General features: G+C 38.6%; 4 protein-coding genes across 4 annotated transcripts; 3 read left to right on the top strand and 1 right to left on the bottom strand.

Annotated features, from left to right (window-relative positions):
• Window positions 1–1,180: 1,180 nt before the first annotated feature.
• Window positions 1,181–2,523, bottom strand: LOC129928416 (beta-1,4-mannosyltransferase egh-like). The gene has a single exon (XM_056042665.1). It carries the CDS (start codon window positions 2,450–2,452, stop codon window positions 1,181–1,183), a length of 1,272 nt encoding a protein of 423 aa, XP_055898640.1. The 5' UTR covers window positions 2,453–2,523.
• Window positions 2,524–3,744: 1,221 nt separating this feature from the next.
• Window positions 3,745–31,755, top strand: LOC129928415 (putative methyltransferase DDB_G0268948). Its single transcript, XM_056042663.1, has 7 exons — window positions 3,745–3,829; window positions 23,679–23,908; window positions 24,605–24,768; window positions 27,174–27,282; window positions 30,207–30,301; window positions 30,444–30,572; window positions 31,236–31,755. Exons 1-7 carry the CDS (start codon window positions 3,745–3,747, stop codon window positions 31,330–31,332), a joined length of 909 nt encoding a protein of 302 aa, XP_055898638.1. The 3' UTR covers window positions 31,333–31,755.
• Window positions 31,756–32,125: 370 nt separating this feature from the next.
• On the top strand, window positions 32,126–34,433 carry LOC129928414 (uncharacterized). The gene is made up of 2 exons (XM_056042662.1): window positions 32,126–32,205; window positions 33,695–34,433. Exons 1-2 carry the CDS (start codon window positions 32,126–32,128, stop codon window positions 34,431–34,433), a joined length of 819 nt encoding a protein of 272 aa, XP_055898637.1.
• Window positions 34,434–50,787: 16,354 nt separating this feature from the next.
• Window positions 50,788–58,898, top strand: LOC129928413 (putative methyltransferase DDB_G0268948). Its single transcript, XM_056042661.1, has 4 exons — window positions 50,788–50,896; window positions 54,440–54,669; window positions 56,500–56,663; window positions 58,778–58,898. The coding sequence occupies exons 1-4, from the start codon at window positions 50,854–50,856 to the stop codon at window positions 58,896–58,898; spliced, it is 558 nt and encodes a 185-aa protein (XP_055898636.1). The 5' UTR covers window positions 50,788–50,853.
• The last annotated feature ends 9,462 nt before the right edge of the window (window positions 58,899–68,360 follow it).

The following is a 68,360-nucleotide window of genomic DNA, read 5'->3' as shown; positions in this document are numbered from 1 at the left end:
ATATGATTTTTAATTGTACTTTGCTGGGATGGCTAATGAGGCTGATGGTGCGATAGTTTTGACAGAGTTGTAAGTTGCCTTTCTTTGGAAAGGTTAAGATGAGTGATTGGGTCCAGGGTTTGGGCCATTCTCTTGATTACCAGATCTTGTTGCAAATCGTAAAGAGTTCGTTTATCATGGTTTCACCTCCCGCCTGTAGAAGTTCACCAGGAATGTTGTCAACTCCGGCCGATTTTCCCTTTTTCAGGGCTTTTACTGCTGCTGCTACTTCCGAGCAAAGAATCGGATAGTCGTCAATGTTGGATACTGCCGGGACTTTTAGTATCTCTGTATCTCCTGAGATTTCAAAGTTGTACAACTCTGAACAGTATTCCGCCATCTTTTTTTTAATTATATATGTATTATTGACAAATCTGTGCCATAGAAATATTTTGCCAATTGTTTTGTTTAGTTTCTTAGCTTTCTCAATGCGCTATGATGCACTTGTCTGGACTAGTTGTGGGGGAGGGAAGAAGGGGGCATCTTGGTGAATGTCAACAGGATCCTTTTTTTTTTTAATGCATAAAAAAAGATTCACTCAGGGCTCATGATTCCTCAAGGGGACTAATTCAACTTATACTACCACATCTGTCAATTACGACTTCTTTCCCTTGTGCAATAGAACAAACTTAATAATTCATTACCAATAGTTAATTAACTAATAGGTTAATAAAAAAAAATAATTTCTTGTGTTGTCAGGGAAATAATGGTATATCCGGTGAGCAAAATACATAGACCAGAATTGTTGATAAGTATATGGAGAAAGTGTTAGACTTTAAAAAAAAAAAAAAAATTAATAACAAATGATCAACTAACTAGAAGTAACAAAGTTTATTTGATACGAAGCTTAACTGCCACAGTTTGAGATGTTATCTCAATTATAAACAAATTTTTTAAAATTATGTTGGCAACAATGACTTTCAATTCAGCGTCATGCACTCTGTATAATTTATCTTAAAAATCACCAACATATATATTTTTAAATACATGAAATTTCAAAGTTAAATAATGCTTTCGTGATTTCAGTTTTTCAAAATGCCAAGCTGATTGGCCTATTCGTTCTATATATATTTTGCCAGTCTCAACAGTAACCTACAAATTTTGCCTGTGGAAACGCAGACCAAACAATTGCCATCTAGTGTTAATCTAGTTTAAGTAGACCTTTTGATTTACTTTCCTTGTCAACAATGTGGAAATGAAAGTAATTGATTGTGGTTTTAGGCATCCAGAATATTTTAACAGAATTCATATATTGCACAATGCGTATTAGATTGCAGCAAATACCCGATGTCATTATTAGAAAGAAATATTTCCAGATACTATAATGGTGGATATTAAATGTTTTAAAAGTGCCAAAGAGGGCCATGAATACGTTTGTGCCCCATATCAAGTCAGATGAGATGTCGAGAAACAGTGTTGTGGGCAATGCCCAAATGTACTTTAAGACATTAAGGAAAAGGTTCAAAGGGAGTAAACCACAGGACAAAGTAAGTAGAATGGGCCCTAATTTGTACCTTACAGGGATTATGGGACTTAAAGCTGTTAGGTAAATCCCATGCATCCACCTGTGCCTCTGTTTGATAAAGTCTTGGATTGTAAAAGTGCTCTGCTCAATCATCGTGCCTTCCACAAATCCGAAGCTGATGCCCTTACTGTATGCGAGACAGGCGAAATAACAGTCTTCTGCGATAGAGCCATCTGGTCCATAGTCAAAGCCAATAAGCTTTTCAACATTTGCCTCAGCGACCACGAAAGATCCTTTCAATCCAAACACTGGTTTGTGGAGAACGCTCATGCAAAATCTTCGGCAGCCGTAGTCTATTCCCACCCGACTAGAGTCAGCTAATGTCGTGATCCAGTTGACAATCTCACCGTTGTCGTACGTAATATGACCTTGACCTATGGAATGTTCAGACGAACTGACGAAGTTAATGATCCCTATTAGAGCATCTTCTGTCAGCAGCGTCTCCTCGTCCAAATGGACGACCCAGTCCCCTGATTTAAGAATATCAGCCTCGGGTTCCAAGGCATATTGCAGCGCCCGTGCCTTGAAAAGACTGCCATTTTTTGTTTTGTAACCCACTGGGACAGTTATTTCCCTGCATCGATCGTCTGCTGAAAGATTCACAGAAATATCACTGACGACCTGAATAGTGAAATGTTTCAGACCAAAATCTGTGCAGGTCTGAAGATTAAGCCGGACGTTTGTTTTCACAAGTTCTGGGTACAGTCCCTTGGTGACGACACGAAATACCAAGAACGGGCACTCCTGTAAAGAAAACTGCAGTTTGGGTCTCGCTTCAAAGTTATTCAAGAAAACTAGCCCCAAAAAATTGAAGACACAAAATGGAAGTCTGATAACTACAAACACATGCGATAGGACTAACACAAGACTACTGCTGTAGTCGGTCATGTCTGTAAATATTTCGATAAATGTTATTTCTTTCGACTTTCCCAACAAATAACCTATAAAAATGAAAACCATCAGTGCAATGATCGACATACAGTGTTTGATAAGCCGAACTATTGGCATACTGGAAAGCGACATGGTTTTAACATAAATACTTATGGAAATAATTTCAACACTGTGTTGATAGTTTCTTGGTTTTTCAAAGAAAAATAGTCTATTGATCTCTCTTCGACAAGTACAATTTATTTGCATTAGGACGATCCCATTCACATTAACATATGTCGCTTTACTTTCAATTTATGTTTTCAATCCTATGTCTGTGGCGCTAATTACAAGCTATCTAAAATAAATACATGTATACTCATCAATGAGTCTTAGATGTTGTAAAAAAAAACATCTGATTAATATTTTTTTTTTTATAAATCACAATTTTTATGGAATTATATTTGTGAGCCTCCAGATTATTGATTGTTTATTAGTCAGCTCTCGACGTAGATCGGAGTTCTGGTTCTTGAATTTCGTGTTACCAAATTTAGCAGCCTGATTTTGTGAAAGTTACTGGACAGAAACCGTATTTGCATCAGAATCCCAAGACTTCAGTTCGGAAATAGATACTTAGACTGCATTACTAACCACTCTGCCGAAGATGCTTTCCAGGATCTGAAAATGAGACAGATATAGAGAAATAACAATGAAGTCGACTTTAAAACTATACCCATCCCATACACATACTTTATTACACATATTGACAGGGAGAAAAAATAATGATCTGCTGAAAACATCTTATACCTTGGCCGTCTAACCTATGGGCCAGAGGATGTCAAGTAAAGGTCATCTGTTTCTGCACGTTTAACGGAGATGTCATGTGGTCAGCACAACGACCAACCGCCTTTACGTTTCCCAAACTAATGTCAGCTGGGTGGACTCAGAGGCGCCATAAAGATCCCGAAATTAAAAATCCGAGTCTTCGTCAGGATTAGAACCTGGGATTATTCAGTTCTGAAGCCAAGCGCTTTACCACTCAACCACCAAGTCTCCTCTCTAGCTGTGGATTGCGCCCCAAAAGTTGGGGACGACGCAAAGTTGTTTATTTTTTCAAAATCCCATGGGTAGTAGAGAAGATTAGCTTGCAATGTAAAGCTATTTTATAATGATACCTAATAGACACCGACTTACATTGCTAATTTTTATAGGGAACTTGGTTCACTGGACACATGTTCAAATACGATGGAATTCACGTCGCAAATCATTACAGAAATAGGGAGAGAAAATAAATCCCTGTTGTTATCACCACAATGTCTGGGGAACTACCATGGTGTGACCAGTACCTTGTTGGGAACACTGCTGTATTAGGGCCAGTACCTTGTTTGGAACACTGCGGTATTAGGGCCATTACCATGTTGGGAACACTGCTGTATTAGGGCCAGTACCTTGTTGGGAACACTGCGGTATTAGTTCCAGTACCTTGTTGGAAACACTGCGGTATTAGTTCCAGTACCTTGTTGGAAACACTGCGGTATTAGTTCCAGTACCTTGTTGGAAACACTGCGGTATTAGTTCCAGTACCTTGTTGGAAACATTGTGGTATTAGTTCCAGTACCTTGTTGGAAACATTGTGGTATTAGTTCCAGTACCTTGTTGGAAACATTTTGGTATTAGTTCCAGTACCTTGTTGGAAACATTGTGGTATTAGTTCCAGTACCTTGTTGGAAACATTGTGGTATTAGTTCCAGTACCTTGTTGGAAACATTGTGGTATTAGTTCCAGTACCTTGTTGGAAACATTGTGGTATTAGTTCCAGTACCTTGTTGGAAACATTGTGGTATTAGTTCCAGTACCTTGTTGGAAACATTGTGGTATTAGTTCCAGTACCTTGTTGGAAACATTGTGGTATTAGTTCCAGTACCTTGTTGGAAACATTGTGGTATTAGTTCCAGTACCTTGTTGGAAACATTGTGGTATTAGTTCCAGTACCTTGTTGGAAACATTGTGGTATTAGTTCCAGTACCTTGTTGGAAACATTGTGGTATTAGTTCCAGTACCTTGTTGGAAACATTGTGGTATTAGTTCCAGTACCTTGTTGGAAACATTGTGGTATTAGTTCCAGTACCTTGTTGGAAACACTGCGGTATTAGTTCCAGTACCTTGTTGGAATCATTGTGGTATTAGTTCCAGTACCTTGTTGGAAACATTGTGGTATTAGTTCCAGTACCTTGTTGGAAACATTGTGGTATTAGTTCCAGTACCTTGTTGGAAACATTGTGGTATTAGTTCCAGTACCTTGTTGGAAACATTGTGGTATTAGTTCCAGTACCTTGTTGGAAACATTGTGGTATTAGTTCCAGTACCTTGTTGGAAACATTGTGGTATTAGTTCCAGTACCTTGTTGGAAACATTGTGGTATTAGTTCCAGTACCTTGTTGGAAACACTGCGGCATTAGTTCCAGTACCTTGTTGGAATCATTGTGGTATTAGTTCCAGTACCTTGTTGGAAACATCGTGGTATTAGTTCCAGTACCTTGTTGGAAACATTGTGGTATTAGTTCCAGTACCTTGTTGGAAACATTGTGGTATTAGTTCCAGTACCTTGTTGGAAACATTGTGGTATTAGTTCCAGTACCTTGTTGGAAACATTGTGGTATTAGTTCCAGTACCTTGTTGGAAACATTGTGGTATTAGTTCCAGTACCTTGTTGGAAACATTGTGGTATTAGTTCCAGTACCTTTTTGGAAACATTGTGGTATTAGTTCCAGTACCTTGTTGGAAACATTGTGGTATTAGTTCCAGTACCTTGTAGGAAACATTGTGGTATTAGTTCCAGTACCTTGTTGGGAACATTGTGGTATTAGTTCCAGTACCTTGTTGGAAACATTGTGGTATTAGTTCCAGTACCTTGTTGGGAACATTGTGGTATTAGTTCCAGTACCTTGTTGGAAACATTGTGGTATTAGTTCCAGTACCTTGTTGGGAACATTGTGGTATTAGTTCCAGTACCTTGTTGGAAACATTGTGGTATTAGTTCCAGTACCTTGTTGGGAACATTGTGGTATTAGTTCCAGTACCTTGTTGGAAACATTGTGGTATTAGTTCCAGTACCTTGTTGGAAACATTGTGGTATTAGTTCCAGTACCTTGTTGGAAACACTGCGGCATTAGTTCCAGTACCTTGTTGGAATCATTGTGGTATTAGTTCCAGTACCTTGTTGGAAACATCGTGGTATTAGTTCCAGTACCTTGTTGGAAACATTGTGGTATTAGTTCCAGTACCTTGTTGGAAACATTGTGGTATTAGTTCCAGTACCTTGTTGGAAACATTGTGGTATTAGTTCCAGTACCTTGTTGGAAACATTGTGGTATTAGTTCCAGTACCTTGTTGGAAACATTGTGGTATTAGTTCCAGTACCTTGTTGGAAACATTGTGGTATTAGTTCCAGTACCTTTTTGGAAACATTGTGGTATTAGTTCCAGTACCTTGTTGGAAACATTGTGGTATTAGTTCCAGTACCTTGTAGGAAACATTGTGGTATTAGTTCCAGTACCTTGTTGGGAACATTGTGGTATTAGTTCCAGTACCTTGTTGGAAACATTGTGGTATTAGTTCCAGTACCTTGTTGGGAACATTGTGGTATTAGTTCCAGTACCTTGTTGGAAACATTGTGGTATTAGTTCCAGTACCTTGTTGGGAACATTGTGGTATTAGTTCCAGTACCTTGTTGGAAACATTGTGGTATTAGTTCCAGTACCTTGTTGGGAACATTGTGGTATTAGTTCCAGTACCTTGTTGGGAACATTGTGGTATTAGTTCCAGTACCTTGTTGGAAACATTGTGGTATTAGTTCCAGTACCTTGTTGGGAACATTGTGGTATTAGGGCCAGCAGCATGGGAGAACTACTATGGTAGGAACACTACCATGTATTTCTAAGCCACCTTCCCATTTTACTGTCAAGGTTAGGATGTCCCATCGTGGACGCTAGGATAATCTAATCTTATAGAATACAGACGTTACTTCAAAAAAAGATGATTACGTCCTCGCGTCATGCATTTAGTCATGCATATTAACCAGTGACTTAAATTCTGCCAAGTCACTGGTTTTCCTGGCTAGCTCAGGCAACCCATTCCATGCTCTAATAGCACTAGAGAAGAAGGAGTATTTGTAGAAATTTGTCCTAGAATATGGAACGAAGAATGTGCCTTTATATTTGTGTCTTTCTGAGTATTTTATTAAATTTTAAGATAAGATAAGATTTTTATTGATCCAATCAAATGGAAATTTAGTTTTACTACAATTGACAACCTCAGCGTAACTACTGTAACAATAACAATATAGATGCAAATACGAACAACATTCACACACGAAAACACATACACACTCATAACCAGCGCTTTATAAATTAGACTTCTATGTACTTCTCAATGACGACAGATGATCTTGTAACACTCTGACCGAAAGTGGATAAAGGAGTTTTTAAATCTTTCTGTTTTAGTTCTATCGGAAAGGAGACGACCACTTTGTTCAGATCTTATGTAACAGTTTAATGGGTGTAGGTTGTCTTTAAGAATCGTGTTTTGGAAAGGCATCTTTCGTGAAATAGCTCTTCAAGAGAAGGCAGCTGTGTTCGAGTGATATACGATGCTTTTTTAATTAGTCTATTTAGTCTAACTCTTTTTGCCAGTGAAGTATTACCATACCAGCAGGTAATAGCAAAGTTAATTAGACTGCTGATGGTTGCTGTATAAAAAAGTTTAATTATTGTTTTGTCGATGTTAAACTTCCTTAGCTTTCTAAGATAGAAAAGACGTTGGTGAAGTTTGGTGTAAAGCTTTTGACAGTGTTCACTCCATTTCAGTTTGTTGTTGATGGCTGTACCTAGGTATTTATATTCTTGCACTTCTTCTACGGTTTGGTTATTTATCTGAATTTCTGCTAGATGGTCTTTATGTTTCCTAAAATCTATTATCATTTTGTTTTTGTATTTGAAGATTATGGTTCAGTGTTTCGTGTATAATTGCATTATGTATAATAATGGATTCCCGCAGCTGATAATACTGTAAAGTGCTTGGACTCCCGTTAACAGTGATGCTTAAACGCCCTAATTCATTCATCATATGGATATCGTATCTTTAAACTAATTTGTGCAGAAGCAAAATGAAGTCACTTGGTAATATTAGCTATGACGTTATTAACATTCTATAATATAAAAGATAAATATAAAATAAAAAAAAAATACAAATTCAAATCGAAATACAAAAGATGACAAAAGTCAACACACATATTATAAACTTAATGTCAATATCCAAAAGATCATTTGCGTAATTTAAATGACATTCATAAAAACACAAAGTCAGTTAAAAGAATCTTTTGCTAACTCAAAACGAATAGGATTATCACAACAAAGGAAACATATAAAATACTTAAAAAAAAAAAAAGATAATACCTCCTTTATACTATAAAGCGAGTATATATTTGAACCAGTAGACATGTCTAGATCTTCAGAAGAGATACATTATAGTGATACAAATTCCAATTACGCTTGAAAAAGAAAGAAACACAAAACCGTTGTGTCTTTTTATGGTAAAAGCGACGACAAGGGATGAAACTCACGTAGACCACAAGGCGGAATATTAAAAAGGAGGGAATGGGAAGCACTTTGTTTTCCTCCTTTGCGGATTAAAGAGATTAAATTTGACGAGTTGTCGACCCTCCTTCCCCTCTTCTTCAGCAATAGTCACAGAAATGTACACCATTTTTAATTGCTTATATTTTAAATTATAATAAGATGAAATGAGACTTCATTAGTATACTACGGTGTACTTAATAAGACTAAGATGTTTCATTGTCCCATACGGTATTTTATGCAGTGGAGAGGCAAAGTGAGCTTGAACTTGGCTTGGCTTGGCTACCTAGAAGGGGGCTCCAGGTTCGACACCCGACTCGGGCAGAGTAGTGCTTACTGAGCTGCTTTATTGGCAGCACGGAAAACCAACTCCTAGATACCCCCCCCCCCCCCCACTGGTCCACAAATGAGATTGGACCAAAAGCGCTCTGAGCATGCTATAAGCATGAAAGTAGCGCTATATAAAAGCTATAATAATAATGCTAGGACAAATTTGTACAAATGCTCCTTCTTCCCTAGTGCTATTAGAGCTTGGAATGGGTTGCCTGAGCTAGCCAGGAAAACCAGTGACTTGGCAGAGTTTAAGTCATTGGTTAATATGCATGACTAAATGCATGACGCGTAGGACGTAATCATCTTCTTTTTTTGAAGTAACGTCTGTATTATATAAGATAAGATAAGATAAGATAGGATAGATCCTCCCGCGCAGGCGCAATGGGCGGCAATATGTGTCCACAAAGATCTGTCACTGGCAAGGTCTGAAGTCTCTTTCCACCTGGTGTCCATGTTGTACCGTTGAGCACCACACACGACCTGTCGTACATCTTTCTTCATTCTACTCTGTCATTTGCCTTTGATGGTATCTCTGTCAATGACAGACTTGCCCATTTTGCAATGTTGTCTTCTCAATCTACCTCTTCGTCCCTCCCTCGGTACTGTTACCTGAAGGAAGGCCTTTACCAGCGAAGCAGGACGCTTTGGCGCATCCGTTTTTGCGCAACCGTTTTGGCGCAATGGTCGTTTTTGGCGCAATGGTCGTTTTTGGCGCCATGGTCGTTTTTGGCGCAATGGTCGTTTTAGGCGCAATGGTCGTTTTAGGCGTAATGGTCGTTTTTGGCGCAGGGGATGTTTGGACGCGAAATGTTTTGATCACATTGTTTATGTTTATTGTATTATTTCTACAATGGACCTCATTCACCAGTCGTAAACAAACAATATTTAGTCACGTGATCATATTGATAAAACAACGAAAAAAACTGTCACGTGACAGCCACTGTGTATTGAAAATTAGATCGTAGTTTGTATAGATGAGATAGAGAACCACGTGGCAAAATGTTGTTTGTTTATGACTGGTGAATGAGGTCCATTAAAAATGATACATATCTATGTTTTTTTTTATGTGTGTTTGTGTCTAACGTATTTGTCATCTAGAGAACAAGAGATATATTCGTCCATTTTTATTTTGGTATTTAAGTTTGTTGTATAATTTATTATTAAATCACATTACAACGTAACAACATTACGATGGAAAAATTTGATCAAAATATAAATGAATTAAAACAAGGTTACAAACAAGGTTACAAACAAGGTTACAAACAAGGTTACAAACAAGGTTACAAAGACAGTTTGTGTGGAAACCGCAATCCAGACTGTGAGCTCATAATAATTATTTAGACTAGATCTAGATTTCTAGTTTGAAATCTACTAGAGTTACTAGAGTCTACATTACTCTACATTTTTACATCATTCAAGTTATCACACACATAAACTTTGTTACAAAATACTCACATTTGGCAACAAACGTTCAACAAGGACAAAGAAAAATTTTAAAAACATTACACTAAATTTTTATTCCAGATTAGGCCATAACAAAGATTAGTTACCTATAGACCAAAATAAGCTATTTGAATGAGGTATTTAACATTTACACTATTTTAAAAACTGAAATAATATAATAGAATTTGAATTTCAAAGAATAATAAGTTATAGATACTTAATGTTTCTGTGAGATAATATTTTATTTCATTGATGTGAAATCAAAATTAAAATTGCAACCTTCTCTAATGAGGTCCACTCATGTCATACCCCCCCCCCCCCCCCCCCAAATCTTTTTTTTCACTTTCGTAGACCCCTTGGAAGTCTTCATAGACGCCTGGGGGGGGGGTCTATATAGAACACTTTGGGAATCACTGGTTTAGTGAAATAGACTTTGGTATAAAGGTTAAGTGTTTCTTAAATTATAGTCAACATATCTCGAGAAAAAACATCCCTTGCCCTTTTGACAATGTTCAGCGGGTTCTCGTGGGGCCTAATTACCTTTATTACCCTGTGACTCTGATTCTAATCTCTTCGTCTGTGATGCAGTCTTTGTATGTGATACTTAGGATCCTTTTAAAGGATCTTAATTCCATTGCAAGGATCCTCCTCTCTAGCTATGACAGCGGGTGTGGTTCAAACTAAGGACCATCAAGCCGACTGTCCAAAGCACTTATTGCACGGCCAGGGGAAAGGTGATGGCTTGCAGTGCTCAAGCGAATAACGATCTTGAGATCATAGTATATGACATCATATTACATGACATCATAGTACATGACATCGTACTACATGACATCGTACTACATGACATCGTACTACATGACATCGTACTACATGACATCATAATATATTACATCACATTACACGACATCCTGCTATATGACATCGTACTACATGACATCCTGCCACATGACATCGCACTACATGACATAATCCTACATGACATAATACTACATGACATCATAATACATGACATCATACTACATGACATACTACATGACATCATTCTACATGACATCATTCTACATGACATCGTACTACATGACATCATAATATACAACATCACATTACATGACATCCTGCTATATGACATCCTGCTATATGACATCGTAGTACATGACATAATACAACATGACATCATACTACATGAAATCATACTGCATGACATCTTACTACATGACATCTTACTACATGACATCATACAACATGACATCATACTGCATGACATCTTACTACATGACAACCTATCTTTCTTGTCTGTCTGTCTTTCTTTTCTGTCTCTCTTTTCAGTCTCTCTTTTCTGCTGTCTCTCTTTTTTGTCTCTCTTGTCTGTTTCTCTTGTCTGTCTGTCTGTCTGTCTCTCTCTCTGTATAAAAAAACTCATAAAAAAATAATTAACAAATTGTCTAGTATCACCAATAGCTTGAAAACTGCCTTCTTTATTGGTTCAGTTTATTACACCCCGAGGCTACTTAAGAGAATAAAAATGAATATTTTAAAACTTTGAACTAATCGAGAGACTTCATAGCAAGCCATTCACAGCCAGTAGCTACCACAAATGATTCCGTGTTAAAAAAAAATAGTAGGGCCGGCACTAGCATAGATCAGTAATGCTCAACCTTATTCGACCGGCGGGCCATTTTAAATTCCGACACTCATGTCGCTGACCATATAAAATAAATAAATAAATAAAGGAATTGGTAAAAAAAAAATAAAAAAATTTAATTTGGTAAATATTCTCATCAATCCTCCACTTTAGATGTAATTTAACAATTACCGGTACATGTCAAGCCAAGAATGTGCCTCAATTATGTGTTTGGTTTCATAAAGCTGTTTAATGTTATGTTCTTTAAAAAGAGACACTTTTTTTTTATAAAACAAATATTTTAGCTTATTATCGGTACCGATCCATTCACCCCAATGTTGGGAAAGATTTTTTTTTTCAATATTTTGTGTGTGTGTGTGTTTAGAGGGGATTTTCTCCACCTTGTGCGGACATTTCGGCGGGCCGGATAAAGCCACATTGAGGGCCGCTTGTGGCCCGCGGGCCGTATTTTGGGCAACACTGGCATAGATCATCACAGCACTAAACGTTGTCTAGAGTTAATTTTCCTTTCTATTAGTTGACTACTAAAGTTTTGTAGGGTGGATTTGAACGTAACTGGTTTTTAAAAGCATCAACAAAATATGGCACAGACTTGAATTTGAACTCGTTATTCAAGCCTCCCGGGCAGACATGCTAACCACTTTGCTCGTGTGGTTCTTATGACTTGAGAATATTGTATAGTTATATAGCGTTCATTGTAATTTAGAGCGGCAACCTACAAAGGGGACTAACTCAGCTTATACCACCACATCAGTCAAGTAAAATTTCTTCCCCTTGTTCGAGGTACCAAACAAAAGAATTAATTACTAAATATTAATTAACTAATGGGTTATTTTTTATTGATTCTTGTGTTCTCAGCTTATATCAACTCACTCTGTTTGTTTGTCTTTCTGTCTGTCTGGTAAAAATAAATTGTACACGTTATTTCTCAGACACCCAATCTCCGATCAAGCTGAAATTTCGCCATAATTATTTCTTTTACTTAACCTTGTCTGTTCCAGGTTTCAAAAGTCATAAGCAAAATTCATCTGACAGCTCAGTCACTTCAATTAGCGGAGAAACAGGTTTGTATTTCACGACCCTGGGACACAGATTCATTCATGTTTAGTCATCGAAGTCAACCACTGACACATAACACAACCAGCCCACACATAACACAACCAGCCCACACATAACAGAACCAGCCCACACATAACAGAACCAGCCCACACATAACACATCCAGCCCACATTTAACACAACCACCCACACATAACACAACCAGCCCACAAATAACACAACCAGTCCACATTTAACACAACCACTCACACATAACACAACCAGCCCACAAATAACACAACCAGCCCACAAATAACACAACCAGTCCACATTTAACACAACCACCCACACATAACACAACCAGCCCACAAATAACACAACCAGCCCACACATAACACAACCAGCCCACACATAACACAACCACCCACACATGACAGAACTACCCATGCAAAACACCACCAATCATAAATAACACAACTAACGACACATAACAATACTACCCACATATATAAGAACCATCCACACATAAAACAACCACACATACGTAACATAACCAATTTAGCACAGCCACTCTTGCATATCATAAACACCTATACAAACCAAAACCAACCACAGAACTCACAATCTCCCACACATATTACAACAACACAAAATAGTACAATCTCCGGCACATAACACAGTCTTGCACACATATTACAACTACCCTCCCATATATAACGCAACCTTCCACACATAGTACAACTACCCACCCATATATAACGCAACCTTCCACACATAGTACAACTACCCACCCATATATAACGCAACCTTCCACACATAGTACAACCTTCCATACACATTAGAGCCACCCAAACATACCACAATCTCCCATATATAACACAACTACTCACACATAGTACAACCACCCACACATAACACAACCACCCAAACATAGTACAACCCCCCACATGTAGTACAGCTACCCACAAATAACACAACCACCCACACATAACACAACTACCTACACACATAATACAACCACCCGACACAGAAAACAATCTTCCACACATAACACAACTAACTAGTCAACTACCCACACATAACACAACCATCCACACAAAGTACAAGCACACACACATAACACAACTACCTACACACAGTACAACCATCCACACATAATACAACCATCCACACAAAATACAACTACCCACACATAACGCAACTACCTACACACAGTACAACCATCCACAAATAATACAACCATCCACACAAAATACAACTTTCCACATGAAGTACAGCTACCCACACATAACTGGTTGACATAACACAACTACCCACACATAGTACAGCCACCCACACATAGCTCACTAAAATGTACATTCTCTTTTTTATTCCCAATTTTGTAATTTAAAAAATCATCAATTACATTCATTAAGAATATTTTTTCTACTTTCTTAAATTCCTACAGACTCTTTACCGGTACAGTTGACGCTGTGACACTATGACGTAAATTCAAGCAATGTTACGAGTCATACTTGGTTTGAAACGCGGGAGAACTAGTGCCTTTTCTTTGAACCGGTCTTAACCGAAATAGTCATAAGGTCACCCCACCCTAGTTCTAACATTTTTTGCAGATGTACTTTTAACAAAAAAAAAAACAGCAACAAAACACAAACGGGACCAGTTTTTCTTTTTTTAAATAAAACAAGTAAGGTCAAGGTCTTTTGGTTTCCCCCCCGTTCCCTTCAGAAATATGGTTCTAAAATTAGAGAAACATCTAACAAACTTAAATACCAAGGAGACTTCCCTTTTATTTGAAATTTTCATGCATAAAGATTAATTCATAATTTAGGTTTTTTTTTTCTTTTGGGATGTATAAAGAAGTGTTTTAAGATTTTCTTCTATTGCGTAAAACAAATCTCAAAATAGCGGTCTTTTTTAGTCTATCCGGTGCAGTTAAGCTAGTTTTTTTTTGTTTTCCAAAGGTATACCAGTAGATGGCTGCCTGGTCGTGCGGTTTGCGCGCTGGACCGTCGTTCGGATTTATCGACGGTCGAGGGTTCAAACCCTGCCCGCTCCCATCCCCCGTCGTCCTGCGGGAGGTTTGGACTAGGAAGTAAACTATCTTCAACTCTGAAGGAACATCCGAATTATGTAAAACATTTTACAAACAAACAAACATTTCTGCGTACCTTTTAGCACTGGAGATTCAATTTTTTAAAAATCTTAGTCGATCTTCCTCTTTGCATTTTCTTAAGCTGATAATTATATTACCATCACATTTCTTCATATTGCACCCCCTTCTTTTTCTCTCTTGGTGTATTTTATTGTACATACTGCACAAGGCGGATCATAAATTTAAAGTGCAAACAAAGGAAAGATAACTGTGATTAATTTCTGGTGTGAAAATACTATACTTTCGTAAAACAAGAGACCTGGTCTGACCTATCTATCAGTCTGTTGAACCGTTGGGGCACCACACATGATCTGTGGACCGTCTTACTATATTTCTCTCTGTCTTTTGCCATAAGTAGAATCCTTTCTAGTGACATGCCTGTCCACTCTTTGAAGCATTTTTATATTGTGGGTCTCAATTCGGTACAAGTTTTTAACTGCACACTTTCGTTTAATCATCGTTTTGAACATTAAACATCAGCCAGACCGAGACTTGAAAAGCTTTTTTTTTTTTACATTAAATTATACATATCTGAAATTTAGGTCAGAGGACTAAGAAGTACAGCAGCAAGAATTCATAAAACACTGAACCATAGCTTAATACAACAACACAACTTAATAGAATACTCAGAAAGACACAAAGCTAAAGGCATAGAATATTATTCCACGTGCTGGGACAAATTTGTACAAGTGCTGCTTCTTCCCTAGTTGCCCTAGAGTGACCTAGAGCATAAAACGGTGTTGCTAGTCGTTCGTTGGTTTTGTAGCTCCAAAATGCTAGTACGGCATAAACCGATTGAGGTGCACTCCATTCTAAATCTAGAGCTTGAAATAAACGTAAACTTCTTAATAAAAAAAAAACAACTCCCTAACTTTTATTCACAAATAAACACAGATTCAACTTGAAAGTAGATGTATGTGGAAACAAGGGAAATAATAATTTCAACTAAAATCTAAATCACTTCAAAATCGACTCCCAGTTCGGCATAGGATTTCTGTAACTGACTGACTAAAATAAATTTTGGCCATTTTTGTTATGCCACCTCAAAGACATTTTTTTCCAAAATTGAGAAAAGACTAAATGTGGTATTTTATGCAACGATTGTATAATAAAGGCAATATCTTTTGTTTATAGATACCAAAGAACAGTTACAGAACAGTTATAGATATAGATTAGTAACAATTTTCATTTTCATTGTTGCAGGCGTGTTAAGGTTTGAGGAATTTATTAAAAAAAAAAAAAGATGGCACTAAAAATAGAAATTTGGTCAAGTATTTGTAGCTATTATTGAAATATGTTAGATAAGAGGAAGGGAGGGAACTCGTTTTAACTTTTTTTTTTTTGGGTTTGACTCTATTAGTATGTGGGCATTATCAAGCATTGTCATTGCTACGTCATGCGTGAAACGAAGCAAGAAATGAGCTCCCTTTTGGTGCCATAAGGCTTTCCTTTCTATTTATTAAAGTCACGTGATAACCAAATATAAACCATAGCAAAAGGGGACATCACCGAAATCTAGCTAGACATCGCAAACATTGGCAGCGAAAGTTTAAGACCATCTCTGCGTGTAATCTCTCTGGTGATATTAAAAGTATTCAAAGTTTGTGGAACATTTATTAACGGATTGAAAGAGAAAAATAAATTTGGATGAAGATCTTATAAGACGCTACGTCAAATCAAAAGGTAAGTCCGTCCATCTTGTATCCATATGTCAATTTAGTTGTGCATTTTAAGTTCTCTATCTTGATGCAATACCCGCTGGTCACTCCCTACTGGTATTAGGAAAGAAAAGATAACTTGTAACTTGTAGCACTTGGAATAAGAAATGTTCCTTTATCTTTGTTACTTTTTGAATTTTCATTAGTTTTTCTTTTTAATTAAAATCTAGGAAAGTAACTCAAGGAATTAGGGTGCTACCATGCTATGTATTGGTTTACATATTAATATTTAGTGACCTGTATACCTGTCATAGAAATAATCGTGATTAGAAGATCAGTGCTACCGGAGTGCTACCTCTACGTTGCATAATTGTCAAGAGATCAGTGCTACCTCCTCGTTGTATAATCGTGATGAGATCAGTGCTACCTCTACGTTGAATAATTGTCATGAGATCAGTGCTACCTTTACGTTGTATAATTGTCATGAGATCAGTGCTATCTCTACGTTGAATAATTGTCATGAGATCAGTGCTACATCTACGTTGAATAATTGTCATGAGATCAGTGCTACCTCCTCGTTGTATAATCGTGATGAGATCAGTGCTACCTCTACGTTGTATAATCGTGATGAGGAGATCAGCGCTACCAATAATTTGTATAATCATGAAAAGGAGATTAGTGCTACCTCCAAGTTATATAATCTGGATGAGAAGAACATTGTTAAGCTACTTCTATGTTGTATAATGGTGAATAATGGATCTGTGGTACCTCTAAGTTGTGCAGTATTAGTATGAATAGATACAAACTAGTCTCATAATTTTATGGAGTGGTTTTTTTTGGGAGTCGCGCTTTCTAAAGTCCTACCCATGTTTCTAATATAAACCATTTGACACACTGAGTATATAATTGGGTAGATCTCCCGATTCATATCAATTAACCATTCATCTTGAGAATTTTTCTCTGACAAGTAATGTTGGGTGTGACGATCATGTGACAACCCCCCCCCCCCCAACCCCAGTCGTCTGCAGATACAGAAAAAAAATTGTACACGTCAGGCACCATCAATCTGTATGGGTTCAACAACTAACACAATTTCCATAAAATAAGTCGGAGATTAACACACTTTTTTTTAGTTTGTCATATCTATTCATCTTTGTTCCACCGCTTCTTTACCGCACTTTTACACCATAATGATTGAATGGTCGAGATCTTTCGCTTCTAGAAGCCCTCAGCACTGACCTGCGAATTCGCAACCTGTGGGCAGTAAAGTCAACGTTAAGTTCCCCTTTTAGACCTTGCGACCTATAGGGCAGGGGATGTTAATTCATCCACCCAACTCTAATGGGTACCTGATTTTAGTTGGGGAAAAGTAAAGGCGGTTTGCCGTTGTGCTGGACATGCTGGACACCCTGCTCGTTAACCCTGGGCCACTCAAACAGATGACCTTAACAAACAAACAAAAACTGTTGGCAGTGGAAACCAATAAATGACTCGTTGCCACGTCGAAAAAGACCCGTGACACTGCCCTCAGGCTGCGACGTTTGCAGGTCATTGTTAGGGCCTTTTAAGACGATTTGTCTCGGCCTGGTCACGTGGTATGTGTGTTTATGTTTATGGGTTCGGGCCCACACGCCGTTCGTTTGGGATGGGATGTAGGAATACATCGGACATCGGAAACATATAAAACAAAGTGTATTTCTTTTTGTTTGTGTAATGTGCAATTGTCCGCTTAAAAATTATGATTTTTTTTTGTTTTTGTATTGAGTGGAGGTTTAATGCATAATAAGGCGTGTCGTCGAGTCCGAAGATTAATGAGGAATGCAGTATTTCACGTGAATACGCAGCCCCAGAAACGGCCTTCATACTTTGCCTAATCATGCACAGACATAATCATTGTCCGCCGGTGGTCGATTTAGATTTTCTTTTCGCAGTCTACGTCTGTCTTCGGCAGCGGATTTTCTTTTTAGCCTCAAATGTGTATGCCGCGGCCTTTGTAAATGACCTCCAGTTGTGTATTTCTTTATACTAAAAAGTAGAAAGTAAGGCGTATGTATGTATGTATGTATGTATGTATGTATGTATGTATGTATGTATGTATGTATGTATGTATGTATGTATGTATGTATGTATGTTAGGAATAGAAATCAAAACCGTTTGACCAATCTTGATAAAACTTGGCAGAAATGTTCTTTGGGTAGTAACTTAGACCGTAGTGTATGCATTGTAGCTCTAAAACAAACTTAAGACCCTCAAAAAAAAAATAATTGAACCACTCTATTAAAGCTATAGTATTCTATGGATCTAGGCTTTGTTTACAAAGTTGACATGAGAAAAGATCGAAAGGATTTAGATCTAGATCTACTTTTAAGAACTACACTTTGCACATAAAGTTTTTTACTTTGACACATGAATTTACAAAATATCTGTTGGGGGTTTTAAACTAAAAAATCTCAGGGCTGTGTTGTTGTTTTTTTAAAATTCAAAACCCCATTTATCTACGATCATAGAATTTGGTAACTAGTTTGCTTTAGAATAATATTGAAGATAGAGGTTTTCCACCTCAAAACGCCCTGTAGGGGGATTTTAAACTCAAAACCATCTGGAGGAGAGGAGTTTAAACTCAAAACCCCCAATTGGCTTGGCTACGCTCAAATAATTTTAGTGTGTAATTTGCTTTTTTTTTTATATTGAAGAGGTTTTTTTTAGCATCAAACCCTTCTGAAGGGGGATTTAAACTCAAAATCAATTTTGGGCTAAGCTCATAGCATTTCGAGTGCGTAATTTGCTTTTTTTTTTTACATTGAAGATGTATTTTTTAGCTTCAGATCCCGCTGGCGGGGGGTTTAAACTCAAAACCCTTTTGGCTACGCTCATAGATTTAAGAGAGCATGTAATTTGTTTTTTTTTAAATTGAAGATGTATTTTTTAGCTTCAAACTCCACTGGAGGGGAGTTTAAACTTAAAACTGATTCAAAACCCATTTAGCTACGCTCATAACATTTTGAGTGCATAATTTGCTTTTCTTTTCATATTGAAGAGGGGGTCTATCGTAAATTTTGGAGGGGGTTTTAAAATCAAAATCTTCCTTAACTGTGTTCTTGGAATTTGGGTATTGTCGTTTGCATTTGTTTTGTTTTGTTTTATAGAAGAGGGGGTTTTAAACTCAAAACCCCCTGTTAGGGGGTTTAAAACTCAAACTCCCCATGTAGGGGTTTTAAACTCAAAACCCCTTTTAGGGGGTTTTAAACTCAAAACCCCTTTTAGGGGGTTTTAAACTCAAAACCCCCTGGTAGGGGTTTGAAACTCAAAACCCCCTTGGCTGCACTGGGGCAAGTGATGGTTTAGTATTAAAATCTCACCTAAAATAAACAAAATCAAAGAAAAAAATCAGTCACTACAGTCCGTCTCCCCCCCCCCCCAAGGGGGGGGGGCGATTTCATTTCGGGGGGGGGGGTCCCAGCTACGACCATGCATGCGCAGACCGAAATGTTACGAAACTCTTTTTCTAGGTCTAAAACATTATTTCAGCTCCAAGATGATAGAACTTCTCTTAGCAAAGATAGTTTTATAGTTCAACAGTTCAACATACTAACTACAGTTCATTAATTTCATATTTTAATCAAATTGACATTCAATTTTTTTTTTCTAAAGCATTTTTACATACATTCGTTCGTCATTAGTGCAACTCTATTCTTGATATCGCGTGCTTCTAAATATAGATCTATACACAAGCCAATGTTTTCATTAAAAAAAAAATTGGATTCATGACAATTAGCTATTTTTAGCTCCATTGTCCATTCATAATATTTTTTCATTCATGAATTCATGCATTCACCTTACTTATAACATTAATATTTTCTTTAATTGTTTCTAATGAACTAAATCAGTGACTGTGTCTAGGGCATTTAGGCGAAAGCCCGCAGGCCGCTGGTAATCTCCGGCTAGTATATATATATATATATATATATACGTTAGTGACGGTTAGTCGATGCCCGTGGTTCTCATGTCTCGCTTGCAGACATCCCTGTAGGTTAGTCTTGGGTGGCACTTCGGTCTGACTCCCTCTGCAAGCTCAGCGCATAGGATGTCTTTAGGGATTCTTCCATCTGGCATGCAAGTGACATGACCGAGCCAGCGCAGACCTCTATGTTGAAGAAGAGCAAAGATGCTCATATGTATATATATATCCTTTATTACAGGTAATATTAATTCGAACATTCGACAACTCATTTTTGACCTCCACCAAATCGTCGTTCTAAACCAATGGGGACTTCTTCTTCAACACATCTCGATCCCACATTAAAAGGTAGGAGTTGAATGAATGAATTAATTTTATAGAATTGTAAAAATTACAAGAGCCACCACTAGGCCCTTATTTGTTTATCTATGGTGCCTGTGTAGACCATTATATAGAGGAAGAACCACCTGCCCGACTAGCATTGTCGCAGTATTAGATTTCATTTTGATTAGACTGTACCTATGTTCTACGCTTCTAGTTATTGACTTTGGTGATACAGAACGCTATGACAGGATGTGACACGCTATGACAAGATGTGACACGCTATGACAGGATGTGACACGCTATGACAGGATGTGACACGCTATGACAGGATGTGACACGCTATGACAGGATGTGACACGCTATGACAGGTTGTGACACGCAATGACAAGATGTGATGAATGTACAGCAAGATAAAGAGTGGCAGTCAATAATGACACATCGGTATCTGTTCTTGGGTGTCGCGCTTTTTTTAAAGTCCTACCAATGTTGCAAATATAAATTCTTTGTCACACTGAGCATGTTAGTGCGTATAGCATCCGCTTCTTTTACATATGAATTAACCATAATCTTGAGAATAATACTTTGGCAAGTAAAATGGTGGGGCGTGACAGTCAGGTGGCCAAACCCCCCCCCCTCTCCAGTCTTCTAAGATACAGCATGGTAAAGAGTCGTAGGGATTACTAGACACTTCGATATGACATTTGAGGTTGGTGGCTGTGCAGAGTTTCAAATGATAATACTGACGAACACGTCTTCTTCGTTACAACGTGACCAGTGTGATGTTGCTTGTTCAGACTGCCCTGAGGTCAACTCTAGATGACTGTTTGAATTTCAATCAATTACTCTGCCAGCGTTTGAGCTTTATTGTTCGGGTGTATTCAGTGTAGTTGATCAACAAAACAGTATAAACAAGACGATCGATTTAACGAGTAAAGAGATGTGGTCAACACTGATGAACAGTTCATCATATATTTATTCCAATAAAAGGCCACAGTAAAAGTCTCTGTCAAAATAAACACGTCTTTACCCTAGAGGATTCTATCGCTGATTTCCAGTCTCTAACCCAAAATATCCCAAACGTCCCTAGTCCCGTTCAATATACGTCTTCTATGGTGCGTCGCTAAATAACTAATATTATAAACTAGGTGTCTAATACAACGTAATTATCTAGAGCAGTGGGGCCTAAACTACAGCCGCTTCCGGCCCATAAAGCTTATAACAGTGCAAATAGTGCACAGTGCAAGATGAGGCAACAGTGGTTCGATCTTTTATATAATGTATGACATGTTTCGGGTGTTTCTTAAGATAATCACATCCTAGATCTAGATAAAAGCTCATAGAGGATGAATGGAGATGGCGACGGGCAGGGTTTGAACCAGACCATACGTTTAGTAGGTCTGAACACAACCTGTGACGTGGCAACCTTGTGACGTGGCAACCTGTGACGTGGCAACCTGTGACGTGGCAACCTGTGACGTGGCAACCTGTGACAGACCTGTGACATTGCAACGAGTTATTGGTCTCCACTTACCACAGGTTTCCCATGTCCCAGGTCTGTGTTTAGGTCTACTATATATATTAGTCTCATTCGAACCCAGGACTTTGAGACTAACAAACGACAGTCCAGAGGGCGTAGCACAATAGGCTTTGACGAATTTCAGAGATTATATAGTGGCTTGTAAAAAATGATTAACTAGTTTTGGATGTTCCTTCATATTCTGAAGATAATTACATCTTAGCCCAAACCTGCCGCAGGACGACGAGTATGGCAACGGACAAAGTTTGAACCCGGTACCATTATGACCACTGTACGACAGTCCAGAGCACATACCAGGCAACCATAACTTATGGCCCCAGGCCATCATTGATTAAGAGTATTTGATTGTGGTCAAAGCATGGCCAACATACTCTGATTCAGAGGTAAGACACTTATATAATATTGGCTCAAGTATTTATATACCCATTGTGGTGATTATGCTTGTATATATAGGATTGTAAACAGCAGTTGATAGAACCTTGGTTGTAGATTTTTAAAAAATTCTATGTTTATTATTATTATTTGCTATTTTTTCATTGGTCTATTGGTTGGGACAGAGTGACGGCGCTTGGAGTTTTATTATTGTTGTCAAAGGCCTGAGTTATGGAGCATAATCGTACGATATAAGTAATATAAAAGTCAGTTTTCATAATTTTGTATAGATTTACTAGTCGACATTTAATGCATTGTCTACCACTACAGTTATCCTGATTACTTTTATTAAAGTTTTATTTTGTTGTTAATTCATCTCTGGCCTCTCTTTGAGATATTGAAAGAAGTATTAGTACGTTATGTGTCAAGTATAATCCCAGTAAGGAGTTCACAACTATCACAATACCCATATAAACGAAATGCCATAAAAACACATTAGCAGTTAAATGGGATTTCGTCTTTGTGTTGTCGATGGTCGTTGAATTGTAGCACCTAACTGCTGGTAAACAACTAAACCGCTGTACTTACTTACTTAGGCCCTCTCGCGCCGTTCGGCGCATTGGGCGGTAAGCTGTCTCCATAAAGATCTGTCATTGGCAATGTCTGAAGCCTCCTCCCACCTGGTGTCCGCTGCTCTGAGGTCCTCCATGAAGGTGTGGCGCCAAGTAATGCGAGGACGTCCATGTTTGCGCTTTCCTCGTATTGGCCTCCATACCTAGAGTTGTGATGACATGGAAGCCAAACCGCTGTAGGCGTATTATATGATAACTTTTACAACTTAAAATAACTGAAATAACTTCTTTGCGAACAATATATATATATATATAATATATACTTTTTATTACAATATAAACATAGTCAACATAGTCAGGGGTGATTCAGTTTGTCAGGGGTGAGTCAGTTTGTCAGGGGTGAGTCAGTTTGTCAGGGGTGATTCAGTTTGTCAGAGGTGATTCAGTTTGTCAGGGGGTGAGTCAGTCCAAAGATATGTCATTTAGCTTTTTTTTTTTTTTTTTAAATCTCATTCGTAGTTCTAGATCATGTTTTAAAATGTTATACGTTTAGTTTTTGTTGTTATCAATATTGTTTCAGAAATCTTTCCCAAAACTGGACCGGAAACAGATGAAGTCATTCATTCGTTTTACACAGGGAAACAGATGGCCCGAAGTTACGCTGCGTACAGACCTCGCTACCCTGCAGACATTTTTGACACAATTATGTCATATCATGAGCAAATCATAACCAGTGGCCATCAACTGGCCGTAGATGTCTGCTGTGGTACTGGACAGTCCACTCTACCCCTGACGAAACTGTTTCACCAAGTAAGTACCATAGCCTATCACAACCAGTCCAACTTCTGGTCTTACATGTTCACAAGAGAAAGCACCAAATCGAGCCTAAACCAGTAAGCTTCAGGTAGGAAAGTGGGGCTTGTATGGATTGGTTGGTCACCTAGCTTGGAGAAGAAAAAGAAAAAAAAACGTGAAACCCAAGGGAGTTAACCCAGAGAAAAAAAAGAGTGTTATCTTTATCAAACTTGAGGCACAAAGTGGTCAATTCGAGCTGAACCTGCTGCTGCTAATCCCAAACGGTATCTGGCACCTCCGCAGCTCGGGAAGACTTATCCAGTGGTTCACTATGCTTGTATGGAAGCTACGAGGCACTACGCCAAACAGCAGAGTTCCTTACCAGGGCACTACGGGAGGTCTAGGTCTCCCTGCCTTGTCACCAATTGGAGTTCATCTCAGGTATCTGGCACCTGCCGCTCCTTAGGACTTATGCGTGTAGAGTGGAAAACGCACTGACCAGGTATTATTTATTACTATGAGATGAGCCAAAGTCGTTTTGTGACTTGATAGTGATTCCTGTTTGCTTGTTGTAGGACCGGCATTAACAAAAGTACTGAAAAAGAAAAACAAATATTATAAATGCTACTTTAGTTTGCCAGCTTAATTGTTGCTTTAATATCACTAATTGCTTTAACCAATTATATGTTGTTGTTGTTTTGTCTAAATCAGGTGGTTGGTGTGGATGTAAGCGAGGACCAGATAGAAAACATGCCCAAGGGAATACCCAATCTGACAACGTATGTTGGACTCGCTGAGGATTTGAACATGATTGAGTCTGGAACTGTTGACCTCGTCACCATCGCCACTGGACTTCACTGGGTCAACACGAAAAAGTAGGACTTGTCCCTTCTGGGTGTATGAATATGTGGATGTGTAAACTAAGTTGTGTCATTGCGTTAAAAAAATAGGTCTTGCAAGGCTGGTGGCTGTATTGGTGAATGAACTGGTGACTGAACAGGTGACTAAACAGGTGACTGAACAGGTGACTGAACTGGTAACTGTACTGGTGACTAAACTGGTGACTGTACTGTTGACTAAACAGGTGACTGAACTGGTGACTAAACAGGTGACTGAACTGGTGACTAAACAGGTGACTGAACTGGTGACTGAACTGGTGACTAAACAGGTGACTAAAAAGGGGACTGAACTGGTGACTGAACTGGTGACTGAACTGCTGACTGAACTGGTGACTAAACAGATTAATGAACAGGGGACTGAACTGGTGACTGAGCAGATGAATAGACTGGTGACTGAACTGGTGACTGAACTGGTGACTGAACTGGTGACTGAGCAGGTGACTGAACTGGTGACTGAACTGGTGACTGAACTGGTGACTGAACTGGTGACTGAACTGGTGACTGAACTGGTGACTAAACAGGTGACTGAGCAGATGAATAGACTGGTGACTGAACTGGTGACTGAACTGGTGACTGATTTGGTGACTGAGCAGATGAATAGACTGGTGACTAAACTGGTGACTAAACTGGTGACTAAACAGGTAAATGAACAGGGGACTGAACTGGTGACTTAGCAGATGAATAGACTGGTGACAGAACTGGTGTTTGAACGGGTGACTGAAGCGGTGACTGAACTGGTGACTGAACTGGTGACTAAACTGGTGACTAAAGTGGTGACTGAAATGCTGACTGAGCTTGTTATTTCATTCCTCATTAGAATAATAATTAATAGATTAATAAGGTTAATACGTCTTCTGGAAAAAAACCTTAAATTAAACAAAAAAGCTGAAAGAAACTAAGAACAGAAGCAAAATAGAGCCTTAAGATTCACAACAAATGAATACTCACTTTGTACTATCTGTCTCTAGAGTAACACCATCAATTAAATGACTAAATTGAGAGGCACTTCCGGACAGAAGACTAAGAAATAAATTTAGCTATAATCTACAACTCATAACGCACTAAAGCATAACTTTTAAATACAAAAACATATCCTTATAAAATACTCAGAAAGACACAAAGATACGGGTATTTTCCTTATTTCAGTTGCTGGGACAAATTCATATAAATGCTCCTTCTTCTCTAGTGCCATTAGAGAATGGGTTGCCTAAATCAACATCCATAAATAGCAAGCCATTTAGTGTATCCGGCGTGCAGAATACGAAACTATTGCTAAACTAATACTAACATATTTGAAAAGGTTCTAATAATATTCGAAGCCTTCTGTGGCACTGTAGAATCAATACAAAAGTTAAAAAGTGAACGAGGAGCAGACTACTAAGGGTAGCATTTAGTAGAAAATAATAACAGAGTTGTCTCACCTACTAAGCCCTTTGTAATGATATATATATAGATCGTGTGTCAGCAGACGTCACTGTCATTGTAAATAAATAAATAAAAAAAAAAAACTCGATGGAGTTTGTGCATTATCATGTGACGCATTAATAAATTAGATTTATAAGTTCTCATCGGAATGCTGATCTAGTATAGCAAACGCTTGGCATAATGTAGGCGTTTGCCTGAACGAGGTCAGAGGTCAAGCCAGATAAAAGACATGGTTGTTTATTTTCAAATACGAGTTTGAGCAAACTGTTAGATATTATGTCAAATTTATTGGCTTTAGATGGTTTATGTCAGAGAAGACACTTGGATCTCTGAATGTTGTAAAACAAATTTGGTCTACATTTGAAGTTTTTCATTAAAAATAAATTTCCATTTTGTTTATTTTTTTTTTTTACATGATTTGACCTGGCAGCTATTTGCGAACATCTGGGCAATGAGACAAACAGAGTGGTTAGGCGATAGGCTTCCGAATCTGGGGTCCTGGGCTCGAATCTTGGTGAAGACTGGGATTTTGAAATTCGGGATTTTTAAGGCGCGTCTAAGTCCAACCAGCTCTAATGGGTACCTGACTTAATTTTGGGAAAGGAAAGGAGGTTGGTCGTTGTGCTGGCCACATGACACCCTCGTTAACCTTTGACCAAAGGTCATCTGCCCCATAGATCGCAAGGTCTGAAAAGGGAACTAAAAATAAAGTGAAAATCACGTGTTCACATGGCCTTTAGTTAACCAGGGTGTCCAATGGCCAAGACATTGACCAATCTTTTACAGAAAATGAAAAGGATCATCGCGATTTGAACTCAGGACTCTAACCTACTCGTCTCTGGCACTATAATGAAAACACAACAGGGCAATTAAGAACACAATTGTTATTGTAAAATGTTTTTGGTATTATGATTCTAGTTGTACAATTAATATTTTTTCAAACTTTTCTGAAACAGGTTTTTACTGGAAGCCAAACGTGTATTGAAGCCTGGAGGAACTTTTGCAGCCTACACCTGGCTGATGGACCAGTTGGATGATGCCGAAGCTAACAAATATTACAGACAGGTATTGAAGGAGTAGAACCAGCTAGTTCATTTATATTTATAAACTGTATTGGTTGTAGCGAACAATTATTGGGTTTTAGAAATTTGCATAGAATTTTTTCTAAATTTCTTTTTTTTATGGGCGGTAGCTAGGTCGATGTCTTGATAGAATTAGGCGAAACCAATTACCAATTAGAAGGCCTGAACACTGTCTTGCAACGACGTCGCAACCTGTTGGCAGTGGAGGCCCATAGATCGTTGCCAAGTATCAGGTCTGTACGACTTGGAAACGATCTATTGGTCTTCACTTCCCACAGGTTGTGACGTCAGGCATTCTATAACGAGTGGCATCGAATCAAGTCAACGATATCTAACCAAGTCATTGCTTGGTAAAAAAAAAAAAGTAATATCTCTGCATAAAAAATGTATTATATCCATCCAGGCTTTGTAAAAAATGTTTTCCATATTTCCAGAGTTGAAGATAGTTTACTTCCTAGTCCAGACCTCCCGCAGGACAACGGGGGATGGGAGCGGGATGGGTTTGAACCCGGGACCATCGATAAATCAAAACGACAGTCCAGCGCGCAAACCGCACGACCAGGCAGCCATCCTCTTGACATTCCTCTGCCATATACGTCAGATATATCCCATATACCTCATGCATCAAGTGATGTGTGCTGACAGGACTTGTTTGATCAGCTGACGAATCTAATTTATACTTTTCTAGCTTATAATGTCGATGCGGTGTCAACATTTCTCCTAATTTAGTTTGATTTTGATATTTTGGCCCATCGGAACATTTTGGGCCATGTCGTGCCCCATTTGTACTGGGCTCGTCACGTCTTTGTGGTTCGATCTATTAAAGATGGCGGCTTTTTAAAAGTACACCACGCCTGACTGCACATTGAGCCAGCTGGGCAAGTTTTAAACAAAGTAGGTCAACCAGAAAAAAAAAGGTACTTTCTTATTAATGCGCAAATGTTTAGTCAATACCTTGACCTTTGTAAATAAATCCATGGTCGCCATAAACAATATTTCCAAGGAAAGGTCTAAATTAAAGAGATGAAATTTGAGAGATGACTAGAAAGGTCTTTTTGAAATAATCGAAAGACCTAGCCGCAAACCAGGTCAGCTGAGTTCAATCGTACTGACTGAATTACTAAGTATGATAATTTATCATTATACCATAACACTAGCGGACCCAGAAATTTTGAGTGGGGGGTGCGATTTTTTTCCAAACCCCAATCCTAAGGCCCAGTAAGACCTAACCATTTGTATGTGCGCATATAAACAGCATATATATATATATATATATATGGCTAACATGCCCTCATGCCGAAGCTTACTGGTTTAGGCGCTTTGGCCCCTTCTTCTGTTAGTGGAAACAGTTCCACCGGACTTAATAACTGAGCCACACGTGAAGGCCAGGAGTTGGACTGGTTGTCAGAGGCTATTTGAGACTCTTGCCATTAGGAAGCAGTTTGTATATTTATATATGTGTGTGTGTGAGAGAGAGTATAAAAACAGGGTTTCTCAGCAGTCATGTTGGTGGCCTTTCACTTTACAGTTAGGGGGGCTTGGGGAACGCTGCAAGCCCCCATCCCCCCAGTGGTTCGCCCCGACGCCAAGCATTTTCTTGCATTTTTCATGGCAGAAACACATTCTCCTGACATCTACAGCATATTATTCATCCTAGTAGGGGCGGCGATCGCCCCTACCCCTTCCCCCCACTGGATCCGCCAGTGTACCATAATCACTTGCCAATTTATAGAATGAGCGCTAGTGTCTGCCAACATTGTTATTTTTTGTTTTTTTTTACGTTGGGCTTTTCCCACGTGGCCTTCACTTATCAGCTTGCTGGCATAGTTTGGCATATTTCCTTATTTGGCAAATGTATGTTTTCGTCTTTTTCTCTCGGAGACAATCAACGCTGTTTGCGCTGTTTCGTCTGTAAATCTCATGAAGACTTTGTCTTTGTTGATAGTGTCAAATTGTAGTGCAGCACGTTGTGTTTCCTGAAATTTCGTATTTCATTCTAACCATCTTTATTAAAAAAAATAATTCAATAGTACATATATGCCAGGCATTGAATATGCTGTCTTCTAGTCAATGCTGTCTCCTATTCAATGGTGTCTCCTATTCAATTGCGTAACCTATTCAATGGTGTCTCCTGTTAAATGCTGTCTTCTAGTCATGGCTGTCTCCTAGGAAATGGTGTCTCCTAGGAAATGGTGTCTCCTGTTAAATGCTGTCTTCTAGTCAATGGTGTCTCCTAGTCAATGGTGTCTCCTAGTCAATGGTGTCTCCTGTTAAATTCTGTCTTCTAGTCAATGCTGTCTCCTAATCAATGGTGTCTCCTAGTCAAAGCTGTCTTCTAGTCAATGCTGTCTCCTAGTCAATGGTGTCTCCTAGTCAATGGTGTCTCCTGTTAAATGCTGTCTCCTAGTCAATGGTGTCTCCTTTTCTTGTCCATGCTATCTTCTAGTCAATACTGTTTCATTGTAAATGCTGTCTTCTGCTCAAGGTTAAACTCTTTTTCTCTAGAATTCAGTTTTACTATATAGTTACGAGCAGGCTTGCTTATCGTTCAATCTTTGGGGTATGATGCGCACTTTTGGCTCATGCTCCATAGCTTGGCCACACCTGTCTGCTAGTCTTCTCAGACATATACAGGGTTGAAATTGTGTAGAGAGTTTACAGGCCTAGAAGCATAGAAACATAGAAGGATAGAAATATAGAAACCTAGAAATATGGAACCATAAAAACCTAGAAACATAGAAGGATAGAAATATAGAAACATAGAAATATGGAATCATAGAAACACGGAAGAATAGAAACATTGAAACATGGAAATAATATTATGGAAGCATAGAAACATAGAAATATGGAAGCAAAGAAACATAGAAACCTAGAATCGAAACGATTTTATTTTTTTTTTCCCTTCAGGCTTTCGCACTATTCAAAGACTACTATACATCAAGGCCAATGCTTGCCATGGAGAAATATCAGTCAATAGAGTTTCCATTTAATAACATACGAAGGTAAATTTAAATTTTCCGTCAATATCCTTTACACTATGGAACATTTAACAGTTTTTACTTTGTCTTTAAACTGACACGCCAATATTATTATCATATCAAACTGACAAGTTAAAAGAGTGAATATTATTGTCACTGCCCACAGGTTTGATATCCCAATGAGAGAAGAGATGAGCATTGATCAGTTTGTAGGCTGCATCCAATCCATCCATGCCACCAACTTGTACTACCAAGATCATCCTGGCACCACCGTTCTGGAGGAGATACGCTCAAAGTTCGTTGGCAGTCAAACATTTTAATGATTACACGTTGTATTTTTAGCTCTAGTTTATGCCAAGAAATGGCAAAGGCGGTAAAAAAGTAGTTAATGTGGGCAAATGAAACTACTCACTTCCAGAGCTAGATCTTCCAGAATGGGCGCTCGGAGCAGCAAGCAATCTCCACCTAGATCGGTCACTGGTGGGTTCCTCATCTCATGTCGATGAAGGTGTTATTTTCAACTCGGAATATCCGAAACATGGTTGGCCTCCTTCAGTCGTAGAACGACTATGATTAATCTCGAACATTTTTCAACCATGGCTAACATGCCCCTGCTGCCGAAGCTTACTGGCTTAGGCGCCTTGGCCCCTTCTTCTGTTAGTGGAAACAGTTCCCCCTGACCTAATATCTGAGCCACACGTGAAGGCCAGGAGTTGAACTGGTTGTCAGAGGCTATTTGATACTCTTGCCTTTCGGAAGCAGTTTGTAGGCAAAGAAGTGCTTAGTTTCATTGCCACTTCCGGCAATGACAACCTTGCGGAATCCGACATGTTTGTGTTCATGTTCGCTTACATGTCTTAATATAATGTTCATACTTTCTATTAAAGCTGTTATATCTAATTTTTTTTAAAATTTCTAGTGCTGATTTAAAGTGTTCCCATTTTTTGTAATATTTCAGAATGACGTCACTACTGAGTGCTGATGGGAAGAGAGATACTGAGGTCAAAGTTCAAATGACCAAACATTTTTTCTTGCTGCTTGGAAGAAACAAATAATTTGTCTTTTCGCTCGAGAAAGTTTGCAGCGCACGTATAAAAAACATTCACACACACACAGAGACAATCGCTAAGACACATACATAGCGTAGACACAAGTTTACATAAACACACACAAGCTTATATAAATACATTCACATTTTTACGAAAAGCATAAAAAACGCATACACAAGCCTACACAGACACACATACGCTTGCTCAAAACAGACACAACGCACACAGTTAAACACAAACACACTGTGGTGGAATAAGTCCTCCGATCGGTCTGTTTGCACTTTCCGATGGGGATGATGGCCTGCGACTCCTAGGGGGTAAAGTCTTAGAGCCACAACGTGGTAAATATTTTGTTGGTATTATATAGGCACATAGACAGACACAAGCAAAACGCAAAGCTTAATGATTTTGTGGAAGAACAAATATTTAATAAAGAATAATTTAGAAGAAATACAATCGATGAGTAAGGGAGGGGGGGTGTACAGAGTGATATATAACGAATTATAAGCCAATATCATCACTGGGGTGTTGCACATAGAACTCGTGTATGGTTTGCTTATTCGGCTGTCTCTCACTTATCTGTATCCAAGATTCTCCTTCGGGGTGGGGTGAGATGAGGCTCCGTTGTGCTGGCAGCCAGTTGCTGGTGCCCTGCGGGTAGGCAGGCACTAGTGTGATGAATATGAGGATGCCACGCGGTGGGCTTACTCCCGTAGTAGATGCAGACCGGTCCTGGGACTTCAGCCTGGAATGCCTTCAGTTCTGGTCGAGGGTGATGAGTGACTCACCCTAAACGGGAATGTGTGGAGAGCTGCTGGGGTCTACCTTCAGGCAACCAAAACACTCCAGCCCTGATGTAGGAGGCTATGAGATGAGACTGTGAGAGGAGCCTGAATTATTAAACCATACAGGTTGGTTGGCGAGGGGCGCATTCTTGAGAGGAGCGTCTCCCTCAGACTAACATGTTAACAACATTTTACTAGTTCTAATAATAATTGCTGTACAAATAATAGAATAATAACAATAAAATTACATATATAAATGTACAAGGCAGGGGCATAAATGAGGAGGGAAACAGGGGGACCATATTACAGGGTTGTAGCCCCTGTGACCTCATTGACCCACAAGTAAACAAGTCCACTGTTGCTCGTGACCAGAGGACCGTGCCAAAAAAAAAAGGGGGGGGGTGGGTAGAAGAGGGCACATAACTAATGCAGGCCGAGCGGCCGAAAATAACGGGGTAGACACGCGCGACTAATTCTCGGGCCCAAGGATGCATGGTAACAGCACAGTATATGCATAGCAAAAAAACAAGCATAATTATAATGTATACAGGTACATATGCACAGGTAAGGAAATAATCTAGACGTGAGTAGGTCCAGATGATTATGGATATGAATGAATAACAAATGCATAAATAGACATAAGGATTAACTAAGTTGTAGGATGGATGTCCACCGTGGAGAGTACAGTCAACATTGACGAGTAAATGAGGAACACATATTCATAGAGATTTACAAATATAATATTTGGAAGCAAACAAGTGCTAACATGGTAATGATACATGAACCTAAATGTTACAGGCGAAGACACACTAAATATTAATGATAAACTCACTCGCTTTGCCTTACACAAGTTCCCAAATAAATCGTTGACTTGAGAGTCTTCTGACTTCTCAGTGATTCTGATCTAGAATGGCATTAACCTGAAACTTTCGTCTCCGGCTTTTATAGGTTCCCGAGCGGTACGTTAAGAGTAGTGATGATCCAATGGCCAGCGAGTCTTTTGAGTTTAGAATTTCTAAATTGGACCAATCTTTTCATTTGGGGCTCGCTCACCTGACTTTTTTAACCCGCGACCTGGGGGGGGGGGGACGAAGGAGGATGAAAGCGGAACCATGCAATAATTATCAGGCTGGACCATCGCTCGATGGCGCAGCGGACGGGAGATGATTTGAAAAGCCATGGGCGTTAGGAGTGGACACCAAATTTTAATGTCCCTGGACTTTACGGCTGCGTGAGTTTGTTTCGGCATTTGGGGCGTAACTTGGGATGTATGTTTATGGCCTATAATTTGGTGGTTGGATCTAACCTTGGTGTAATAGGATATTTGTGTTCTACACTGGTCAGTTTAGTGTTGAGAGGGGGACTGTACGGTGCTAAACAAGTGGTTAAGAGGGGGGGGGCGTAGTTCCGCACTGGTCAGTTCAGTATTGAGAGGACGTATTTCGTCACACACACACACACACACACACACACACACACACAATAACTAACAAGAAGGCTCAAGCTCGCACAGTAACAGCGAAAAAAAACGCCAGACCAGCGCAAAATTTAAACAATGCTACCGCGAATTCACCCAATACTAGGGCAAATCGATTCGATACCAACGCTAACACAACCGATGTCAACGCTAAGACAACCAATACCAACGCTAACACAACCAATACCAACGCTAACACAACCAATACCAACGCTAACACAACCAATGTCAACGCTAAGACAACCAATGTCAACGCTAAGACAACCAATACCAACGCTAACACAACCAATACCAACGCTAACACAACCAATACCAACGCTAACACAACCATTACCAACGCTAACACAACCAATACCAACGCTAACACAACCAATACCAACGCTAACACAACCAATACCAACGCTAACACAACCAATACCAACGCTAACACAACCAGTACCAACGCTAACACAACCAATACCAACGCTAACACAACCAATACCAACGCTTACACAACCAATACCAACGCTAACACAACCAGTACCAACGCTAACACAACCAATACCAACGCTAACACAACCAATACCAACGCTAACACAACCAGTACCAACGCTAACACAACCAGTACCAACGCTAACACAACCAATACCAACGCTAACACAACCAGTACCAACGCTAACACAACCAATACCAACGCTAACACAACCAATACCAACGCTAACACAACCAATACCAACGCTAACACAACCAATACCAACGCGAACACAACCAATACCAACGCTAACACAACCAATACCAACGCTAACACAACCAATACCAACGACATCTTGTATTTGTTTAGTCACATCCGTATGGCACTAGACTAGAGTGTAAAATAAAAAGAAATATAACCGGCAAGAAAAATATTTTTTTTTTGTTTTCTTTAGTGCTCTGTTTCACGTTCTGGTTGGCACAGGTCAAGACCTCAGCAACTACACCAAACTCAACTAGTATTGATATTCACCATAACCATCATTTTTACTATTACACTATTATAATACCATTTGGAGACGAAAGGCCCAGGAGAGATCGGAATAGAAGGATGTGTTGAAGCAGGCCAGAGTCCTCCATGGGCTGTAGCGCCACTGGGATGAATGGATGGGTGGATTATAATACCATCATAACACCATCATAATATTGCTTGGTCGAGTGGCATACACTTCGGACTGCCCCACAATGCCCCCCACCCCTCTTTCTTAAGGGACGTCCAAGCCTTAAAAAAATCGCTTTATAAAACTTTCCTGAAACTAATAACAACAACAAAAACCATGGCTCGTAGATAGTAAACTTTCAGTTAAACAAATCATGACATTTACCAGTTAAATTATCCTCAGTTCAACTATTCAGAGCAGAGTTGGACAAAGGATGCCATTAGCGCGGAATTCTCCGCCAAGGATAAGGTTTTTTTTTTTAACATTGCGGCTTATATTTTCTTACTATTGTTAGAGCGGCTGGAAGTATTGACTCTGAACATTGACTCTGAGCATTGACTTTGAACATTGACTCTGAACATTGACTCTGAACATTGACTCTGAGCATTGACTTTGAACATTGACTCTGAACATTGACTCTGAACATTGACTCTGAACAATGAACATTGACTAGTTAAAACAAAACATTGAATAGATAATACCAAACATTGACTAGTTAATACCAAACATTGAATAGATAATACCAAACATTGAATAGTTAATACCAAACATTGAATAGATAATACCAAACATTGACTAGTTAATACCAAACATTGAATAGATAATACCAAACATTGAATAGTTAATACCAAACATTGAATAGATAATACCAAACATTGAATAGATAATACCAAACATTGACTAGTTAATACCAAACATTGACTAGTTAATTCCAAACATTGAATAGATAATACCAAACATTGAATAGTTAATACCAAACATTGAATAGATAATACCAAACATTGACTAGTTAATACCAAACATTGACTAGTTAATACCAAACATTGACTAGTTAATACCAAACATTGACTAGTTAATACCAAACATTGAATAGATAATACCAAACATTGACTAGTTAATACCAAACATTGAATAGATAATACCAAACATTGAATAGTTAATACCAAACATTGAATAGATAATACTAAACATTGAATAGTTAATACCAAACATTGAATAGTTAATACCAAACATTGACTAGTTAATACCAAACATTGAATAGATAATACCAAACATTGACTAGTTAATACCAAACATTGAATAGATAATACCAAACATTGAATAGATAATACCAAACATTGAATAGATAATACCAAACATTGAATAGTTAATACCAAACATTGAATAGATAATACCAAATATTGAATAGTTAATACCAAATATTGAATAGTTAATACCAAACAATGAATAGATAATCCCCCCACCTGAAAAAAATCCTAGCTAAGCCAATGTATAAATCTACTCTAATGATAGAACTTTAGATTCAACTTTGAAGGCGGTGCTCCAAATGTTCCAGTACGTCTGTTTCTTTCACTCTTCAATGAAGACAACGGGAATACCCGCTCGCATGGCTGTTCAAGATAAAGATAAAGAACAAAAGTATTTTCAAAAGAAAGTCTTTTTATAAATAAAAATGTTTATAAATAAAAAAGGGTCATCAGTGGACCTCTTTCACAATTAGTAAATAAACAACATTGAGTCACCTGCTTCTCTATTTCTTCTATACAAATTACGATCTAATTGTAATAAATAATGGTTATCACGTGACAGTTTTTTGTTGTCTTATCAATATTATCACGTGAACGTTAGTTTTGGTGAATGAGGTCTCCAAAGATATATACAAGTTGACAAATTTCTAAAAAAATCATTAGAGCCTTTTTCTACAATTTATTCCTGTAGGTTCCCACACAGGTATGGCAGAATACTGTAGGTTCCCACACAGGTCTGGCAGAATACTGTAGGTTCCCACACAGGTCTGGCAGAATACTCTAGGTTCCCACACAGGTCTGGCAGAATACTGTAGGTTCCCACACAGGTCTGGCAGAATACTCTAGGTTCCCACACAGGTCTGGCAGAATACTCTAGGTTCCCACACAGGTCTGGCAGAATACTCTAGGTTCCCACACAGGTCTGTCAGAATACTGTAGGTTCCCACACAGGTCTGGCAGAATACTGTAGGTTCCCACACAGGTCTGGCAGAATACTCTAGGTTCCCACACAGGTCTGGCAGAATACTCTAGGTTCCCACACAGGTCTGGCAGAATACTCTAGGTTCCCACACAGGTCTGGCAGAATACTCTAGGTTCCCACACAGGTCTGGCAGAATACTCTAGGTTCCCACACAGGTCTGGCAGAATACTCTAGGTTCCCACACAGGTCTGGCAGAATACTGTAGGTTCCCACACAGGTCTGGCAGAATACTCTAGGTTCCCACACAGGTCTGGCAGAATACTCTAGGTTCCCACACAGGTCTGGCAGAATACTCTAGGTTCCCACACAGGTCTGGCAGAATACTCTAGGTTCCCACACAGGTCTGGCAGAATACTGTAGGTTCCCACACAGGTCTGGTAAAATACTGTTGGTTCCCACACAGGTCTGGCAGAATACGGTAGGTTCCCACACAGGTCTGGCAGAATACTGTAGGTTCCCACACAGGTCTGGCAGAATACTCTAGGTTCCCACACAGGTCTGGCAGAATACTGTAGGTTCCCACACAGGTCTGGCAGAATACTGTAGGTTCCCACACAGGTCTGGCAGAATACTCTAGGTTCCCACACAGGTCTGGCAGAATACTGTAGGTTCCCACACAGGTCTGGTAAAATACTGTTGGTTCCCACACAGGTCTGTCAGAATACTGTAGGTTCCCACACAGGTCTGTCAGAATACTGTAGGTTCCCACACAGGTCTGGCAGAATACTCTAGGTTCCCACACAGGTCTGGCAGAATACTGTAGGTTCCCACACAGGTCTGTCAGAATACTGTAGGTTCCCACACAGGTCTGGCAGAATACTCTAGGTTCCCACACAGGTCTGGCAGAATACTGTAGGTTCCCACACAGGTCTGGCAGAATACTGTAGGTTCCCACACAGGTCTGGTAAAATACTGTTGGTTCCCACACAGGTCTGGCAGAATACGGTAGGTTCCCACACAGGTCTGGCAGAATACTGTAGGTTCCCACACAGGTCTGGCAGAATACTGTAGGTTCCCACACAGGTCTGGCAGAATACTGTAGGTTCCCACACAGGTCTGGCAGAATACTGTAGGTTCCCACACAGGTCTGGCAGAATACTGTAGGTTCCCACACAGGTCTGGCAGAATACTCTAGGTTCCCACAAAGGTCTGGCAGAATACTGTAGGTTCCCACACAGGTCTGGCAGAATACTGTAGGTTCCCACACAGGTCTGGCAGAATACGGTAGGTTCCCACACAGGTCTGGCAGAATACTGTAGGTTCCCACACAGGTCTGGCAGAATACTGTAGGTTCCCACACAGGTCTGGCAGAATACTGTAGGTTCCCACACAGGTCTGGCAGAATACTCTAGGTTCCCACAAAGGTCTGGCAGAATACTGTAGGTTCCCACACAGGTCTGGCAGAATACTGTAGGTTCCCACACAGGTCTGGCAGAATACGGTAGGTTCCCACACAGGTCTGGCAGAATACTGTAGGTTCCCACACAGGTCTGGCAGAATACTGTAGGTTCCCACACAGGTCTGGCAGAATACTGTAGGTTCCCACACAGGTCTGGCAGAATACTGTAGGTTCCCACACAGGTCTGGCAGAATACTCTAGGTTCCCACAAAGGTCTGGCAGAATACTGTAGGTTCCCACACAGGTCTGGTAGAACACTGTAGGTTCCCACACAGGTCTGGTAAAATACTGTTGGTTCCCACACAGGTCTGGCAGAATACTCTAGGTTCCCACACAGGTCTGGCAGAATACTGTAGGTTCCCACACAGGTCTGACAGAATACTGTAGGTTCCCACACAGGTCTTTTAGAATACTTTAGGCTCCCACATAAGTTTGGTGAATACTGTAGATTCCCACACAGGTCTGGTAGAATACTCTAGCCTGTAGTTTCCCACAATTAGGTCCGGAAAGGTTTTAGGAATGCAATAAACACGTGAAGACAGATATTTATACCGCAATTAACCGGTTTTTCTTTGCAAAGTGAATTACAATATTTTTGAAATCCAAATTAACACATTGAATGCTAATTAAATATAGTCCGCTTAGGTTATTTTAATTTTTTATAAAAAAAATATATTAACTCATTCTGTCCGACCGTCTGTCTGTCTGGGTTGTTTTTTTTAACACTTTTTTTCTCCCACTTCCCATTCTCGGATCAAGTTGAAACTCGGCACAATTATTAATTGTAAATGACATTAAATGAATCAATAAAAAAAATTAATAAGTAGCAATTATATTTATTTTACATAGAAAAAGAGATGATCAATGCAATATTGTGATGTTATTATTTATATACATTGAAGGTGTTTTTCATTAATCCAACAAAGGCTTCATTTAAAAAAGGTTGTTATTTTTATAGTTCGCTTTTTATGCATAATGTTTATAAGCGCTTGTTTACTACAAAAAGTTATATCTAAAAATAATAGGTATCATTTTACTGCGATTTTACTAGTTCAAAAGTTCACTCTGCAGGCATCTGAAACGTTTTTTTATTCCCTCACAGTAAGAAGAGCGTATGTACAAAAAAATAAAATAGACAAGAAAGCGCTATATCATACATCCCAGGTTTGAAAAGGGAGATCACTTAGGCGTAGACTAATATGTCAATTTTTGTCATGCTGTAACACTCCCTATACTTTATAGTTACGCTCTCTTGCGTTTAGGTGGAGAAGTTAGCTTGAGTTCATGACTAAACTGGTGTCACTTAAAGTGCAGTCCTCAATGAAGACATCTAAACAGTAAAGGGTGACGATTTAGACAGTTCTAATTCTATCCATCTGTTTCGTGATTTAAATAAAAAAAAAGATGGACCAGAAATGCCAGTAAAAAAACAGAACCCACCGTGTGAAAAAAAAAAGGTTAAACATTTAAAGCCAGAACGTGGTTTCAATTACACTAGTATTAGACATCGAACGAGATGTAAAGTCAATTATTGTATTTGGTTAGACACCGAACGAGAGGTAAAGTCAAATATTTGGCTCCTTTTGTCTCGAAAGGCAATGGATGCGCCCAAATGAGTCACTGGTTTTGGCTTAATCTTGAGACGGGGCAGAATCTGGTGTGGCTAATCAAGCTAATTCTTTGCCACAATTCGTACATGTGTATGCCTCTGATTCAGGGCTTGCGGACAGGGCAGCTTTCTTTTTTTCCCTCTTGATTAAGGCCGCTTCAATTCTTTTGTTCTCAGCAAGGGTTGTCCCAGCACGCACAGGCTGTCTCCATGCCGGTCTTTGGCTATGTTTTCCCACATACTTTCGCTGATGCCTGTGGCTCTCATGTCTCGCTTGCAGACATCTCTATATGTTAGTCTGGGGCGGCCCTTGGGTCTGACTCCTTCCACAAGCTCAGCATATAAGATATCTTTCGGGATTCTACCATCTGGCATGCGGGTGACATGTCCGAGCCAATCAATCTTCTTTGTGTCAGGAGAGCATACATGCTGTTCATATTGGCCAATCTCAAAACTTCCTGATTGGAGACATGGTCCCTCCAAGAGATGCCCATTATGCGTCTCAGGCAGCGCAAGTGGAAACTATTCAACCTGTGCTCTTGGTACATGTATGTTGACCAGCTTTCACTGCCATAAAGGAGAGTGCTCACAACACAGGCGTTGTAGACTAGGATTTTGGTCGCTGTGGTCAATTTACCATTTTCCCAGACGCGTTTGGAGAGTTTTGCCAATGCTGTGGTAGCTTTTCCTATCCTTTTTGTCAGCTCAATGTCTAAGTCTAGGTTACTGACAATTGTTGAACCCAAGTAGGTAAATTCCTGCACCACTGAAAGGGTGTGGTTCCCAATATGTATTATAGGCTAAAGTCGAATAATTGTTTTTAAAAACTAGTAATATTTTAGGCCCAAGTTCAGCCCGACAGTCACACCATACACACCCTGTTATACATAAATTAATAAACCAGGTGTATGATGATTTAAATAAAATTATGAATTTAATCTAATGATATATTTACAATGAACTGATACATGAATAATAATAATGATATGAATAACAGTAGATATATAATGTGATGTAGTCTAATATGATCTAGTTCATTTTAAATACTAAAAAGTAATTATAATACAATTAATATAATCACCTTAGCTATAATATTCAGTACAATTGTCCACATAAACTTTCCAGACAACAACTGGTAATACATGTAGATCTAGCTTCTAGCCTGGATACTGTTCACCGACGACCACTAATAAAAAGTTCATAGTTCACACTGTATCACCAGGTCTGGACACAGCAACCCGCAGTCTGGAATGTAGAACCTCAGACTCGTGAAAACCAACTTGAAACGTCAGACAGACTAACTGAGATGAAGACCTCAGTCCTGTAGACCGAAGCTGAAATCTCAATATTGAAAACTGAGACTTGACACTGAGTCTAACACTGAGACTTGACACTGAGTCTAACACTGAGACTTGACACTGAGACTTGACACTGAGTCTAACACTGAGACTTGACACTGAGTCTAACACTGAGACTTGACACTGAGTCCAACAATGAGACTTGACACTGAGTCTAACACTGAGACTTGACACTGAGACTTGACACTGAGACTTGACACTGAGACTTGACACTGAGTCTAACACTGAGACTTGACACTGAGTCTAACACTGAGACTTGACACTGAGACTTGACACTGAGTCTAACACTGAGACTTGACACTGAGACTTGACACTGAGTCCAACAATGAGACTTGACACTGAGTCTAACACTGAGACTTGACACTGAGACTTGACACTGAGTCTAACACTGAGACTTGACACTGAGTCTAACACTGAGACTTGACACTGAGACTTGACACTGAGACTTGACACTGAGACTTGACACTGAGACTTGACACTGAGACTTGACACTGAGTCTAACACTGAGACTTGACACTGAGACTTGACACTGAGACTTGACACTGAGACTTGACACTGAGACTTGACACTGAGTCTAACACTGAGACTTGACACTGAGTCTAACACTGAGACTGACACTGAGACTTGACACTGAGTCTAACACTGAGACTTGACACTGAGACTTGACACTGAGACTTGACACTGAGACTTGACACTGAGTCTAACACTGAGACTTGACACTGAGTCTAACACTGAGACTGACACTGAGACTTGACACTGAGTCTAACACTGAGACTGACACTGAGACTTGACACTGAGTCTGACACTGAGACTTGACACTGAGACTTGACACTGAGACTTGACACTGAGACCCTATAGAAAGATAAAAGAACAAATTCTTCTAAATCTTCCAGTCTAATTATAAAAAATACAAATACGATCGACTCCAATTACAGACAACTATATAATGTGAAAATAAAACTAACCCTTTAACAGGGGTCAAGATAATCCTTTAAGACTAGATCTATATCCAAGGCAAATGCTAAGGCTGTCCAGTAACATAAGCACAAGGAGTAAATCAAGCGCTCCCAAAAACACAACTTGTCTCTACAGCTCAAGATGGAGAGAATGAAACAGACGATTTATGACGAAAGTCGTAGCATGCACTCACTTTACGTCACAAGAAATTATGACTAAGCAACAAGGCGAGATCATCCACTAGCCTACACAACAAAATAGAAAATAGCGCAAATGACGTCATCGCCTAGTAATGATCGCGGCGCTATGATACTAAAACATATTAACTATGCAACTAATTCAATAGTTTCGATACACCATGCTTAACTTGTTTTGCTTTTTTTTTTGCAAATTTAAAAAAAACAACTAATTTCTAATTTTAGTGAGTTGAAGAGTGAAAATGCAATTTCAAGCTACATATTAAGTATCAAATAATAACTAATTTATTTTAGTTGATAACATTCAAATTAAACCAATTAAATTAACAATTATTATGTATTACTGGAATCATCAAACACACTGGAAATGGTTTTTTTTTTACCCAGACTTATCATCTGATCCTACGGATGTCATGTTTCATACATTCTATGAAGAAGACATTCAAACATTAAATATTAATTAATTAATTTGTTTTAAGTATCATTGTAAAAGTGTTCGCAAAGAGTTTCTTGTGTATTTCTCGACCTTTCATGTGTCCGCAGAACTGTTTTCACTAAGGGAGAAGGCGAGTAACTGGCGCCCTAGCCAGTAGACTTCAAGCAGGAAGGGCTCATAAGCCACCTAGCAGAACAAAAAAAACTGAATTCAAAATTCTGCTGCCATGCGTCTATACCCAAACATGGAAAAGCTGTCGTGGGTCAACCCTGAGGAAAAATAAGGAAATGGCGACCCTTAGGCAGTTTGCACCACGCAGTGCTACACCCTGTCAGAGCCTGTGACGCCGCTGATCCCAAACTGTATATATATGTCCTTTGCAAAGAATCACATAAGAAGCTTTTAATTTGATAACTCATGCCACCGATGTGCCCTTGAACTGTATTGTTGCTTAAAAAAATTCTTTTAATAATATCAGATGTAGGTGTGTGTAAAACAGTTTTCACAACTACAACGGCTGGCAAAATCAATGTTTTACTTTTTTCCGTATTTCGCTATAAGTGAAGACACTCAGAAACCATTATCTTCTCTATATGATGTTGAAGAGAGATTGTTTGGGTCAATTCAGAACTTTATCTTTGAGTATTTGAACAATTTTCAAATCTTTATCTATTTTGTCAGGGGGACATTGTCTCAGATGATCCTCCAGCGTAATGGGTTTCGTATCATTATAAAAAAAAAAGTAACTTAGTCAACCGCTTGTTTGACAAGGAAGGAATGAATCCCAGTTTTAAATAATCAACGCTGGACAGTCTACATTTCTTTTTGTTAAACATTTGTTACATGTAGATAAAATTAAGCTTGTAAAATAAGTATTGAGACTAAATACCTTAATAATTTGGTATGATTAGCAGGATAAATATTTAAAGGATTTATCAAGGTACAACTAATATATTAGTGTATGAAATAATGACATTAAATGAATGTAAAAATTAAAGTCACGATCTGCTTAAATGAAATCTATAATCGTAGACCCCTGTGGACATCTCATAAACCCCTGAATTATCTTTTCACATTCGTAGACCCCTGTGGACATCTCATAAACCCCCAAATTATCTTTTCACATTCGTAGACCCCTGTGGACATCTCATAAACCCCCAAATTATCTTTTCACATTCGTAGACCCCTGTGGACATCTCATAAACCCCCAAATTATCTTTTCACATTCGTAGACCCCTGTGGACATCTCATAAACCCCCAATTTATCTTTTCACATTCGTAGACCCCCTGGAGGTGGGGGGGGGGAGAATGGAAGATGGTGATCTGGGTATTTATTTTTTTTTTACAGGTTTTTAAAAGCATTTACAAAAAAAAAAAAAAAAGGAAATGACCTGAATTCGAACTTATTATTTGCTAATGAGGTTTCAAAATTTGAAATTAAGATCCATTTGACAGCTCAGTCACTTCAATAAACGGAGAAACAGGTTTGTGTTTCATGACCCTTGGACACAAGATCCATTTTTTAAATCCACGAAGTCAACCACTGACACATAACATAACAGAACCACCCACGGTAATCACCAACATTGACATATAACACAACCACCCACATATAACACAACCATCCACACATAACACAACCATCTACACATAACACAACCACCCACGTATAACACAACCACCCACACATATAAGAACCATTCACACATAAAACGTAAAACACATATGTAACATAACCAATTTGGTACTTAGCACAGTCATTCACACATAACATAAACACACACACAACACACAACTTCCCATACATAGTACAACCACACAAAGCACAACCACCCACACATAATACATCATCCCACACATACCATCACCACCCACACATAGTACAGTCTCACACACATACTATCACCACCCACACATAGTACAGCCTCACACACATACCATCACCACCCACACATAGTACAGCCTCACACACATACCATCACCACCCACACATAGAACAATCACCCACTTATATAACACCCTCCCACACAAAACGCAACCACCCACACATACTACAACCTCCCCCGCATAACAAAATCTTCCACATATAACACAACTATCCACACATGGTACAAACTTCCACACATACCACAACCACCCACACATAGTACGACCACCCACATATAGTACAGCTACCCACACATAAAATAACCACCCACACATACTAAAACCATTCACACATAACGCAACGTCCCACAAATAGGAAAGCCTTCAACACACAACACAATACACTACGTCCTACACATATCACAACTAACAACACAATACACTAAGTCCTACATATATCACAACTAACAACACATAACACTAAGTCCTACATATATCACAACTAACAACACAATACACTAAGTCATACATATATCACAACTAACAACACATAACACTAAGTCCTACACATATCACAACTAACAACACATAACACTAAGTCCTACACATATCACAACTAACAACACAATACACTAAGTCCTACACATATCACAACCAGCCACACAGAATGCAACCATCCACACATAGCTCACCAAAATGCACTCTTTCTTTATTTTTATCCCCATTTCGTAATTCTAAAAATCATCAAGTGAATATTTCACTAGGAATATTTTTCTAAGTTTCTTAAAACTCCCACAAACTCTGCATCAGTACCTTTGACACTATGACGCAAATGCAAGCACTGTGACGAGTCATACTTGGTTTGAAACGCTTGGAGAATTAGTGCCATTTCTTTGAACCGGTCTTAACCCAGATAGTCATGAAATCACCCCACCCTGTTTCTAACATTCTATGCAGATGTAATTTTACCAAAAATAAAACAACAAAAAAAAAACAAAAAAAAAAAAAAAACGGGACCATGTTTTTTTTACTTTCACAATAGTAAGGTCACGGACTCAAGGCCTTTTGATTTCCTCCCCTTCACTCTGAAAATGGTTCTAAAATTAGAGAAACTATTATTGGCGATTTTCATACATAAAGATTAAATCATATTTTAAGGAATTTTTATTTGGTGCTTGCGGTGTTTATAATAAAGAAGTGTTGGAGATTTTCTTCTATTGCGTAAAAAAAAAGCTAAAAATAGCTGTCTTTTTTCTGTATCCTGTGTACAGAGGTGCTGATGAGCTATGTGTTTTCCAAAAGTATCCCATAATTTCTGTGCACTTTTTAGCACTGGAGATTCAACATTTTTAAGCTCTCATTTTGTTACTCATTTTTTTATCGTCCCCCGAAAGGGGAAAAGACGCTATTAGTTTTGTGTGAAATGTCTGTCCGTATGTCCGTCTTGTTTGTTTTGTCTTTTAGTTGGCAACATTAAAGCTTAGTTGAGCGTCCTTGACATTGTTAAGTTGATCTTGAAAATCTCGATTTAATAAGCGAAAGATTTAGATGAACTCAGTAAACAATTTGTGCGCATCTTTCATATTGTACAATATCATTTCAAAGCTTCTTCTTTTATAACCGCGTTATAGTACAAAGTACTTTGATTTTATAGTTGGCAGCATTGTTTATTCAATACGGAATCCGTGATATTGTTTATTTTTAGCCTATTTTTTTTTTTTTGAAAATCTGAGTCAATTTTCCTCTATGCATTTTCTTATGTTGATAATTATATCGCCAACACATTTCTTCATATTTCGTCTCTTCTTTTTCTCTCTTGGTGTATTTTATTGTACATACAGCTCAAGGCGGATCATTAAAAACTCAAAGTGTGAACAAAGGGAAGATTACTGTGATAAATTTCTGGTGTGAAAATACTATATTTTTTGTTAAACAAGAGAGCTGGCCTGACATATTTATCTGTTGAACTGTTGGGGCACCACACATAATCTGTTGACCGTTTTCCTTTATTTCTCTCAGTCTTTTGCCTTACCTAGAATCTAGTGACATGCCTGTCCACTCTATGAAGCATCTTTATGCTATAGCTCTCACGTTTGTACAAGTTTTTAACTGCAATCTTTCGTTTCACAATCGTTTTGATCATCGAATATCAGCCAGGCCGAGACTTGAAATGCTTATCTTATTTTTACATTAAATTATACATAAATGAAATTTAGGTCCGAAGACTAAAAAGTAAAGTTGCAATAATTAGTGATGGGCAAAAGTTAACTAAAAAGCTAGAAACTTTTAGTTTAACTAAAAAAAAAAATTAATTAAGGCCAAAGTTTAGTTAAAATCGTACTTTAATTATTTTTTTTTTTAGTTACTAGATAAAAAGTTTAATTAAAATGTGTACAACTTTTCAACAACTATTTAGTCAGTCTGCATTTGAAGAGGGTAAAGTAAGATGCTAGTAGAAGTTATGTGGGTAAATATTTGCAACTTAAAGTAGCAGTATTATAAAATGTTAAACATTTTTTGCCAAAAGTTTCTTTGCAATATTATGAATGAGGTTGTTGTTATGTATTTTTGTCGTGAGCCACGTGGTGGTGTTTAATTGCTGTTTATAGCGGTAATCAGATTAGTGGGTTAGGTAAATATTTAGTGGTTTTAATCAATTCATTTGCGGCAAACAATAATTTTTTTTTACTGCAGGAACATCAAGTACACCTTTTTGTAGTCTTAAGATTTATTATTGAGATCTAAATCGACAGCTAGGCCTATATAGATCTAAAAGCATTAGGATAACCAACTCTAGAAAAAAAAATCTTAATCCACACCCTCTCTGACCATAAAGTAAATAGACTGTGTCTAACTGATTTTAACAACTTGGTCAGCTAGACATACACATGTAGGCCTAGTGTACTGTACGTGTGTAGTCTTGTACGTGTGTAGTCGATGATAAAACCTGTACAAGACTACCCTGCATTTTTGTCATTACGCGTTATGCAATAGTGTTTGCTTAATGTGGAGTGGTCAGAAAATAACACACTGGCATGGCAGCAAGTTCGTAGATATATGTTTACACTAAAACATCCTCCCTGCCCAGAAAGTAAATAGACCGTGTGTCCGGCTGATTTTAACAATCTGACCAGATAGACGTACACGTGTAGGCCTATATAGTGTACTGAGTGTGCAGTCCATAATGACAAGACCACCCTGTTGCAGACTCCTTGGCCCACCAGGGAGGGCGAATTCCACCCACTGAACAGGATGTAAGCTTTCATCAAGCCCTGGCTATAATTTAAAAAACAGAAATGGAAAAGTGGTTTGAGTGCTGGGACAAGTCCTAAAAAGCCCGTGGAGTCTGGGAGCGCATGAGGCGCCCTGACCGCACTTCCCCGTGGTGGAGGCTGTCCAGGCCTGAGCAAGCTGTTATAGCACAGTGTAGGACAGGCCATTGTCCTGTTGGCTCATATTTCTCACGGCTATGGATACATTTCGATTAACGGTGCCCCCGCTGCGGGGAGGAAGAGGAAACCGTGCCTCATATTCTGTTTGACTGCCCCAGACTTGCTGATCTCCGTCTCGACAGGTCTAGGAAACCAAAAATTCTTGACCTGTATGGCGACATTTATGCACTACGCAAGACAGCAGGGTTTCTGTCCAGAGCTTTTGCAAGAGAGGATTTGAGCCTCTCAAGCCCTCACTCAAATGGAGTTTGATGATGATGATGATGATTAGGGCATAGAACTGTGTCATTAGTCCGTCGTTGGTTTTTAGCTCAAAAAGCTAGTACAACTAAACCGATTGAGGTGTACTACATTCTTAATGTAGAGCTTGACATAAACTTACACTTCTTGATTTAAAAAAATACTAGCGTTTATTAACAAATATACACAGATTCAACTTAAAAGTATATGTATGTGGAAACAAGGGAAATAATAATCTAAACAAAATCAAAATCACTACAAAATCGACTCCAATTTCGGCATAGGATTTCTTTGTTTGAGACCCGATTTCTGTAACTGACTAAAATCCATCTTGGCCATTTCTGTTCAGCCGGCTTCAAGTCATTTGCCCGAAATTGAGAAAAGGCTAAATGTGGTAATCTATGCAATTATTTTATAATAACGGTAATATATTTTATTCATGAATAGAAATACCAACGAATAGTTACAGTAAATAGTCAAAATTCCGATTAAGATTTTTAAAAATTTCATGCCATCAGCACTGGTTTGAGCAGTGGCGTAGCTAGGGTGGGGTAGGAGGGGAAAGAATTTGAAAATCCCCACTTCAAGGGGGCCCCCCTAATGAGTGTTTTTTACATAAAAATTAAATATTACGCAAAATGCAGGGTCTCCCGGGCCCCCAAACGATGGAAAATTCCTAGCTACGCCCCTGGGTTTGAGAAATTTAAAAAAATAATCAAACAAAAATAAAAACAACCCCATCAATAACACTAAAAATAGAAATTTGGTCAAATATTTGTAGCTGTTGTTGATTCTGTTAGGTAAGAAGGAGGGAGGGAACTCGTTTTAATTTTTTTTTTGGGTTTGACTCTATTAGTATGTGGGCATTATTCAGCATTGTCATTACTACGTCATGCGTGAAACGAAGCAAGAAATGAGCTCCCTTTTGGTGCCACAAGGCTTTACTTTCTATTTATCAAAGTCACGTGATAACTAAATATAAACTATAAGGAAAATGGGACGTCACCTAATCTAGCTAGACATCGCAAACATTGGCAGCAAAAGTTTAAGATCTCTGCATGTAATCTCTCTGGTTATATTAAATACTATTTAACGACTGGGGAACATTTAATAACGAATTAGAGCAGAAAATAATTATAATTTGGATGAAGATCTTATAAGACGTTCCGTCAAATCAAAAGGTAATTCAGTCTATCTTGTATCCATATGTCTATTTTGTAGTGCATTTTAAGTTCTCTATCTTGATGCAATATATATATTTCATGCTCTGCTGGCACTAGGAAAAAAAAGATCACTTGCACGAATTTGTCCTAGCACATGGAATAAGAAATGTTCCTTTATCTTTGTGTCTTTTTTGAATATTTATTAGTTTTTTTTTAAATTGAAATCTAGGAAAGTAACTCAAAGAAAAGGATTTAAGGTGTAATGCATTGGTTTACATACTGATACGCAGTGTCCTGTATACAAATTTTTGCAGTCTTAGAAATAATCGTGACGACCCGCTTCTTTTACACATGAATTAACCATTAATCTTGAGAATTATTCTCTGACATGTAATGTTGGGTGTGACGATCATGTGACAACCCCCCCCCCCAGTCGTCTGCAGATACTGAAAAAATAATTGTACACGTCAGGCACCATCAACCAGAACGGGTTCAACAACTAAAACACAATTTCCATAAAATAAATAGGAGATCAACATTTTTTTTGTAGTTTGTCATATTCTATTCATATTTGTTCCACCGCTTCTTAACCGCACTCTACATCAGGATGATTGCCTGGTCGAGACCATTCACCCTACGAGGCCGCAGCACTGGCCTGCTTATTCGCAACCTGTGGGCTGTAAAAAAAAAGTTCCCCTTTCAGACCTTGCGACCTATAGGGCAGATGATGTTAAGGTCACCCACCCAACTCTAATGGGTACCTGACCTAAGTTGGGGAAAGTAAAGGCGGTTGGTCGTTGTTATGGACATATGACACCCTGCTCGTAAACCGTGGGCCACAGAAACAGATGACCCACTCAAACACACTAAAAAAAAAAACAACCTGTTGAAACAAATATGGCTGCAAATGGTATGTGTTCATAGGTTCAAGCCAACGCGTCGTCCGTCTGAGACAGGATGTAGGATTCCTAAAGGGACATCGGAAACCTTTAATAAAACTAAAATGCATTTCTTTTTGTCCGTCTGCATTAGTTTACAATGTGCAATTGTGCGTTTAAAATGTATGATTTTTGTTTTCATTTATATTGGGTGGAGGTTTTATACATAAGTTGTGTCTTCGAGTCTAAAGATTAATGAGGAATGCAGTATTTCACGCAGCCCCAGCAACGACCTACATGCTTTGCCTTATGCAGAACAGACATAATCATTGTCCGCCGGTGGTCAATTTAGATTTTTTTTCGCCGTCTACGTCTGTCCTCGGCAGCGGATTTTCTTTTCCTCAAATGTGTATCCCGCGGCCTTTGTAAGTGACCTCCAGCTATATATATATATCGCTTTATTGCAGGTAATATTAATTCGACCATTCGACAACTCATTTTCCACCTCCACCAGATCGTGGTTCTCAGCAAATGGGGACTTCTTCTTCAACACATTTGGATCCCACATTAAAAGGTAGGAATTGCATTAATTAATTAATTTCATAGGGCTAAAGCAGGGGTGGGCAAATATGTTCTCATTTTACATGTTGAAGGGTTCAGATCAGTAATCCTATATTTGAGATGAACCGCGTAGTGGTTTCCAGATCAGGTAGTTCCTCGAATAGTCTTTGTAGAGTCTTGTTCGGGTCCCCGTATGTAGTATGCACCATTGAAGGACCGGATCAGCATTCTATGGTGATGCTCCACAAAGGCAGGCTTCACTCATCCCTACATTTAACTTGCGTAACAAGACTTGTTTCATTCGGTGAGCAAGTAATCTTTGTGGAAACTAAACAAGTATAAACACTGGTCAATGTTGACTGACTGTAATTTGACAGCAGTCACACACAGAGGTAACAACTAGTAAGATAGTTTCACAGTTAAGAAACATTATGCACGGAGTGTAAGAAGAAGTAAAATACTGCACATTAAGTACAAGTGTATATTTGTGGGGATATTGCGATTTAAAAAGACAACAGCAATTTTTAAAAATCGTAATACAGTGTATATGTGAATTAAAAGACATTCTACACAGCAAGCTTATCTTTCTAATATATATATATATATATATATATATATATATATATATATATATATATATATATATATATATATATATATATATATATATATATATATGTGTGTGTGAGTGTGAGTGTGTGTGTGTGTGTGCGGCCCGCCATTCCCAAACTTTTTTCAATGCGGCCCTCGATACAAAAATGTTGCCCACCCCTAGGCTAAAGCGTTACAAGGGCCACCAATATATAAACTGTAAATCTCTGGGGCTTGTGCAGTGTCAGGACTTAATTTGCATGTAATTATTGATTTTTAATGTGTGTAGGTATTACAATAAAATTGAATTATAAATGTGTTTGTTATATTTAATTACTTGATAACCTGTAATATTTTAGGCCCAAGTTCAGCCCGACAGTCACACCATACACACCCAGTTGTTCATAAAATAATAAACGAGGTGTATGATGATTTAAATTAAAATATGAATTTAATCTAATGATATTTCTACAATGAAAATGATATATGATCAATAATAATGATAAAGAAAATATAAATGCATATAGATCCAATATGATGTGAAAATTCAGTAATTGCAATAGTATTACAATAAATATTTAATTAATATTTAAATAACAATGCAATCACCTTTACTTATAAGGTTCCATAATATTGTCCACACAATGACAATCTTTCAAGACAACAACTAGCAATACAAGTAGATCTGTCTTCCAGCCAAGAAACTATTCACCGACGATCCATAAGTAAAAGTTTATAGTAGAATCTAAAACTCACAACTTCACAAAGCACCACCAGGTCTGGATATAGCACGCGCAGTCTGGAATCTGGAACCTAAGACTCGAACCTCAGTCCCAAAGCTTGAGATGAAAACGTCAGACAGACAAACTGAGATGAAAACCTCAGTCCTGTAAGCTAAAACTGAGGTCTCACTCCTGAAACATGAGACCCTATAGAAAGATAAAGAACAGATTCTTCTAATCTTCTAATCTATATACAAAATAGGAATACGATGGAATCCATTTACAAAAATTAACTATACAATACGAAATAAAACTCACCCTAAACAGGGGTCAAGATAATCCTTTAAGAATATCTACCAAGGCCAACGATTAGGCTGTCCACTATCGGATCCAAAGAGAAATTCAAGAGCTGACCAAAATATAGCTTGCTTCAGTCTATCAACATGGCGTGAAGTGCACCAGACGAATGTCTTTAATTTACGTCATAAAAAATTATGACGAAGCGTCAAGATGCCTACGCAGGATATTAGGAATTAGGTAGCCAGAAAAGATAACTTCTATCGATTTGTGGGAGAGAACTAGACAAAAGCCCATAGCCCAAGACATCACAAAACGAAGCTGGATAGGACACACCCTGCGAAAACCAGCTACCAATGTTGCAAGGCTGGCACTTGAATGGAACCCACAAGGAAAGAGGGCAGACCCAAGCAAACATGGAAGAGGTCAGTCATCAGTGAAGCTGAGGGCACTGGAATGACATGGGAGCAGGTGAAGAAAGCTGCTCAGAACCGAGTTCGGTGGAGAGGTGTGGTTGCGTCCCTATGCTCCCCTGGGAGTACACAGGATTAAGTCAAGTCAGTCAAAGGGAGATCACCTACTGCACACAAACAAAATAGTGCGAATTACGTCATCAACAGTTGATGAAAGCGGCGCTATTGAATAGAGAACATTTTTACTGTGCAATTAATTCAATAGGTGCGACATGCAGATTTATTCAAAGGAAGAACCACCTGCCCGACTAGCAATGACACAGTACAGATTTCATTTTGACTTGCCTATGTCCTACGCTTCTAGTTTTGTCTTTCGTAATACAGAACGATAAGACACGACGTGATGAATGTACAACGTGGTAAAGAGTTGTAGTCACTAAGGACACACCGATATGTGTCCTTTGGAGTTGCGCTTTTTAAAGTCCTACCCATATTACTAAGATATATCATTTGACACACTGAGCGTATTAATGCGTATATCACCCGCCTCTTTTATGTATGAATTAGCTTTTCATCTTGAGAATAATGCCCTGAAAAGTAATAGTGGAGTGTGACGGTCACGTGACGGTCACGTTTCGGATGTACTAGCCCAAACCTCCAGCAGGACGAGAGGGAGTGGCAGAGGACAGGATATGAACCCGGTACCAATATGACCACTGTACGACAGTGCAGAGCACATACCAGGCAGCCATGACTGATTCAGAGCTAAGACACTTATATTGGCTGAGGTATTTATTTACCCATTATATACGAAGTGCCGTTAAAACACATTTGCAGTTAAATGGGATTCTCGTCATTGTAGTGTCGATGGTGGTTGAATTGTAGCACCTAGCTGATGGTAGACAACTAAACCGCTGTAGGTGTATTATATCTTAACTTGTAAAACTTGAAATAACTGGATCAACTTCTTTGTGAGCCATATTATGTATATATAAGTTTTATTACAATATAAACATAGTCGACTTGAGGTAAAACAAAATAAGTGGAGTAGAGTCAGTTTGTCAGGGGTGAGTTAGTCTGTCAGGGGGTGAGTTAGTTTGTCAGGGGGTGAGTCAGTTTGTCAGGGGGTGAGTCAGTTTGTCAGGGGGTGAGTCAGTTTGTCAAGGGGTGAGTTAGTTTGTCAGGGGGTGAGTCAGTTTGTCAGGGGGTGAATCAGTTTGTCAGGGGGTGAGTCAGTCTGTCAGGGGGTGAGTTAGTTTGTCAGGGGGTGAGTCAGTTTGTCAGGGGTGAGTCAGTTTGTCAGGGGGTGAGTCAGTTTGTCAAGGGTGAGTCAGTTTGTCAAGGGGTGAGTCAATCTGTCAGGGGTGAGTCAGTCTGTTAGGGGTGAGTCAGTTTGTCAAGGGGTGAGTCAATCTGTCAGGTGTAAATCAATCTGTCAGGGATATTCATTTAGCCTTTTAAAAAAATCTCATTCCTAGCCCTAGACCATGTTTTAAAATGTTTCACGTTTCATTGTTTTCAATATTGTTTCAGAAATGTTCCCCAAAACCGGGCCAGAAACAGATGAAGTCATTCATTCGTTTTACACAGGGAAACAGATGGCCCGAAGTTACGCTGCGTACAGACCTCGCTACCCTGCAGAAATTTTTGACACAATTATGTCATATCATGAGCAAATCATAAGCAGTGGTCATCAACTGGCCGTAGATGTCTGCTGTGGTACTGGACAGTCCACTCTACCCCTGACGAAACTGTTTCACCAAGTAAATATGTGTAGTTAAAGCTGTCTGTAGCATTTTACGTCTCGAGAGACGATCTTTTCTCTTTGCAACTTCTTGTGTGACTATAGAGGCCAATCCTTGATACACAGCCGCGATCGCAGGTTGGGCATATATGTTCACCAGGTGCCGTTGGATTTTCACCCTTCTGACACCCAAAACTGTCACCCGTAGCCTTTCACAGCCAGTCCAACGTCTGGCCTTCACATGTTGCTCAGATATTGGGTCTGGCGGAACTGTTATCATGATAGGAGAAAGCACCAAGGCGAGCCTAAACTAGTAAGCTTCATGTAGAAAGGGGATGGGGCTTGTATAGTTTTGTTGGTTACCTAGCTTGGAGAAAAAAACAACACCAACCTCCGCGTTCTGTTGTCAAACCCAAGGGAGATAACCCGTAGAAAATAAAGAGCCAGTGATCCTTAAGACGCTTGCAGCCCAAAGTGCTACACTCTGGCAGAACTTGCTGCTCTGCTGATCCAAAACTGTATCGGGCAACAGCAATTCCTTAGGATTAACACTATACGCGTAAAGCGGAAAACGGTCCAGGCCTTAATCAATGACAATGAAATGAACCAAAATTGGTTTTCGACTTTTTGAATTTCTTTTTGCTTGTTGTATTTACCTGCACATACACAAAGTACTGAAAATCTAGTTGTTAACAAAAAAAGGAAAAGTATTGATCGTTATAAAGAAACAAATAATATGCATGCTATTATAATTAACCAGCTTCATTGTTACTTTTATGTCACTGTCACAAACCGCTGTGAGCCCACAACCGTTTGTGTGTGTGTAGCAAAACAACCGCAGTCCACTACCATGGCCTTAGTTATTGTGTAAAGTCTTAAGTTGATTTCTGTTATTTATATTTTAGATCTAATGTCATTATTTATGTTTTCATATATTTTAATTAGATTTGTTTATTATTGGAAGGGGGAAATAGGTATATTTTTTGTGCTTTAATGTTTATTTTGTTGTCACGGGACCAGAGTACCTAGGCTACAGCGAGGGCGGGGTGATCTGGGAAATCTGGGGAAAGGGGCAGTGGTCATCACTGGTCAGATACTGATGATGCAAGGGGACGTAACCACTGAGGATGCGTCACTGATGATGCAAGGGGACGTAACCACTGTGTTGGGAGGGTTCTTTTTGCTCTAAAAAGAGAGAGTTAGTTGGCGTGGGTCTTGTAGAGCGGACGGTTGTATTTCCCGCTCCTGCTCGTTTCCTAATCTGGTACGAGAAAACTATAGCAGAATGACTTCATGATTAGAGACATAGTCATTAGAGATCTGAGTTTAGTTTTAGTAGTGGATGTACCTGTGTATAACGTTTCATTTGGAAGTTTATGTGTTGTGTGTAAATAAAGTTACAGTTTAAAGTTATAGTCTCTAACTATATTCCGGTGTTTAGTTGCATATCTTAGTTATATATATGTTAGTTATAACACCAAAATCGCGACAAGGCTAAACCCACCAAAGTTCCAGCGTCAACAGTCGGGCCTCCTGAATCACCCTAGACTACGACCAGTTCAAGCAGGCGCCAGCACACTGCTAGCGTCTTGTGACAATCACTAATTGTCCTCTTTGAATGCCCCTCCCTAATCCTAATCCACCTTAGGCAGACCCTACTTCCACTACAGCCCAACATAGCCAACACCCTGTACGGCAGTGCTGAACCACTGAAGAAAACAGCACACTTTTTTCCTTGGCACAGTCTGCAAAAGAGCTCACAGCTCAGCAGCAATAAAGCTGGCGAGAAGAAGAAGAAGAAAGAATATCACTTATTGCTTTAACCAATATATGTATATTTCTAAATCAGGTGGTTGGTGTGGATGTAAGCGAGGACCAGATAGAGAACATGCCCAAGGGAATACCCAATCTGACAACGTATGTTGGACTCGCTGAGGATTTGAACATGATTGAGTCTGGAACTGTTGACCTCGTCACCATCGCCACTGGGCTTCACTGGGTCAACACGAAAAAGTAGGACTTGCCCCTTCTGGGTGTATGAATATGTGGATGTGTATACTTAGTTGTGTGCTTGCGTTAAAAAAAAAGTCTTGCAAGACTGGTGGCTGTATTGGTGAATGAACTGGTGACTGAACAGGTGACTAAACAGGTGGCTTTACTGGTGACTGAACGGTGACTGAACGGTGACTGAACAGGTGACTGAACAGGTGACTGAACAGGTGACTGAACTCGTGAATGAAGTGATGACTGAACAGGTGACTAAACAGGTGACTTTACTGGTGACTGAACGGTGACTGAACGGTGACTAAACAGGTGACTGAACTCGTGAATGAAGTGATGACTGAAAAGGTGACTAAACAGGTGACTAAACAGGTGACTGAATAGTTGACTGTACTGGTAGATGAACTGGTGACTGAACAGGTGACTGAATAGTTGACTGTACTGGTAGATGAACTGGTGACTGAACAGGTGACTGAACAGGTGACTGAATAGTTGACTGTACTGGTGAATGATCTGGTGACTGAACAGGTGACTAAACAGGTGACTGTACTGGTGACTGAACGGTGACTGAACGGTTACTAAACAGGTGACTGAACAGGTGACTGAACTGGTGAATGAAGTGATGACTGAACAGGTGACTAAACAGGTGACTGAATAGTTGACTGTACTGGTAAATGAACTTGTGACTGAACAGGTGACTGAACAGGTGAAGGAAGTGATGACTGAACAGGTGACTGAACAGGTGACTGAACTGGTGACTGTACTGGTGACTGAAGTGGTGACTGAACTGATGATTGAACAGGTGACTAAACAGATGAGTAAGCAGGTGATTGAACTAGTGACTTAACTGTATACTGGTGACTGAACCGTGAACTGGTGACTGAACTGTGAACTGGTGAATGAACTGTGAACTGGTGACTGAACTGTGAACAGGTGACTGAAAAGGTGACTGTACTGGTGACTGAAGTGGTGACTGAACTGATGATTGAACAGGTGACTAAACAGATGAGTAAGCAGGTGATGGAACTAGTGACTTAACTGTATACTGGTGACTGAACCGTGAACTGATGACTGAACTGTGAACTGGTGACTGAACCGTGAACTGGTGACTGAACCGTGAACTGGTGACTGAACTGTGAACTGGTGACTGAACTGTGAACTGGTGACTGAACTGTGAACAGGTGACTGAAAAGGTGACTGAACTGGTGACTGAAGTGGAGACTGAACTGGTGACTGAGTTTGTTGATTTGAATTTGATAATGTTAATACGCCCTGTGTAAACTGAAAGAAACTAAGAACAGGTATCAAATAGTGCCGCACTATTTCTAACAAATGAATATTCACATTTTTCTAGAGTAACACCATTAGTAAAATAAATAAACTGTGCATAAAAGCTGCAACAGTACTTAACACACTATCGATCGTCAATATATATATATAGAGAGATCGTCTGCCAGCAGATGTCACTGTTATTGTAAATAGACAAAAAATAACTATTAGGAGTTGATATATTTTCATATGACGCATGAACAAATAGTATTTGTAATTGAATAGACTACAAGGAAATGCTAATCTAGTGCATCAAACGCTTGGCATAATGTAGGCGTTAACATTAACGAGGGGTCAGAGTTCAAGTCAGATTATATGACTTGGTTGTTTATTTTCGAACACGAGTAAGCAAACTGTTAAAAATCATGTCAAATTAATTGACTTCATTGATTTGTGTTAGACAAGACACTGGATCTTTGAATGTAAAAAAAAAAGGGTCTAGATTTGAAGATTTCGATTAAAAAGTAGGGTTCCAGTTTTTTTTATATATTTTTACATGATTTGACCTGGCAGCTGTTTGAGAACCATTGGACTATGACACAAACTAAGTGAAAATTGCGTGTTCCCATGGCCTTTTGTTAACTGGGTATCATAGGGCCAGGGCATTATTTTACATAATAAAATGAGAATGGTGAACTAAGGATAATTGGGATTTCAACTCAGGACGCTAGCCACATCTCCGCGCTATAATGAAAACACAAAAGGACAATTAAGAACACTTTTATCATCTGAACATTTATTTGGCATTAAGATTCTAGATTTACAATAAATTTTTCTTTTCAAACTTTCTGAAACAGGTTTTTACTGGAAGCCAAACGTGTATTGAAGCCTGGAGGAACTTTTGCAGCCTACACCTGGCTGATGGACCAATTGGATGATGCCGAAGCCAACAAATATTACAGACAGGTTTTGGAATAGTGACACCAATTAGTTCATTTATAGTTATAAACTGTATTAATCGTAGCGAACTATACTTGGTTTTAAAAATTTGCATATAATTTGTTTTTGTTTTTGGTAGGTAACTGGGGAAATGCCTAGTTGGAATTAGGCGAGACCAATCGTCACAGAACACTGGCCTGAACACTGACCTGCAACGTTAAAACCTGTCCACAGCGGAGACCAAAAGCTCGTTGCCAAGTAACAGGTCTTTTCGTTCGACTTGGCAACGATCTATTGGTCTCCACTTCCCACAGGTTGTGACGTCGCACGTCAGTGTTGTGTCCTTTAATAACGTATGGCCTCGAATCAAGTGAATGATATTGTTACGATCTCTCCTAATCAGGCCTTCTGTAAACACTGCTAAACACACAACAACACATCAACATATCAACATATCAAGAACTTGACAAGGCTTCAAATAATCTGGTGCTTTAATAATGGTCAATTAAAACAGCCAATATGACACAATTGGCAATACATCAACACTAAAAATGCTATACTGTACATCACCGTACTAAACTAATAAACTCTACTGTCTCTATCTCTTCCTGGACTCGTACATTCACTTCTGGACTCAACCAGGACCGACTTCATGGCAGACTAACAGTCCCGGTCTACTCGCTGTCCTGTCTTGAACTGCACTGCCTTACATTCAGTGTCTCTGGTCCACGCAGACTTATGATCAGATGACCATAACCCGGGTCCTATTCACGTGCAAAGTTCATGCCAGTACTGTCCCTTGCCCTTCGATATGGAACGCTAAACTGTATTACTGGCCTGTGTCACATATGTCAGCTGATCACACACAGTTAACCCTATAGGGTTACAACAATATCTAACCAAGTCATTATTCGGAAAAAAAAGTAAAATCTCTGCATGATAAATGTATTATATCCATCCAGGCTTTCCTTGACATTCCTCTACCATATACCCCAGGTAAATCCCATATATCTTATGCATCAAGTGATGTGTGCTGACAGGACTTGTTTGATCACCTGAAAAATTTAGTTTATACTTTGGTTGCTTATAATGTCGGTACGGTGTCAACATTTTCCTGATTTGGTTTGATTTTGATATTTTGGCACATTTTAGGCCACGTCGTGCCCCATTTGTACTGTTTTCGTCACGCCTTCTTGGTTCGCGTCTATTTTAGAAGGCGGCTTTTTAAAAGTACACCACGCCTGACTGCACATTTAGCCAGCCGGGCAAGTTTTAAACAAAGTAGGTCAACCAGAACGGAGGATTCCAGCTCCCGTCGCCTCAGAGTGGCACCTCCATGGAAACGTCCGCCCCGGGGAAGCGGAAAGGCGAAGTACGAGAGTTAACACGGCTCCCAGTGAGCTACCACTGTATGCTCTAGCGACTGTACCTGCACGTGGTGGGGATATTTGCTTCGTTCCCCAACGGGGACCATACGTGGTGGTGATGGTTTACCCCACGGGGTCAGTGGGACAGTATATGCATATGGAGGCCCCCCCCCCCGTAGACTCGGCTGTGTCCTAGAAAATGGTGTGTCATGGTCAAAGGTATGTCCTAGTCAACGGTGTCTCCTGGTCAATGGTGTCTCCTAGTCAATGGTGTCTCCTGGTCTATGGTGCCTCCTAGTCAATGGTGTCTCCTAGTCAATGGTGTCTCCTAGTCAATGGTGTCTCCTGGTCTATAATGTCTCCTGGTCTATGGTGTCTCCTGGTCTATGGTGTCTCCTGGTCTATGGTATCTCTTGGTCTATGGTCTCTCCTGGTCTATGGTATCTCCTGGTCTATGGTATCTCCTAGTCAATGGTGTCTCCTAGTCAATGGTGTCTCCTATTCAATGGTGTCTCATAGTCAATGGTGTCTCCTAGTCAATGGTGTCTTCTAGTCAATGGTGTCTTCTAGTCAATGGTGTCTCCTAGTCAATGGTGTCTTCTAGTCAATAGTGTCTCCTAGTCAATGGTGTCTCCTAGTCAATGGTGTCGCATTATCAATGGTGTATTCTAGTCAATGCTGTCTCCTATTAAATCTGTCTCCTTAGACTTTTCTTGTCAATCTTCCAGTCAATACTATTTCATAGTAAATGTTGTCTTCTGCTCAAGGTTACAATCTTTTTCTGTAGTATTTATCTTTAAGTTACGAGCAGGCTTGCTTATTATTCAATCCTTTCTCTGGGTATAGTGCACACTTTTGACTCATGCTCCATAGTATGGCCACACCTGTCTGCTAATCATCTCAGTCATATCATAGCACATAGATGATGATATAATATAGGGGTGAAATGTCCGTCTCTTGAATTGTGTAGATAGTTTACAGGCATAGAAACATGGAAACATAGAAACATGGAAACATAGAAACATGGAAACATGGAAACATAGAAACAGATATATAGAAACAGATATATAGAAACAGATATATAGAAACAGATATATAGAAACAGATATATAGAAACATATATATAGAAACAGATATATAGAAACAGATATATAGAAACAGATATATAGAAACAGATATATAGAAACAGATATATAGAAACAGATATATAGAAACAGATATATAGAAACATGTAGGCATAGAAACATAGAAGCATAGAAACAGATATATAGAAACAGATATATAGAAACAGATATAGAAACAGATATATAGAAACAGATATATAGAAACATGTAGGCATAGAAACATAGAAGCGTAGAAACAGATATATAGAAACAGATATATAGAAACAGATATATAGAAACAGATATATAGAAACATGTAGGCATAGAAACATAGAAGCGTAGAAACAGATATATAGAAACAGATATATAGAAACAGATATATAGAAACAGAGATATAGAAACAGATATATAGAAACAGATATATAGAAACAGATATATAGAAACAGATATATAGAAACAGATATATAGAAACGGATACATAGAAACAGATATATAGAAACAGAGATATAGAAACAGATATATAGAAACAGATATATAGAAACAGATATATAGAAACAGATATATAGAAACAGATATATAGAAACAGATATATAGAAACGGATATATAGAAACAGATATATAGAAACAGATATATATAGAAACAGATATATAGAAACAGATATATAGAAACGGATATATAGAAACAGATATATAGAAACAGATATATAGAAACGGATATATAGAAACAGATATATAGAAACAGATATATAGAAACGGATATATAGAAACAGATATATAGAAACAGATATATAGAAACAGATATATAGAAACAGATATATAGAAACAGATATATAGAAACAGATATATAGAAACAGATATATAGAAACAGATATATAGAAACAGATATATAGAAACAGATATATAGAAACAGATATATAGAAACAGATATATAGAAACAGATATATAGAAACAGATATATAGAAACAGATATATAGAAACAGATATATAGAAACAGATATATAGAAACAGAGATATAGAAACAGATATATAGAAACAGATATATAGAAACAGATATATAGAAACAGATATATAGAAACAGATATATAGAAACAGATATATAGAAACAGATATATAGAAACAGATATATAGAAACAGATATATAGAAACAGATATATAGAAACAGATATATAGAAACGGATATATAGAAACAGATATATAGAAACGGATATATAGAAACAGATATATAGAAACAGATATATAGAAACAGATATATAGAAACAGATATATAGAAACAGATATATAGAAACAGATATATAGAAACAGATATATAGAAACAGATATATAGAAACAGATATATAGAAACGGATATATAGAAACAGATATATAGAAACAGATATATAGAAACAGATATATAGAAACAGATATATAGAAACAGATATATAGAAACAGATATATAGAAACAGATATATAGAAACAGATATATAGAAACAGATATATAGAAACGGATATATAGAAACAGAGATATAGAAAAATGTAAACATAGAAACCTAGAATCGAATAAATTTTATCTTTTTTTTCTCAGGCTTTCGCAATATTCAAAGACTACAATACGTCAAGACCAATGCTTGCCATGGAGAAATATCAGTCTATAGATTTTCCATTTAGCAACATACGAAGGTAAATTCATTTTTTCAATCAATTTGTTAACCACTATTTAACAGTTTTTGTACTTTAAAAGATATGCGTCTATAAACTGACAAGTTAAAAGAGTGAATATTATTTATCACTGCCCACAGGTTTGATATCCCAATGAGAGAAGAGATGAGCATCGATCAGTTTGTAGGCTGCATCCAATCCATCCATGCCACCAACTTGTACTATCAAGATCATCCTGGCACCACCGTCCTGGAGGAGATACGCTCAAAGTTCGTTGGCAGTCAAACATTTTAATAATTACATGTTCTATTTTTAGTTTCTGTCGAGAAATGGCAAAGGCGGTAAAAAAAGTAGTTAATGTGGGCAGTTGAAATTACTCACTTCCAGAGTTAGGGTTAGGGGCGGCAAGCAATGTCCACTTAGCGACATCCTCATCTCATGTCCATCCAGGTATTCATTTCAACTCAGAAGGAATATCCGAAAGATGGTTGGCCTCCTTCAGTCGTAGAACGACTATGGTTAATTTCGAACACTTTTTCAACGATGGCTAACGGGCCCCTCCTGCCGAAGCTTACTGGCTTAGGCGCCAGATACTCGCCTTCGCCCTTTCTCCTGTTAGTGAAAACAGTTCCGCCGGACTCAATATCTGAGCCACACGTGAAGGCCAGGAGTTGGACTGGTTGTCAGAGGCTATTTGAGACTCTTGCCATTAGGAAACATTTTATAGGTAATGGAGTGCCTATATCCATTGTCAACTTCCGGCAATGACAACCTTGCGGAACCCGACATTTTTGTGTTGAAGTTCGCTCGCATGCCTTAATGAAATGTTCATATTTTCCATTAAAATTGTTATATAGCATATATATATATATGTAAAATTTCTAGTGCGAATTTAAAGTGTTGACATTTTTTGTAACATTTCAGAATGATGTCACTACTGAGTGCTGATGGGAAGAGAGATACTGAGGTCAGAGTTCAAATGACCAAACATTTTTTCTTGCTACTTGGAAGAAACAAATAATTTTTTTTCGCTAGAGAAAGTTGAAGTGCCCGCTTAAAAAAATCATGCATACACACCGAGACAATCATTTAGACATACATAACTTAGACACCAGTTTACGTAAACACACACAAGCTTATATAAATATACTCACATCTTTACGAAAAGCATACAAAACGCACACACAAGTCTACATAAAAGGACACGCATACGCTTGCCAAAACACAGACAAAACAACACAACACACAGGTAAACACAAACACACAAAATGACTAATAAAAAGACAAACGCGTAAGCACTTACAGTAACAGCGAAAAAAACACTACAAAACCAGCGCAAACACGCCCAACACTAGCGCAAATTTAAACAATGTTACCTCAAATTCACCCAATACCATCGCAAATCTATTCGATACTAGCGACAAGCTACATTTGTTTTGTCACATCCGTATGATGGCACTAGTGTGTTGAATAAAGCGAAAGAAGACCAGCAAGAAAAATACTGTTTGTTTTCTTTGTGCTCTGTTTCACGTTCTGATTGGCACAGTTCAAAACCTCAGCAACTTCCTCTAACTCAACTAATTCACCATAACCATCATTCTCACCATTATACTCTTATAACATCATCATAACACCTTTATAACATCATCATAATATTGCATATATTTCACTTCGACACTTCAGAAGAGACACATTTCACTTCGACACTTCAGAAGAGACACATTTCACTTCGACACTTCACAAGAGACACATTTCACTTTGTCACTTTAGAAGAGACACATTTCCCAAAGACACTTTTAGAAGGAAAATCTATTACATGACTGACACATTTTCTTTCATAACTACATTTCAATACAAGAGTGCAAACATCAGTTATCTTATCTTATATAATACAGACGTTATTTCAAAAAGATGATAATTATGTACAACGCATTTCCTGCATTAATCTATTAATCTAACCATGCATGTTAATCAATGACTTAAACTCTAAAGAACTATTTACATACATTTCATTATATGAGAATATTTCTCTTGTTAAACCACTTTCTCTTTATTCGTAATAAAGCTATCAATAGCATTATTTATATTTGTTAACACCTATTTTTTTACCATAATCTTCTGAACATTATCATGTATCTTTTAAGGTTTTCTGTAGTAGAGAAATTAGGTGTCAGTATACAAAAAAAAACAACAAAACAATGTTTTAACCATAATTGTTGTGAAAACATGGAATTCACAGTTTTGTCTTATGTGTTTATGGCAATATAATCTTATAATAAAAAAGACTTGTATAACAATTAGTCGCTTTACTGTTAATGCTTTGAGGGTTTCTTTAAAAACGTATGTACTGTTGATCGATCTATTTGTGTTATATAAGTAAAATAAATAAATTATAGCTTTTATATAGCGGTACTTTCATGCTTATAGCATGATCATAGCGCTATGGTCCAATCTTATTTGTGGGCCAATGTGTGTGTGTGTGGGGTATCTTATATAATACAGACGTTACTTCAAAAACGAAGATGATTACGTCCTACGCGTCTTGCATTGGGTATCTGGGAGAAGGTTTTCCGTGCTGCCTTTAGGGCCTCAATAAACACAACTATTCTCGAGTCGGGAGTTGAACCTGGAGCCCCCTTCATATGTCGCCCAGTACCGTACTTAGCCTTTCGACCACGCTTCCGATATTATGAAACGTAGGCTAAAAATGTAAGGAAAATCATTGGAGCGTCCACCGTGACGGCAAAATGCCCGTACTGCGCCTTGAAACGCCCCCCCCCCACCTCTTGCCCTTTAACATCTAACAGGTCAATCTAAGCATGACATGCTGGCCCACGTGACCAAAAGTGTGCTCCCTGCCGGTCCATAACATATGGCAACAAGAGAGCTGTGCTTTGGAGTTTATTATTTTTTTGTTACACAAATCTTTTATCAACTCACTCTGTCTGTCTGTCTGTCTGGTAAAACATTTGTACGCGTTATTTCTCCCACACCCAGTCTCGGATCAAGTTGAAACTTTGCACAATTTTATTCATTGGCGTAGGCAATAACAGTCATTAAAAAAATAACAAATAAGTCAATTTATGATTGGTAATTCATTGGTTATTTTGTTAGATGTCGAAGAAGGGAAATATTTTTTAATTACTGAAGTATACAATGTAAGGACGAAGCTATTCCCTTTCGATTTCCTTTTGTTTGAAAAAAAAAAGATTTTTTTTTATGTTTCGGCTTGTGTTCTTACATTGTTAAAGTGTTCTGAACGTTGATTCTGAACATTGATTCTGAATATTGATTCTGAACATCGAATTCTGAACATTGATTCTGAATATTGATTCTGAACATTGAATTCTGAACATTCATTCTGAATATTGATTCTGAACATCGAATTCTGAACATTGATTCTGAATATTGATTCTGAACATCGAATTCTGAACATTGATTCTGAACTTTGATTCTGAACATCAAATTCTGAACATGAAATTCTGAAAATTGGTTTTCATCGAATTGTGGACATCGAATTCTGAACATTGATTCTGAACATTGATTCTGAACATTGATTCCGAACATTGATTCTGAACATTGATTCTGAACATTGATTCTGAACATTGATTCTGAACATTGATTCCGAACATTGATTCTGAGCATTGATTCCGAACATCGAATTCTGAACATTGATTCTGAACATCGAATTCTGGACATCGAATTCTGAATGTTGATTCTGAACATTGATTCCGAACATTGATTCTGAACATTGATTCTGAACATTGATTCTGAACATTGATTCTGAACATTGATTCTGAACATTGATTCCGAACATTGATTCTGTACATTGATTCTGTACATTGATTCTGTACATTGATTCTGAACATCTAATTCTCAACATCGAATTCTGAACATTGATTCTGAACATTGATTCTGTACATTGATTCTGAACACCGAATTCTGAACATCGAATTCTGAACATTGATTCTGAACATTGATTCTGAACTTCTTATTACGTCGATGGTAGCTAGACATGCTCTAATTCGACAAAGTGTATCTTAGAAATACGTTCAGCGACGAGGGTAGAACTACTGGGGATCCAGGAGGGGGGGGGGCGTAAGGGCGATCGCCTCCCCCCACCCACTCGGCCAAAGGGCGGGACGGACGAATTTTAGTCTAGAAATCACACAATTTGTATACGAATTTATTACTTAGGTTACTAATATATACTAGTTATTTATATTTCAACCTTTTTTTATATTACTTCGCCCCTCCCCCCTCTAGTATGTTGGCCAGACCAATTATCGCCAGACCAGACATACCGAAAAGCATAATCAATCTTAGATTATATCTAGACCTCTAAATCCCTTAGGAGCTCACTACAATGCTGTGTGTCCTCAATCTTGGGTTGACGACAAGTTAACATCTGGAATCCGGTACCGGTCTGTCAACTTGTGGAGGTTCCTCTACTAGCGATTTGGAAAAAGCGGTCATAGTAATAAAGTTCCTTTGGACCCTTGACCCTGTATACAATGGCGTGGGACTTAATGACTGAGTGATGTACGTGAACATTTTTTGCGTTGATTAGCCCAATTTGTGGTCCATAAAAACAGTTACAATTCAAGCCTGTCGGCTGGTAAACGCACCAACATAAACATTTATATTTCTTGGAACCTTTGGGCTTCTATAGGAAACCACAAGCTAGTAATGTCATCGCACAAAGCCTTTAGTGTTTACCCATCTTGATTTCAAATAACAGGCAGTACCATTAAAGTTCTTTCTACCTTATCTGACAGCCCCAGTCTATAAGTGTGTAGCTTTTTACATGATAGACTAGTCATCTATATTGGAGCCTTCTCGGTTGACATTGCCTGTTCTATGTTCACCTCGGATCATGAGGGTGAAAAGACACGTGAAACTCTTGATATAGAAACAGGAAGTAAGGACTAAATTGACTTTTAGTTCAGTCAGTAGTATCTTTTGGTCCGGTGCGGACAGTAAGGACTTAGAGAGTCGAGTAGTAACTTTGAGTAAGGTAGTATCTTTTGAGCAGTTGAAGCCAGTCTTTTGGGAGACAGTACACGTATTTTGATAGTTTTTTCTCTGGAGAGTCAAGTAGTAGCTTTGAAGTTTATTGTTACCCTGCTGTGATGCGGATGTGATTTAATACGATTTAGTATATTGGATACATTTAACACCGCTGTTATACGGATGTAGTTATATCGCAAGTAGATATTTTGGTGTAACAGTTAGAAGGGCAGTACATTATTATTATTATTATTATTGAATAAACGTCATACTGTCTGCTCAAGATCGACTTTGTATACTATTGTTGTAACCCTGCCTTGCACCAGTGCTTGGGGTGCGCACGAGCGCACTAGTGAACGTAAACAGGAAGACACTGGGAGAGAGAG

This window comes from Biomphalaria glabrata, chromosome 9 (assembly GCF_947242115.1).
Source record: "Biomphalaria glabrata chromosome 9, xgBioGlab47.1, whole genome shotgun sequence".
Lineage (NCBI taxonomy): Eukaryota > Metazoa > Mollusca > Gastropoda > Planorbidae > Biomphalaria > Biomphalaria glabrata.
This window is presented reverse-complemented; position numbering and strand designations above follow the sequence as displayed.

Bases quoted from the DNA above. Each gene is read 5' to 3' on its own strand.
- LOC129928413 (XM_056042661.1), top strand. From the start codon at position 50,854: ATGGGGACTTCTTCTTCAACACATTTGGATCCCACATTAAAAG. The intron at 50,897-54,439 runs GTAGGAATTGCA...ATATTGTTTCAG, and splicing joins TTTGGATCCCACATTAAAAG to AAATGTTCCCCAAAACCGGG. The intron at 56,664-58,777 runs GTAGGACTTGCC...TTTCTGAAACAG, and splicing joins CACTGGGTCAACACGAAAAA to GTTTTTACTGGAAGCCAAAC.
- LOC129928415 (XM_056042663.1), top strand. From the start codon at position 3,745: ATGTCTGGGGAACTACCATGGTGTGACCAGTACCTTGTTGGGAACACT. The intron at 23,909-24,604 runs GTAAGTACCATA...TGTCTAAATCAG, and splicing joins TGACGAAACTGTTTCACCAA to GTGGTTGGTGTGGATGTAAG. The intron at 27,283-30,206 runs GTATTGAAGGAG...TTTTCCCTTCAG, and splicing joins CTAACAAATATTACAGACAG to GCTTTCGCACTATTCAAAGA.
- LOC129928414 (XM_056042662.1), top strand. From the start codon at position 32,126: ATGTGTGGAGAGCTGCTGGGGTCTACCTTCAGGCAACCAAAACACTCC. The intron at 32,206-33,694 runs GTGAGAGGAGCC...ACCCAATACTAG, and splicing joins GGAGGCTATGAGATGAGACT to GGCAAATCGATTCGATACCA.
- LOC129928416 (XM_056042665.1), bottom strand. From the start codon at position 2,452: ATGACCGACTACAGCAGTAGTCTTGTGTTAGTCCTATCGCATGTGTTT.